General features: G+C 44.4%; 1 protein-coding gene across 1 annotated transcript; it reads right to left on the bottom strand.

The window, feature by feature from the left end:
- Positions 1 to 10,823: 10,823 nt before the first annotated feature.
- Positions 10,824 to 59,203, bottom strand: TBX5 (T-box transcription factor 5). Its single transcript, XM_050924293.1, has 9 exons — positions 58,624 to 59,203; positions 56,166 to 56,341; positions 54,356 to 54,450; positions 51,534 to 51,653; positions 50,715 to 50,862; positions 46,562 to 46,714; positions 36,693 to 36,784; positions 22,557 to 22,783; positions 10,824 to 12,568 (listed from the first exon to the last, which is right to left on the bottom strand). The coding sequence occupies exons 1-9, from the start codon at positions 58,712 to 58,714 to the stop codon at positions 11,988 to 11,990; spliced, it is 1,683 nt and encodes a 560-aa protein (XP_050780250.1). The 5' UTR covers positions 58,715 to 59,203; the 3' UTR covers positions 10,824 to 11,987.
- Between the last annotated feature and the right edge of the window lie 12,886 nt (positions 59,204 to 72,089).

A 72,089-nucleotide genomic window follows, 5' to 3' on the forward strand; every position in this document is an offset into this window, starting at 1 on the left:
CTTTTTTGGGACTGTCAGCAACCTGATATATCAGTTTTTTGCACAGCTTTAATTAAAATGCAGACACAATTTTGAAGAGTGACACACCCGTGAAAAGGGAGCCAGGCTGAGACCTCGTTGAATATTTGGGACATCATGAAATGATAATGATCGCAGAACCATAGGGCAGGAAGGGACCTAAAGAATTCATCAATCCATGCCTCTGCATTGAGGCAGGACAAAGCAAAACTAGCCCATGATGCTGATGATTGCTGTTGTTGCTTTTGAAGCAGTGCCTGGTAATGCCACCTGAGGTGAGGCGCTAGGTGCTGTACAAACCCATAGCAAGAGACAATTCCTTCCCCAAAGATCTTATAGTCTAAAGCCATGATCTTACAAATGAGTAAGTCTTTCCAGAGAGTGTAAGGGGAAACAGAATGAGCAGAGGAGGCCTGGCTAGTTATAATAACTATTATATGTCAGCCACATGCAGGAATAAGAAGGCAAAAATGACAGGAGTTGTGAATGAGAATAAAGGCAGTGGCCTCGGTCAGATTGTATTAAGGGCTTTACTATATGCTGGTGCAGGTTCCTCCCCCTCCCCCCCCCTCCCCTCTAGTTTAGAGGCTGCCCCATTCCATTCAGAATTCAGATATTATTTTGCCTTCAGGCAGATTAAAAGTTATTTGTTAGGTCTTAAGCTGAGGCCAAACTTCCCCTGGCTTTTAACACATTAGACACCCCTGAGTGAGAATAGCATAGAAACCCCATTCATAAAAGCCACTTTCCTTCTCAGCATCATGTACCTGATTCTCACTCACGCAGAGTTTATATTTATATGTATTTTACAGAGAGTAGAAATGGGTGTGTATATGGACAAATATATGTAATGTGGTGTGCATCTCTATCTATCCATCTATCTACCATGTTTTGCAAAGGCACAACATCTCGATCGTCATGGGAGCAACGCATGGTACCATTTCTACAATGGTAGCTGTACAGCAGGGGCGGCTCCAGGCCCCAGCACGCCAAGCGCGTGCTTGGGGCGACATGCGTGGGGGGCGCTCTGCCGATCACCGGGAGGGCGGCAGGCGGCTCTGGTGGACCTCCCACAGGCATGCCTGCAGGAGGGCCACCAAAGCCATGGGACCAGCGGACCCTCTGCAGGCACGCCTGCGGGAGGTCCACCGGAGCCGCCTGCCACCCTCCCGGAGACTGGCAGAGCACCCCATGTAGCATGCCACCCTGCTTGGGGTGGTGAAATGTCTAGAGCCGCTCCTGTCTACAAAAATGGGCTAATGCTTCAGAGGTGGGAGCATGTTCGTAAGTATGGTGAGCAATAGAAAGATCATGCTTTAATCTCTAGATTGGTGCAAATATTCTGATCCAACTCATACTGACCTGATGTTTTAGTGTGGGAGGAAACATATTGACAGGCCTGGATTAACCAATGTACACTTAGTGCCCTTGGAATAGGTCCCCATACTAGGGGGCTCTGGCCAACAGACTTGGGTCAGTGTTGTTGTGACCTTGCACATGGGGTCGCAAGGTTTAGCCTAGCTACCCCTACATTGTGATGGGGAGGGCTGACTGCACCAAATCTGAGTGAATTTGGGGATCCCCCAATTTCCATAGTACTCAGGTCCCTAAAAGTATTTAATTTGTCACTGCATATTGACATGAGCCATAATTATCATAGTGACAGGAAACCCTAGTAAGTTCCCTACAGCTTTTGAGGTTGATCTCTAATGGGAATGACATCCTGAGAGTATTGCAAACATTAAGGACAGGGAGTTAGAATAAAATATTAACTGAGACCCAGCACCTCAAAGGTATTTAGAAGCCTAACTCTCATCGATTGCAATGGAACTAGGTGTCTAAATGCCTTTGAGGATCTGGTCCTGAATTTCCAGCTTGTGTAGGATCATGTCGGACCCACAGAACCCAATTCTGTGCTGACCTACACTCCCTGAAACTCTTCTTACTTCAGTTGGGCTGCAGGTCAGGTATGGCCTTAAAACAGTTTTAACATCATTGATTGTGATACGGTTCAGGATATGTGCACGTACAGGATGGAGTTAAAAGAAGCATGCAGCATTGGCCTAACGCTGCTCTCCCCGAACTCCCGGGCAGTTTATTGAGTGGAAGCAGAGATAAGTCAGCGCTGTGTACTTATGAAAGTCCCACCTACACTTCCTGCAGAATAAAAGACAGTTGCCAACTCTTAAATTTTGTTGCAAGTCTGGCAATATTTGATGTTTTCTGTAAATCCCCAGCTCCTGGAGGCAAGTGATTACATGAGAATCTCAGCTTTTATTTTTAACAAAGCAAGCATTTAGCCCTCGAGGTTGCAGAAAAAAGCTTGAAAACATGAAGCAAGTAGCCTCTAAATGTTAAAAAAACAGAAAGCAAAACAAATAAATAAATTAGAAACACTCTCCCCACACAAACACAGACAAAAAATCAAATCTTTTTTTTAATATCATAATTTTTAAGTCTATCTCATAAATTTGGGCTGGATGGTGGAGGTGACTCACCCATAATTTTTGAATGCTTACGGTAGGCAATCCTGCACTACTACTTTTACAACTCAGATACCTCCATAGCTTTAATATCCAGAAACCAAATCTTGAAGTCCTCACTCAGGCAAAATTCCCTATGAAAATCCATGGAAGATTAGACTGCTTAAGAATTCAGGATTTATCCCCATGTGTCTAACTGCCAGGAAATGCACAGCGCCTGGCCATTCCCCATTTTTTATACATAAATTCCCAGACCTCAGGGGACAATGCATTTCAAGGGGATTATTGCATGACTGAGATGGTCAAAAAGTCAGTCTGCCTTAGCTTTGTGCCTTGTACTAACACTGAACGCATGCTATAATCCCCCCAACATGCACAGTCTGCTCGCCTGCCTCATTCACTACGGATAAGGCAATGCACCATACAGCAGCAAATAAAAGCATTTACAATATATATTTGTCTCACATGAGTTCTAAAAATCAAGAAACCCAGCCAGTCCCTTTGGCACCTGGGCTGAGAGTTCTGGGCCAAATGAAACCCTGACACAACTAATCTGTGTATAACTGGAGCAGGGCTAGTTTAAACGAAAACTGTCACTTCAGTGTATATGGTGAGTGTCACTTTATATCAGTGTTTTCTGTGAAAAGAAAAGGAGTTTTTGTTGCTAGATTAAGGAATACATATTTCTGGAATAAATTTACCTCCGTACCAAAGCTGTAACAAAGAGTATTTGCTGTCTAGCTATCATCACAGAGAGCAGAATTTAGTGATATATTCAAAACAAAATCCCAAGACACATGGCACTCACCTGGTTTCTAATTTCCTTGCAAATTCAATGCACAATCCATTTTTCAGGAGGTTGCTGGCATTCATGAGCTTTTCGAGGGAACTTCAGTTTAGTTTTCAGCCAGCTTCATTCACAATCTCCCTTCAAAGCCAAAAGGAACTCAGACATTTTGGACTGAGTTATTTGGGGTTACTTGAGTCTGAAACTTGAAGCTGTTCTCAGCGGGTGTGAAAAGATGGGGCTCAGAACTGAAGGACACATTCAGATTAGTCTCAGTGAACCAAAACAGTGGGTTTTATTCAACTCTAGGTAAATGCTGTGCATGAGAGGGTGTGTGACTAGGCCTAGGCGTGTGGTGGTCCTGAGTTCCAATCTTGGTTCTTCTTTTCAGCCACTCTGGCTCTGGATAAGTCACTCCACTTCTCTGCATCAGTTTCCCCATTTGTAAAATAAGAATCAGAGGCTCCATATCTTCCACAAGCGATGGTGTAGCTAATGCTTTAAGTCTTTGATTCCACTTGAAATTATTGAGGGGATCAGGTGTTTAGCGCCTATGGAAATCAGCCTTCAGGTATCTGAAGTTGGACACCACACAAACTGAAACACCCAATTAATGAGCACCTTGGAAAACGAAAGCTATGTATGGTAGATGCTAACTCTTATGATGTTATGATCTGCAATGATAAAGGCTCCATTTCTGAAAGCTGCTTATGCACCAGAGTAGTCCCATTTATGTTAAAGTTAACCATGTTTAGGGCCCTACCAAATTCCATGGTCCATTTTGGTCAATTTCACAGTCATACAATTTTAAAAATCGTAAATTTCATGATTTCAGCTATTTAAATCTGAAATTTCACAGTGTTGTAATTGTAGGTGTCCTGACCCAAAAAGGAGTTGGGGGGGTTCTTCAAGATTATTTTAGGGGGGGTTGTGGTATTGACACCCTTACTTCTGCACTGCTGCTGGCGGGGCGCTGCCTTCAGAGCTGGGTGCCCAGCCAACAGCCGTCACTTTCTGACTGCCCAGCTCTGAAGGCAGTGCAGAAGTAAGGATGGCAATGCTGCGACCCCCCTAAAATAACCTTGCAGCCCCCTAGGGTGACCAGATGACAAGAACAAAATATCGGGACACATTTGGAGAGCAGCCACAGGCTCAGCCCACCCCACTGGAGTCATGGGAGAAGGGGTATACAAAGCCTGAGGAAGCCGCAGGTCGGGGGCTCACAGCCCTGGCTCTGGCTGAAGCCCCTTCACGGGTTGGGGGCGCAAGGCACACAACCCAAGCTCCCGCCTGCAGTCCTGCCACAAGCCGCAGGCACAGGGCTCCAGCTGCAGCCCAGCCACTTACCTGGGGGATGGTTCCCACCCACTGGGAAACACCTGGCAGGTTCCTCTGGCTTCTAAGGTCAGCGGCGGCCAGTTGGGTCTCCACTCCACATCCTGTGCCTGTCACAAGCACTGGCTGCAGCTGCCATTGGCTGGAAGCTGTGGGGGCAGGACTACTTGGGGGCATGAGTAGCACGCAGCACCCCAGGGTCGGGGGCAGCCAGAGGGGGTTTGTGCCCTATCCGTGCCTGCAGTTCCCATTGGCCACAATGGAGCTAGTGCATGTGGTAGGTGCAGCACACAGACACACAGACACACAGACACACACACACACTTGCCACCCCTGTGCCTAGGGGCCGCAGGGGCCTGCTGCCCACTGTTTCCTGGGACCCCCACTGCTGGGACCCCAGGTGGGCCCTCACCAGTGTACTCCTCCAGCCCCAAGTCAAAATATCAGGACAACTGGCATCCTGACAAACTAAATATCAGGACAATCCCAATTTTATCAGGACGTCTGGTCACCCTACAGCCCCCCTGCAACTCCCTTTTGGGTAAGGAGCCCCAATTTAAGAAATGTTGGTCTCCCCCTTGAAATCTGTATAATATAGGGTAACAGCACATAAAAGATCAAATTTCATGGGGGGAGACCAGATTTCATGGCCCATGACACATTTTTCATGGCTGTGAATTTGGTGGGCCCTACCCATGTTGTTAAGTACCTTGCTGATATGGAGCCAAACTCTGAAGTCGGCTCAAACCACAACACAGTGTCCGAGTCCCACCTCGAAATTTAGGGATGTTCAGATCTAGCTCTGAACCCATCTTTCTAAAGGGTCAGATTGCAACACAAAATCCAAACAATCCTAGAGTTTAGGGAAGTTCAAATTTGGGCCCAAGATCAGATTTAAATTTCATGACTGGTCCATAGGTCAATAGCAGATTCCATCATCTCTGAACTTTGGGAAAGTCCAGAAACAAACTCCGTGACCCAGGATTGTCTGTATATAGAATCAGTATTGCCAAACCCAAACATTTAAAACTCAGGAGTCAGCCACCCTTCACCCTCTCACCTCCCACCAAAACATGAGATTGGTTTAAAAATCACAAGATTTTTTTAAAAATAATTTATCAGGCGCTCTTTATTTGATTTCTGACTTTTGAGCACTCAGGTTGCATTTTCAGGCTTTATTCCACAGTCATATAGGCTAGAAATGTACTTTCTTTAGAGAAAAAGAGCAGCTGAGATTCTCACCTTATCACAGGCTTCCGGGAGCTGAGTCTTTAAGTAAAATGCCAAATATCCTGAGACTTGCGATGAAATAGTGAGAGTCAGCAACGCTGTGAGAGAGAACTCCAGCGTTTTGCATTCCATCAAGGACAAGTGCAAGATGTCTTGCTTTTGTGTTCATTGCAGGAGTGAAATAAAGAAAGTCACTTGTGTTCTTAGAGCTGCCACCTCCAGCAGGTTGCCCAGGGAAAGGAGACCTGCACCACAACTACGGAGCTGTAGCTATTGGCACTTGACGTTTGAAAGGAGGCTGGTGTAAGCAAACAAAGAGCCCTGTGTTTGCCCCCTCTGTGCCTCTGCAGTCTCTTCAGGCAGAAATTGTGTGGTACACAGGGAATATTTTAGCCCAGGAAGGCAGCTGAAAAAACAGAGGGCTCATGACCACAGCTTGGGCAATGTTTAAAGACACATTTTTCCAGTTACAGTGTAGAGCAGAATGCATGTATTGATCAAGATTAACATAGAAAGCGCTGGTTTATACCCAGTGGTAATGTACCAGGTTAATTTCCCAGCTGCTCACTTATGCAGATTGCTCACTCCAAAAATGCCAGCAAAAGGGACAGCGTTGTGGTGAAGGTGCAGGGCTTGGAGTCCGGAGTCCTGGGTTTTATGTTTGGTTGTGATGCTGACATACTGTGACCTTGATTGAGCCATTGAACTTCTCTGTGCCTTAGGGGCTTCATCTGTAAATTGGAGTGATACCGTCCTTCAAGGAGATGGGCCAGGCTTGGCTCTGTTCTCGCCTTTGCTATCTGAAACTGATGGGTCATTGAAAACTATGGATTAGATTACCATTTACTGTTTATTTTTTCAAAAGAGTGAAACCCAGCTCCCAGAGTATTTCAGTGGGAGCTGGGAATCTAATGCTCTTAAGACCCTTTGCAAGTTCCAGCTTTAATCATTTTCCAAAAGCCAATATGGTGTGTGCTGGGGATGGGCTTGAGACCATCAAATTCATTCCACTGTGGCCTGAGCCAGCTTGGAAGACGGTTCAGGTTTGTAAGGCTCAGGTGTGAGCCCTCTGAACTGTCTAGGTCATTACTTCACTTCCACTTTTGTCTAGTTTTATTTATGCCATTCATTCCCCCCATCTCCACCTCACTCTATATAAAGCCAGCGTTGGCCTGTCTGATCTCTTCTCAGAGACTTTAACCCCTATTTAGCGTATCATAGAACCATTTGGGCTGGAATGGCCATCTGCTGGGGCACCTAGTCTGTCTCCTGCCCCAAAGCAGGATGAGTTTCATTATGCCCAAGAATCCCTAGTTGCAGAATATCTAATCTAGCCTTAGAGATGATGATTCCCACATCCTCCTTTGGCTGCTTTTTTCAATGGCCTAAATTGTTCCTCTGCAGATTTTCCAAACATTTATTATAAAACGTCCCTGCTATAGTTTAAGCCCTTCAAGAATATAAATCAAGGGAGATTTAGGGGAATCAATAATAAAATATGGCAACATAAGAGAAACTGTCCATATATTTAAAGATCCACGTAGCAGTGTTAGGCCATGTCTGCACTTACAAGCTAACAGTAGCACCGCTGTAAGAGTGCTCATGTAGCCGCATGATGCCAATGGGAGAGAACGCTCCCATCGACATCATAAAACCAGCTCAACTAGCCGCAACAGCTATGTCGGCGGGTGAGCGTCTCGTGCCGACATAGTGCTGTGCACGTAAGTGCTTGTGCCAGCAAAAGTTACAAGGGAGTGGGTTTTGCACACCCATGAGCTACAAAAGTTTTGCTGACGTAAGTGCTAGTGCAGACATGGCCTTAGTCTCAGCCGGGAGGGCATTAAGTATGAAAACTATGGCCTGCGGCCAGATTTACAAAGGAACTTAGTCACCGAATTGCCTCTTTAGCTATCTTAGTTAAACATTTCAGTGCCACTGGCATTCACAAAACCACCATGCAGCTGCTGCAAAACCCTGAAGGGGCCTAAATCCCCATAAATGCTTAACTTACTGCTGGGAGCCATGCACCAAGCTGCCTAAGTCCTGAGCCATCCCACAGCTACCATGCTGCTTGGCACCTGAGCTTATGCCTAAACCCTGACGTGATTCTCAAGCAAGGCATTCCCTCATCTATCTCGCCTGCAAGGCCCGATCCTCTACATATTCCCAGAGTACTCCCTCCCCACCCGTATGCTGCCACCGCCGGCACACACACACACACACACACACACACACGTCTCCTGGAGATTCAGGCACTTCTATGCAATATGGGAGATGTGGGTTCAAGCCCCTGATCCAAATCAGGCAGGAGAGGGATTTGCGAACAGGTCTCCTGCCTCCCCGGTGGGTATTCTAACCACTGGGTTCTTATTTGTAATGAGGAGGGGTCTCTGTGGTTTTTTTGCAAGAAAAGTCTGAGCTGGCTTAGGCGCCTAATTCCAAGAAAGGGATTCTGGTGAAGGTGAGCACTTTCTTTTGGCCTGTCAGTCAGGCACCTGAGGCCTAGATCAATGGGCGTTGGGTGCTTATGTATCTTTGAGGATCTGGGCACTTGCCCCTTTCCTCTGCATTTTGCTCCTGGCTAGTGTAGGTAGCTCAGTGCTCAGCTTGTGGCTTCTGGGAATCCCTTTCTTAGGCAAAGTGCTCAGGGTCCTAACTCTGGGATCTGAATACCACAGGACAGCAGGGCGCTTAGGAAGTTAGACGTCAAAATGCTCAGTCCCCTTTGGGAATCTAGTGCTTTACCTTAGGGAGGGGCAGTAGGCCAAAAGCCAGCACACCCGAGAAACCTTCCTGGCTCTGAAGCAAGCTCTGTGCCCTTGAGCAAGTCAAGCCACCTCTTCTTTCCTGTCCCACCATCGGCTGTCTTGGCCATTTAGATTGCAAGTGCCTTGGGGCAGAGGCCGTCTCTCTCTCCCTGTGTTTGTACAGTACCTAGCACAAGCAGGCCCTGATTTTGATTGTGGCCTCTGGGAGTTACCATAATTCAAATAAATAATACATAAGGCACTGTCACCAACTCTGTCTCAACTTCCCAGCATCCAGGAAGGGATTTCAGTTTTTTCCATTAAGGAAAACAAGGATAAAATTAGTCAAATCAAAAGCTTAAGACTTCTCTTCTGAAGCATGAGAAATAATTGACCAATGTGGGTTTATTTTCCCTAATGCTATTTAAGATGCAACTTAATTAGTAATTTATCTTGGACTCTCTAGGTGCTGAGTATTCTGGAGATCTAGCACAGGTTTTATAAAGTAGTGTAAAAATTGAGTAATTCCCCTGGGTAGATTCACTGCTATGAAGAAGACCAGCAAAGGCCTTTGTGTATAACTTTAGATCCCATCAAGCTCTCAGAACACGTTTCAAGTGATCAATAGGTCTTGTTTTGTCCGTCTGTGCATGGGTCAATTTTTGTGAGTAAAAAGGACTCAGAGAGGCGCAACTACAGGACTGAGGCCTAGGAATGAGCATCGCTGGGAGTCCATTCCAGGTGAATACAGCAATCCAGTTCAGGCTTGTTTCCAAGGAGTCAGAGGCTCAGTGGGCCTTCTTCCATTGAAGTTAAAGGGAGCTTTTCCACGGCTGTTAATAGGACCAGAATGAGATCCATATAGGTTAGAGATGGAGAAGAACTTCTAGGTCATTTCAGTCCATCACCACTGAGGGAGGCATTTCCAGTTTGCTCCTTCCAATATATTTTCTAGTGCTAGTTTACATCTCATTTAAGAGATGGTGCTTCTGCCATTCCTTCAGTGAGACCATGCTGCAGCCTAATAAACCTCACTGGGCCAAATTCTGCCAACTTTACTCATGCTAAGCACTACCTGATTTCAGGACTCCTCCTGCTGACTTCAGCAGACTATTTGCAGAGTAAAGCTGGTGGAATCTAGCCTCTGGCCGGCTACCCACCACTAGCCCTCCACCAGTGTGATGCTAAGGGTAGATTATAGGCTGGATATTGAATGGGAAGAGGGAAGAACATGAAGGATAAGCAAAATAAAAGAATATTAAACCAAACTTCACTTGTTATTAAAACCCCTTTTATATTTTGGAAGGAAGCGTGATTTTGTGCTTCAGACATAGAAATGTATCAGAGGGGGAGCCGTGTTAGTCTGGATCTGTAAAAGCAGCAAAGAATCCTGTGGCACCTTATAGACTAACAGACGTTTTGGAGCATGAGCTTTCGTGGGTGAATACCCACTTCTTCAGATGCATCTGAGGAAGTGGGTATTCACCCACAAAAGCTCATGCTCCAAAACGTCTGTTAGTCTATAAGGTGCAACAGGACTCTTTGCTGCTTTTACAGACATAGAAATGGAACTTGAAAGCTCTGGGTTAAATTCCTGGCTAAACCTCAGACTCCTTCTGTGACCCAGTACAAGTTATTTAACCTCTCTATGCCTCAGTTTCCCATGCTGCAAAATGGGGATGAATATTTCCTTTGTACCACTCTGTGCCTGTTTAGACTGTAGGCCCTTTGGGGCAGGAAGTGTCTTTTACTATATGTATGTGCAACAAAATGGTGTCTCAATCTCTTCCAGAGCCTCTAGATGATAGCAAAATACAAATACATAATAATAATTTAGCTTGTGGTTGTTTGCTAGAAAGAACAGAAAATGGGTGTCTGAGTACCTTATATTCATAGCACCTGGTATTTATTAGACATAAATTGGCACATAAGAATATGGTACAACTAGTTAGGTAGGGATATTTTTCCTTTGCAACATAGATGTGGTCACATTTCTGTGGACAGTCCCACATACACACACACACACATTCACCCACATCCTCATTCCCCTTCATAATCATGTATACCCTGTTCTCTTAGTTAGGGTCACTTTTTATATATAGAGAGAGAGAGAGCACAGTGTGCAGGGGTGGGGAAGAAAAGAAACCATACTTGAATTTGAGTTTCAATAAAATAAAGAACTTTCGACCAGCTGTGTTGCTGGTTTTATTACCTGTTATTACTTATTAGCACTCCTGTTTATAAATAAATAGTACCAGTAAAATATTACATCTGAAGAACCCCGCAATAAAAGTTTTTATTTATACACATTTTCTGCTTCCCTGCCACCCCTGTTTGCTGCACTTTTAAAACATGTTTTGGTCAGTGTCTCATTTAACATGTGTGAAATAGTGTGGTTTTTGCTTTTCTTTCTTTGATCTTTGAAGAAAAATAAAGACTGAAAAGAAAGAGATGAGTTTACACATTTACATTTTCACCATTCTTTAAGAATGCAGGGTTTTTTTTATTTCTTTTGCTGTCTGCAACTCCCTGGTTGGCTCAAGGCCTTGGTTTCTTGTTGCTGTTAAGAGTTCTCCTGAAGACCAACCTGGCTTTCAAGTTTTTAAGCTATCCCAGGACGTAGGGGTTAAAAAAGAGACAGTCAGTTAAAGAGGCAGAAAGAGAGATGTGAAGGGAAGAAGAAAGAGAGAAATACAGACCCCAGCTTGGCAAGGAAATTATTTTACTAGACTGCTTCTCCTGGAGACAAATTTCAGGCATGTTGCATTTATATTTAAACATAGCACAATGCAGTGAGTAATTGCAATCATGAAATAACACATGGCAGAGGTAGATACCTACTTTTCTGATTTGTGGGGGTGTCATTTGTTTTTGTTTTAAAAAAAATAACACACACTGAAATCCACCCTTTTTAGGCCTCTTTAAAAAGGGACAGTGTCTTTTTTGAGATAATTGCAAGAATATATATATTATTATTATTTATTATATAACAATGTCAACATAGACAAAAAAAAGTAACATCCTAGTTGTTTTCGTCCAAGCACTCTGATTGTGTTAAAAGGCAGCAGGAGTTGTGTGTTCACTTGAAAACCAGAAGGAATAAGGGCACAAGTTTTGTGCAGCAATAACACAAATTCTGTGCAAGTGTGTCTGGAGAAGGGAATGGCGGGGGGAGTGTGCAGTTTTGTCAATTTTCTTTTGGAACAAAATAATAGAAAAAAGTCACAATGAGTTACTATTTAATCTGTGGTTTCAAACAGCTGATCGGATCAGTGTCCATCTCTCGAGTGCTAACTGTGAACATTCAGTTAAAGGAGTCTTGCAGAATATTCTTGTTTGTTTTCAATTTTTCATGGCTAGATTTCTTGCATTTCCCTTATTGCCTTGTTAGCTGTTCTCGCTCCACTCTGGCACCATGCCCACCCCATGAACAGAGTGGTACTGGTGAGGTGAAAGGGTTCTGGGCACCCCATGGGAATAAAGGAATTCTGCTGGCTGTATGCTGGGAGGAGACTGGATGCCCGTTTGAGGTCCACACTGCCGGATGATGGGCTGGTGAGAGACAGATGTTTGGTGCTGGAACATGCTGTGCGTGTCCCCTATTTGTGGTGATGTGTGATTGGCCACACCAGTGAGACGGGGCATAAGAGGACCAGAGGTGAAATGGGCAGAGAAATGCTGGTAGGGTAATCTGTCCATAGGCTGCATGGCAGTCACTGTGCAACTGCTGTAAGAAGGCACGGTAGGCCACGTATTACAGCTAATGTCTTCCAGGCTGGGCACGGGGTCCGTGGGGGGAGCAGAGCTGGCATACATACAAGCTTGGCGCTGGGCAGATTCAGTCCTGTACGAGGTATTCAGTCCTTGCTGCTGGGAGTAACTGGACCTGTAGAAGGGATCCTCATCTGCTGGTGAGGTTTCCATGTAGGGTTTCTTGTACGGATGCTCAGTGGTGGAACATTCCTCATCTGCTGAGAAATAAAATGCATAGTTATAAATAAGAACATGTTGCCCTGTGTTGAGCCTCCCATCCTAGGATCTTAAAGTGCTTTACAGGAATGAGTCAGTATCATCATTATCCCCGTTTTTTTCAGAGGAGAAACTGAGGCACCACAAGTTACACACAACTGGGTCAAATTCTGCTCTCAGATGCACTGCTGTAAAGCTGGAGCCATTCCATGGAGCTGACCCAGATTTACATTGTTAAAACCAAAAATAGCATTTGGCCCCAGGTCTCCAGACGTGCCAGATCCCTATTTTGTATTCTAGAAAGGAAAACAGGCTACAAGATAACCAGAGAACAGCCAGGACAGAATTTAGCAACAGGTAACAAAATTCTTTGCTATGTTAGGTTTTCTGTATGAAGTGCCAACATTTCACCTTAACCTTAGTCTCAGGGAAATCCTTTAGAAATAAGCATGGGAAATGGAAAATGTTCATTGTTAGGGTCCAAGTTTATGTGTAGGTATGTGATGAGAGACAGTATGGTCCAATGGATAGTTCATTAGCTAGGACTGGGAGACCTGGCTTATGTCACTTGGCTCTGCTACTTTCCCCTTGTGTGACCCTTGGTAAGTCAACAAACATCTGTTTCCCTTTCCACTTTTTCTCTGTCTTCTCTGTTTAGACTGCAAGCCCTTTGATCCAGAGACTGTCTCTTGCTATGTGTATGTACAGTGCCTAGCACAATGGACTTCTGATCATCGCTGGGGCTTCTGGGTGGTATTGTAATTCAAGTAATACATAATAATATACTTTAGCTTTAAATATGGAGCTTACTATAAACTCACCCTGGATTATATTACTGTTGCCTGATCGGAAACATCTAATTTCAGGGTTTACACCCGTAAACCCAGTGTAACAAAAGCAAAAGCAGCTTTCACCACTAAATCATAAAGAGCTTTCTCCGCGGCTGTCTTTGGTTTCTGCAGCATCAGTGGTTGAGTTCATAGCAGTAAGAGGAATAAGAGAAACAGCTGAGATGCAAATCTCAGAAGGAATACTCAAATAAATACGTATTTAGTCATAGATTGAAATCCTAGCTCTACTGAAACCAGGGGCAAAAATCCCATTTCTTTCTATAAGAAAGGCTTTCACCTGTAGTTTTAATGCCAGATGGGACCACTGTGATGCTCTAGACTATGTCCTAGCCTGACTTCCTGCGTAATGCAGGTTATAGAACCTCACTTAGTAATTGCTGCATCAAGCCTATAATGTCTAGTTGAGCTATAGTTGAGCTTTAGCATCTCTTTTGGAAAGACATCCATTCTTAAATTAAAGACTTCAAGTGATGGAGAACCCATCATGCTTTAAATAAAGTATAGAAAATATCTAGAAAAGTGGACTTCTGATGCTGAGTTTTCAGAGAAGGATGCAAACATGAGGGCTGGTCAAAAACTTTCCATCTAAATAGTTTATTGAAACCCCCGTTTGATGTCAAAGTTTGTTTGTGAAAACTGTCTGCTTTTCATACACAAAAATTGAATTCTCATTGAAAAATGAAGCATATCAGAGTAGAAAAGTTTGCAGGTTTTGGCTCAAAATTGAAAAAATTATATTTGGAATTGTCCCAACAGTGCCTCACAGGAGTTGTCTTTTGGGTTCCTCAGGACCCTATTTTCCTCCATGGCCTGGGTTACACAGCAAGCCTACATTTGCCATGATGTAGAGTGGCCAGAGACTCCCATGATCCACTGCAGTGGCCCAGCAGGAGGGGGAGACCATGGTGCATCATGGGAGTTGTAATCTGGCCTGATATCCAATTCCATAGAGGAGAATCAGGGCATGAGGCTCTCAAACTGCAACTCCCATGAGGAACCACAGCAACATTTTTTCAAATAAAAATGTTCAGTTTTTGGCCAAAAAATTTGGAGGTTGGATTTTTTTTTTGTCAGAAAGTCAAAATTGTCATGAGGATGGGGGGAGGGGGAGAAGGGAAGAGAAGGGGCAGGAATGAACATTGTCAGACCAGTTGTGGTGAAGAGTGAACATGCAAAGATGCGAGTACCCACCAAAATATGTGTGCACACATATTACCTTCAAAGTGCATGTGTAACTATCATCTCTGCAAGTGTGTGCTCTCCTGCAAATACAAGTCTTCACATAAGGTGCCTGCAAAAATCCCCAGGCACCCTGAGTGCCTGCAAAACCTAGTATTTGCATGTGCTGTCAGACTACATTTCCCATGATGCATCATGGGCTCCCCTCTTGCTGAGCCACCGCAGTGATTCATGGGAATCCCTGGCCATGCTACATTGTGGCCAATGTTCTCTTGCTGGAGTACCCAGCCCACATTGAAAAATGGGGACATGCGGAAAACATGCAAATATAGGATCTTGTTGGTGCAACCAGTAAAACACACTTTTACAGGCCTGCCCATAGCTCACTTTTTTGAAAATTGGGATACTTAACAATTGCCTGTATATCCAAATTCATATACCTGGAGCCAAATTCATTTCTGGAGGATTGCAATCCCATTTTACAACACTAAAATCCACATTTTAAGCCAACACCATAAATCTGAATCTCTAGCTATAGATACAGCTCTAGATAGTTTACACTGATGATCAGTGGATATTATACCCTTTCAGCTGCACTTAAATCTGAGAGTAGAAGAGGAGAACAGCACAATTTTGGGGTGACATTTGGTGACATTTTAAAAGCAGTTAAACAATTATTACTTGGATATAAACATGCATTTTTCTCATTATCATTGATCTGATGGATCTCAGTAGTACTAGAAAAACAACGAGGAGTCTGGTGGTACCTTAAAAACGAACAGATTTATTTGGGCATAAGCTTTTGTGGGTAAAAAACCTACTGCTTCAGATGCATGGAGTGAAAATTACAGACACAGGCATAAATATACTGACACATGAAGAGAAGGGAGTTACCTCACAAGTACTAGATTAATACTAAATTAGTACTAGAATGAAGCTTACATGGTGTCAGGGAATCATGGACATGATAGCCCTAATCCAGCAAAGCACATACATTTAAGTCCTTTTGAAGTCAATGAGATTTAAGCACAAGCTTAAAGCTAAGCTCATGCTTTTGTGCTTTGCTGAATCTGGGCCTATATCAGGAGATGGATTTAGAGTAACATCCTGTCTAACCCTCCTGAATATTTCAAAATTCTGGTCCCAAGAGCCGCTACTGAATAATAAGAACACTAGGGCTGAAAAACATCTTGTAAAATGAAGCATTGTTCTGCTAATAAATTTTTCAGCATTAAGCTGTAACACAGCCCCAGCCATGCTCTGCTGGCACTGGGAAACACCAGCCCTGGGTTTTACTGTTTATTTTCCTTTTTAAAAAATAGTTGAACTTTGCGTTTTTTCATTGTACTAAGAATTTGCTTGAGTTACAACTCCAGGCTGTTGATTTTTCCATTTAGTCAGGACATTCTTCTCCCTTCCACAGCAGAACCAGGCAAACCTCTCCAAGTTATAGACCCTTTTCCAGATTTACTGTCAGGTGCAGGGAAAAAATAAACCTGACTTTCATTTTATAAAATCAGGATGTTATAGGTCAGATCCTCAGCTGATGTAAGCTGGCATAGTGCCTATGAATGCTCTGGAGCTATGCTGCTTGACATCAGTTGAGAAACAGGCTCTCTACTTCCACACTTCAGTTTCCCCAAAAGTCTTATACCAGCCCTCCAAAAAGAATTCTATAGTTTATCCTAACTGCTCACAGTCTGCCATTTGGTCCGTCTTCCCAACCCCCACCTCGCTCATCCTCTGAACAAGTTCTTCAGTAAGGAATAAAATGCCAGTTTGTCTTGAAAATAGTTGCCATTGTGCAGTGAGGAAGCCAGTTCCTTAGCTGGTGTAAACTGGTAAAGTTCCATGGGGCCAGATTCTCTGATCTGCTCTGTTTCCTTTCCACTCTTCCCAGAGCTCCCCAGCTGGGAGTTCACCTGGCAAGGAGTCCTGAGCAGGCACAGAGCTGACAGATCAGATTCTTGTGCCTCCCTCCCTACAGCTGGAAAATGGATCCTAAGAAGCCATTGCTATCTGGCACAGTTTAGAGCAACCCCAAGACACCTCTAAACTGTTTGGGGGACAGGACACAGAATCCAAGGGCCATAATCCTCATCCAGATAGCTTTCTAATGTATTCATTCTTGCAGAGCCCAGTCCTGCAAGGTGACAAGCACCCTGACCTCTGGCTACCATCACTGGGAGCTCAGGCCTCTAATCATCTCACAAGATCAGTCTATTATGATGGGCAAACCTCAAAGGTCTGAGGGTTCTGCTGAGTGTGGAGAAGCAGTCAAAGTTTGGGCAAAGCTTCTCCAGAGTGCATCCAAGCAAAACGGAGACTGCTAAATTAGCTGGAAACTTCGTGAGAACTGGCTTCCTCACAAGGCATTTGGTGCTCCTTTTATTGAAAGGATTTGAGCATTACTGGACCCAAGATTTTTGGTATTTACGACTTCCAGCTGGGTCGTAAATACCACAAGAAGAGCTTTTGAAATGGAATTTGCACGTTTCTACCACTGGTCCCATCCAGAATCAGGTACAAAAATGTAAACTATATGGGCGGTTTTGTACCTTGTGGGTCAGATCCTCAGGGTTTCTCCTTTCAAGTCACTGAGGATCCAATCCACTAGACTCAAGGCAACAAAGAATTGGGCCCTGTTTTTGTTTATAGAAGAAGTTTGTTCACACTAATCAAGCTCAAAAAAAAATCAGGTGGGCTCAATTTGAGTTTATGCTGAAGGCTTGAATGCTTTTTGTTATTATTACGCTACTCAATCTAGTTTACCCTCCTTGGGTTTGAATAATAAGCTAAAAGTTATAAGACCAACGAGAAGTAGCAAAGAAAGGACAATTTTAAAAATCGCCTAAGCAAGCATGAATGATGCCTGTATCCTGGGACATGGTCAAAGAAAGGACTCACAAATGGACTTTGAGCCAATTGCTCAGCTCCTAGAAATCAGTGTTGTTCCACTGGTCCAACAATGTCAAGATCTGCAATGTTGCTGTTAAACTTAAAATAGATTCCAAGGCAGAGACGGCTGCAATTTGTATGGAGACTTTGAAAGAGGGAGCCCAAAGTGGGAGGATCCCAGGGCGGGGGAGGTTCAATATCCTATGGAGACCGATAAATTTTCAGGGTCAGGTCAAAGCCTCTTGTTTGCTACAAAGGCAGGGAGGATGCATTTGGTACCTTTGGTGTCAATAGGATAACCATAAGTAACCCCTTAGACTGAACAACAACCACTGAATTGGGCATCCTAAAACTCTCAGAAACTGGGATGGTGTATGGCCAAAATAAAATAAAATAAAATAAAATAAAATAAAATAAAGGCCTTAAAGGACAAGCTGTGTGGATTCAATTGAAAAACAGGGCTGTAGCTTATCTGTCCAGCATGCAGAAAAAACAACAATCCTGCTGCTTCCCAAAGTGAAGGAAGAAATGGGTAGGATGAGAAAGAATGGTATAACAGTGCAGTACTAAATTGACAGAGGCGTGTGCCTTAATGGTGCCTGTTACAAGAAAAATGGGCATTTCCATATCTGTGAAGACCTACTGAGGCTCAGTGAAGCAGTAAGGAGAGAAAGTCATATTCTTTCCACCATGGATGGTATCATCTCTAACTTTGCGGGTACAACAATTTGGAGCTAAAAGTAGCTAACCTGTCATCTAAAAACCATTCTCTTTATGAACTACTTTAAACAGATTCTGTGTGGATAAAGCACAGGAATGCACTGAAGTAACTAAAGACTCTGTTGATCTCATCTCTAGTACTGCCATTTTATGAGCATTTCAAGTCTACGGCACTTTTGGAAGACACAAACAAGAAAGGTCTCAGTTACACCAAGATGACTGGAAGCCTGTAGCATATTATTTCAGATGACTTTCAGATGCTGAGACCAAGTATGCCCAACTAGAGAGAATGTTTGTCAAGTGTATGTGCATGCAAAGAGGGCCACAAGATATTTGCAGGGTCTTATCTATAGGAAGCTTATAACAGACTGCAAGCCACTCATGCTATTAAAAACAGTAAAAACCTAGACATACCTCCTAAGATGGCGCCCACATTTTTTAAGATTTAGATCCATTTGGAGTACTGCCCCAACAAAGCCCCTGGTTGTGGCTGGCACTATATTTAAGAGCACCACGGATCACCCAGATTTTCCAGAGGCTTGGTATGATATAGAAGCTCACGTGGGTACCCTTTCGAGTGGTCTGCCAGGCTCACCACTGACATTTAGAACTACTAGCACTGATAAACAACTATAAACTGTATCCAATTTTATATGGATGACCAGTCAGACCAGTTACTTGTCAGACCATCCTCACCCAGCACGTGACTCCTTTGGAATAAGAAAAGAACTCGTCAAAGCTGAAGATCTTATTATCTACGGCACATGTACTCTAGTCCTTCAGTCTTTGCAGGATGCTGTATTAGAAAGGGTACCTAAGGGACTTCACAACATGCTAGGAGCTGGTCCAAATGCTGGTGTGCAGGCCCAGAGTAGGGCAGGTGAACAACAAGGTAGAATCCTGGGATAACCAGAAAAAGCACAAGCCAAAGAACCCCTTGTACTCACATAATTATCCAGAAGGGTTTGGAAACAAATAGCACCTGACCTGTGTGACAAAAAGGCACCTACATGTCTGGGAGCCATTGGTTATTTTTCTAAACTTGTAGAAATTCTATGTTTGAATAGACGCACAAGTCAATGGGCCATAGGAATATTAAAAGGCTTTTTTTTTTTCTCATTTTGGCATTTTGGAAGAAATTGTCTCTCTTAATGGGGCCCAGCCCTAAAGTCCAAACTTTTGGGATAAAATATTTCTTCCTAGTACTTCCAGCTCTCGTCACCCACGAGCAGAAGGACTCAGGGTGGTCTCTGAGGAGCCTAGATTGTTAAGAGAATTCTACAGCAATAGGATCCTACATTAGCCCAGCTGTTCATCTACAGGTGAAAACATATCAGTCACCAAGGTAAGTCTATCTTTACTCAACAGATCAGAACAATGCTACTAACCACAGAGTCAAATCTTTGTCCTACCAAGTGGTTGAGAGGCTGCTGGGAGATGTGAAATGCCTCAGGAATTCTCATTTAGCCTTTGGCATACAGATCAAAACTTACCCAAGCCTAAATCAAGAGACCCAGTCCTGATAAAAATAGATAAGAAAAAAAACTGGACATGACTAGCTGTTGCAGCTACACTCTGACAGTCTTCATGGTAGAGGCTGATCAAAGGGTTTAGCACAGAAAGATACAGGCAGCATCTTCAGCTAGTTCTGAACGCAGCTGAATCACTCTGTGATCCCAGTAACCATTGTACCCACCACACAGCCTTGCTGAAAGGAGGTATTCCTGTTGAGACTAGCATACAGCAGTTAATGCCTCTGCAGATTTGATGATCCAAGTAAATCAATTGAAGAAAACCCTCCTCAAGACCAGAAGCTGAGCACAGCTGGGTTAATAATGAATCTGGGGAGTTTATATTTTTGTAAAGTATTAAAGCTCAGTAAAAGTTATTTATAAAGAAAATAAAGTGAACGGGGAGGGGAAGATGTGAAGTGATGTGCACTGTGTTCTTAAAACTGTAGCAGGAAGCCTGGTAGGAGTTGGAACCGGGAGAGAACAGTGAAGCAAAGAGAGAGAACACGTTAGGGAGATACTGTTTTCCTTATTCTAATAAAGTTCCTTGTTTCAGTGTTAGAGGAAAGTGACCCGTGACAAATGCAGCCTGAGAGTCAGGTGAAAGCTCGGATCAGGTTCTGATTTATCCCAACTGGTTTGCTCATCCTTCGTTACTTTTCTTTTTAATTAATCTCACTTTGCAAAGAGCCACTTGGCAGCTATGTTAGCTCTCTCTGTTTCTCATTAACTTCTTGTTTCTCTTCTTCAAGCCCTGGTGGCTGTTTTCGATTTATTAGATGCTGGGGGGAAGAGCACAGAAAGGAAGGCAGAGATTCAGGCTCCTGAGAGGTATAGTTCTGAGCTCACGGAAGAAGTCGGTGGTATCTGACAGGACACTGCCACTCTTTGATTAAAGCATTTGGCGGCTTTGATAAAAGGCCCTTAACTGCTTGTGCCACTCAAGCCACTGGAGAGATAGCGAGGAGACAGCAGCAGCCCAGACGAGGGCTCCCTTTGCCAGTCCCCTGCACTTTCACAGGGCCATGCCTGCCGAAAGGGGCTGGTGAACTTATTGCTGAGGAGATATCTTCTCTTCTGTGACAATAAGAGGAAGTGAGATAATTGGGGGATTGAGGGAAACCACCCATGGAGCCACCACTTAGCGGGAATCCCAAAACTGGAAGGAAACCTCTGTTGATTCCTTATCACTTTACAATGTGGAGGCTGATGATGAATTGCTTTGTGTGGCCAGGACACACAGCAGTCAAAGATTGCCATGAGTGTTTGTTGTTGTTCAGGCTTTCTTGTTTTAAAAAAAGAGCATGGGGGAAGAGGGTACGGCAAAGGTTAAGCTGGTTGTGCAATGGAGCGGAGCTCAGATGCACCGGAGGCAGAGCTCAAACTAAGGGAGGGAAAGGGTGGCAGCTTTCTCACAACTAAGGCCTGGTCGACACTAAGGGGGCAGGGGGGTGTTGATCTAAGTTACACAACTTCAGCTAAGTGAATAACGTAGCTGAAGTCGATGCAGTTAGATAGACTTACCGTGGTGTCTTCACCGCGGTGAATCAACTGCTGCTGCTCCCCTGTCGACTCTGCTTATGCCTCTCTCGGCGCTGGAGTACAGGAGTCAATGGGAGAGCGCTCGGGGGTCGATTTATTGCATCTAGAAGTGATTAACTGACCCCTGCTGGATCGATCGCTGCCTGACAATCCGGTGGGAAGTACAGACATACCTTAAATGAGCTGAAGGGCAGAGTCTGGCTCTAAAGGGGGGTGGTCTCCTGGACAGGGTGTTGACTCATGATCTAGGGGGCTTGGGTTCTGTTCCTGACTCTGCCATTGACTTGCTGCTTGTGACTTTGGCTCTGCTTAGATTATAACATCGTCCAGGCATTCCCCATGTCTTACTGCATGTATGTGCAGCAGCTAAAAGGATGGGTGATCTCAGTTGGACCTGTTAGGTGTTACCATAATGCTACTAAAAGTGACCTATAGCAGCCTTATGCCTGAGGAATCAGTGCTAGGGAAGTCACTATTTTTCCCCCTCTGGCACGCCTCTACGGCTCAGTCTTGCAAGCTTTTCCCCACTGACTGCATATGCCTTTCTCCTGCTGGTGAGCAGCTATTCACAAAAGCAGTCCCACTGATGCTCGCAGGATTGCTCATGTCTGTAATGGCTCCTCCGTCTGAATATGGGGTTCCCGGTAAAGCTGTGGCAGGACTGGGCTACGGTCACATAGCAATCAGTGGCAAAGAATTCAGGTCTCCTGATTCCCAGTTCAGTGCCCTATTCACTGGGCCAAAGACTTAAAGGGAGCATAGGCCCCATGCAGGCTGTCTGCATTGGGGTGTATTGCACCCAAATATAAGAGAGTATTCAGCAAACACCACCTGAAAACCAGAATATCTAGGTATGTGCATGTTTAGATTAACCCTTAGACCTTCTCGGAGGCTATAGAGACAGATAAGTCATCTTTATCTCAGTCCCTGGCTAGCTTTCTGGATGTGAATTCGACTTTAGCTGGGTTGCCACCTCTGTGTTTCAGCTGAGCTGCTCTTTCGGAACCGAGCTGAATCAGTACTATTGATCCTAACAGTGGAAAGGCAGCTCGTCAGCCAGTGCTGGCGTCAGTGCCACTGCAGTGATTAACAACATCTGAGGATCTGGCCCAATGCAGGTAACGCAGACGACACTGACGATAACAAGCCTTTGCCCATCCAAAGGATTTAACTCTAACCCACGGCTGGGGAAATGAGGTATTTGTGAGGAATGCCAAATGGGTTTGACATCCATTTTTGCCTGGGGAACCAATGAGCAAGATGAAGGGAAGTTGCTGGGGCCTGACCTTTTCTCTTGGTGCAGTGGTAGATCTGGCTGTGCTCCTGGGAGATCGGGTACGGGTTGGCAGGCGGTAGCAGGTCCTGGGAGGTGCTAGACACCCCATTCTCGCACTGATACTGGGATGCTAGGTTGGAGGAGGCCGAGAGAACCCTTGTCTCACCACTGAAAGGGCTGTGATTAGAGGCCACTTTTTGTCTCACCGTGCTCCTAGGAACCACCGGGTACTCTTTACTGAAAAACACAAGTAAAAAAATGCAGCACGTTAGTATCGTCCCTTTGCTCCGACTTCCAACAGAACCATCTCCCCAAGAATCTACACCTTCCCCGTGCTTTATCAGGATAACACACTACGGGGGACCATAGCCCCGCTTATTTTTCTCCTCTCTGGGTCTCTTTAAATGTGTACCTCTCCCACTCTGACTGCTATTATGAACGTATAATAATAACCAGACCTACTTCTGCCATGCTGCTTATGGGGAATCAAGCTGACTTGGATGTAAATTATATATCACTTGCCTATTGCTGTTTCTGTTCCTTCCCACCAGCCTCCGTCAGTTTGTCTGTCCTCAGATTGTGATCTCAGAGCAGAGTGTGTCTAAAAAGCACACAGCCTACAGCGGTGCTACCATAAATAAATAATCAATTATAAATAATCTAGCTGAGCACAGAGGCCTGTCTCATCTTGGGGGCACAACAGCATAGCTGAACCGACGCAAACCCCCAATGAAAACATGTTGCCCCAGTGTAAACTGGGACTTGCTCCCTTACCGGTAACCTGATTTGAAGCATCATTGTAGCTAGCTAAAAACCTCATGGTGGACCAGGCCGTATAGTCATTTTCATCCATGGTTTGCAAAGCACTTTAGAAATGTGGGTTGGCATGATTATCACCCTCTGGGAAACGGAGCAGGTCCACTGAGGTCAACTGCAGCCACCGTGTTACTTGTATAGCAGCCACATCCAGAGACCTCAGCCAAGAGCAGGACCCCATGGTCTGTGTCTGGGAGGGCATAGGAGGCTTTAATTGACACATCATGACAGGCAGTCAAAGAGTTTACAATTTAAATAGACAGGGCAGACACAGTGTGGAAGGGGAAACTGAGGCTCAGAGAGGTGAAGCGAGTTATTCAAGTTCAGCCCACAGGTAAGTAGCAGAGCCCAGAACAGAACACAGGTCTTCAATCTCCCAATCTTCTGCTATATCCACCTTTGATGTGAACATGGAGATTACTTGTGTGACTAAGGTCTGCGAGCTGGAGTCTGGGCCTGATTCTGCAAACACATCTGTGAGACTTGGGCATTAATGGGACATCTTATGTGAGGAAAGGGACTCCTGGTTGCAGGATGGAGCCCTATGCAGGATAAGGCCCCTTGGAGAGAACCCATCACTGTGGCAACTAGGAACTTATTTACAAAACTTAACAAAGCCAATTATAGAAAACTCCCTGCAGCAGGCAGCGTTCCTCCAAACCGCTGCCTCTGCTGCTGCCAGAAACATTAGCAGCCATGCTGTCATGGGGAGAAAAAGTCAACTGAGAGCTCAAAGCCAAACAAATGTGTCTCGTGTCGTGCCCTGGAGCCGGCCAAATTTTGGGCTCTGGTCGTCTGCCAAGCAGAGAGCATTGCAAAGGTGGGGTCCTTTCCCCTGAGTTAGCCCATGGGAAGGGCTAGTAGGAGCCCAGCTTTGCTGCTGGGAAGGGTTTGAAGGCCAGAGGCCCCTCTCACATGCCTGGGTTGTACAGGATGAGAAAGAGGGAAAGGGAGTGGTATGAATTCACTGGCCTGGTTTTGCAGCACCTTTCCCTCCCAGGGAAGCCAATGGCCATTGTGTATTGCTAGGGGCTCAGAGATGCACCTTCAACTTGTGCAGGTTCTGCCCCATGCTCTTGTCAGGGAAAGAGTTTTGCCTTCTGGAGAGGGCAGGGGGCCAGGGCCCTCAAACATCATGGAGCTCAGGGTTATAACTCTGGGTTACATCATCCTCTCTAGCACAATCAGCAGCCAAGAGTGTTTTCCTCCTGTGTATGCTGCAGCCTCTGTACTCCAGGAACCAGAGTGAGACCAGTGGTATAAAGTGGAATTCAGAACTCTGTTTATTAGTTACATGACAAGATGGATCCTCTGGAGTCTAAGCACCCAGCACCTGAGTGTGCCTGCGTCGTGCGAGAGACCCCTCACAATGGAAGGCCATCTGGTGAGTGCACAGATTACGAGTGAGAAGTGTGCTAGACCCACTGGCAGCGTGGGTCCCAATGCTACATCAGTGGTCTGCCCCTCTCAGAGGAGCCAGGCTAAAGAGGAGTTTACACTTTAACTCCCCCTTGAATCCAGAGGAGAGTATGCTGCATATAGTGCCTGATCCCCAGTCCCTTTTCCCTCTGCCCCAACATACCCTGAGAGCCTCCATTGTGCATGGTCACATGGAGGGAGGGGCTCCCCTAGGCTTGGAGTGGTGGGGACAACAAAACATTGCTTCATTTCCCACTCTGTGGCTGCTTTGGGGAACTCAGGGGTGACTTTCCATTGTGTTTGTCCCCAGCACATTATGAGAGAGTAAGTCTGTGTAGGAATGGATCATCCCCTCTCTATTCACATGCGCAACTCACACAGAAATTACATATACACAGAGAGACAGTATAGACCACTATCGTCAAGAGGAAGTGATGGAAAATTAGGGCTGGTCAAAAATGTTGTGTCACAGCTCTTTTCGATGGAAAATCGGGGGGTTGCCAAAAGTGTCTGCTTTCAGCTGAAAGTGTTGATTTTTGTTTTGTTTCATTAAGAAAAACCAAATGTCTGAAAATCAGGATGTTGTTATTCAGAACTGCCACCACAGTGCCTAATGGAGTTCTAATTTGGGTATCTCATGCTCCTATTCTCCTCTATGGGTTGGGCTCCCACTAAGACTTTATTTCCTGAAGATGCACAATGGCCATGCTATTTCCATGAGGCATCAGCTCCCTTTATGTAGAGAGGAGACCCAGGGGAACTGTAGTCTGGCCAGAGGAGCTGGCCTTTCAAAAGAACTCGAAGTACATCTCCCATGGGACACCTCAATGGCATTTGTCAGAACAGAAACCTTTCGGTTTTCAGCTCAAATATACTTTATTTTGATTTTTTGCCAAAAACCTAAAATTTTCCATGGGAAAAAAACCTATTTTCTGACCAGCTCTATATAAAATGTCCTTCTTCCAACTTGCCTATCTATCTACCTATCTATCCATCTATCCAGACAGACATCTACAAATTTATATCTTGGTCTTCCCTGCGGTGTCTAAGTTCTCACAAAGAGATTTCTCTGGCACCATTTAAAGCAGCAGTCGTCTTGAAACATTTATTAATGTTTGCAGCGCACACTTGATATGTACTGTGAACATTTATCATCTGAGATTGCCCCCTTGGTCTTTAAAAATGCATTAGACATTTTTCAGTGCCGAAAAGTGACTGCTCCAAAAATAGCCAATTGTAATCGTAGGCCAAAGGTTTAATGGAACGCAAGGTTTTACTTATTGCTGGTACGGAAAGATTGCCTGGTGTAGGACTTTTGCTTTTCAGAATAACTGCATGAAGGGGGACAGGGGAACGTAAAAGGCTGCATGCTACTGGCAAGTATATTCGGCCTTCTGAGCAACAAGGGGATACTGTTGTCATACAGCCAGAATGCCAGGGCTCTACTTCTATATTATGATGTTAATGTAGTATGGTTTTTTTCACATTAAACATTGTATATAAAAAGGCTGGTTTAGGAAAGAATTTACAAGGAGGGAAGCTATTTAGAGCGTTCGAAACAACTAATGGTAAATGTTCAGTTACTGTATTTTATTACTGTTTTGCAGTAGAACCGAGGGGCCCCAATTGAGGTCAGGGTCCCATTTTCTAAGCATTGTACATATGCATAGGGAGAAGCAGTCCCTGCCCCAAAGAGCTTACAGTCTGAACAAGCAAGAGATAGCCAGAAGACAGTATTATTTTGTTTTATTACCATTTTACTGGTGGGGAGCGGATGCCCAGAGAGGTTAAATGACTTGCTCACGATCACTCAGGAAGCTTCTGGCAGATGTAGGAACTGAGCCTGGTTCTGCTGCATCTCAGGCTCCGTCTATAGTTAAGCTGATAAGGCAGCACAGCTGTTGCACTGCAGAACTTCAGGGTAGACACTGCCTATGCTGATGGGAGGGGGTTCTCCCCTCAGGGTGGGGAATCCGACTCCCCGAGAGGTGGTAGCTAGGTCAATGGAAGAACTATTCCATCAGTCTAGTGTTGTCTACACCAGGAGTTAGGCCGGCTTGAATGCATGGCTCAAGGGTGTGGCTTTTCCACACCCTGGAGAGACGTAGCTATGCTGATGTAACTTTTCAGTGGCGATGAGCCCTGAGTCTACTGCCCTAACCATAAGGCCTCACTGTCTCTCTTAAAGTCAGTGGGAGATGCATGGCTAAAACCCTACATAGCTGTTTTAAAATCTGCCCCCTTGACAGGGAGAGAGTGGGGGAAGGAGAGAGGAAAGAGGGGAGGCAGGGGGAAGAGGTCCTTCTCCATACCCCTGACCAGCAGTAGCAGGGGGGTCAAAGGATGAGGGATTCCTGCAGTCACTTCTGCCTTCCAGACAGCGGCACCGAAAGCAGCCGCTGGAGGTGGGGATCTGGAATGTCTCTGTACAGCCTAGCTAGCGGTACTACCAAGCAGCTCCCCTATGTGGTGGCTAAGTACAGTGGGTGCAGAGTAGAGAACTTGCCGTGTGTCCTTTGTGCCCTGTCAAATCAGCTCATGTTTTAAACACTAAATCTTCACCACAAACTGCTCAGCAACAACCCACAGGGCTTATAGAGAATCAGAGAAAATCACCAGCTGTTCTGCTCATGAATAGAAAGGGGAGATATTTGGGGGACATAGGGGGGAATTAATGATCTGTGATGAATTATTTGCCCATTTCTAGTAAAATCTATTGCATGCTCAGAGGAACCAATCCTGAGGTCCTCGCTCAGACACAGTGCCCATCAACATCACTAGGAATTTTACCTGGCAGCCCTGAGCAATATGTTTTGAGCAACAGAGTCAACTCCAGTTTCATTGCCTGTTCAGCAAAGAATGTACAGGCAATGAAAGGGTTAATGTGGGGCTGAGAGGCCAATTATGCTACCTGGCTGCACCTGGAGGGAGGGCTTGGCTTAATTAAAGATGAAGCCCAGCTGGAGAAGAAGCTGGGTGGTGACTATAAAGAAGGGAAGCCTGGCTGAGAAAGGGTTGCAGGAAAGAACTTTCTAGTTATGCTTTAGAACTACAAAGTGGAAACATGGGAAGGTGTCAAGGAGTAAGCCCAGGAGGCAAGTTATCCCTGAGATCCTCTCCTAAATAGAGACATGGAGCAGCCTCTGGCCTGGAGCAAGCTCTGGTGCTGAGGGTCCCTGATAAAAGTGCAGGACTGGACTTCCTGGGAGGCATTCAGCTGAGTAAGGGAAATGTGAGAGGGGTGAGAAGTCAAGCCTGAGGAGGGCAGAAGTTGGGTTAAATTTGAACTTTGATTGGGGGATTCCAGCAGGCAGCCCCGAGACCCCTGGCCCTGACAGAAGGCCTAACTTGAAGAAGCTGTGGGAAATGCCACTTGACAGGCTTTGGTAGAAAGAAGTTCAGGGAAGCAGTAGCACAGAGTCTGACTGAGCAGATGTTGGTGGCTGGTAGGATACTGGACTGGAAGCCAGTGTCAAGAGAGGGCCTGTGCTCTCCTAGTCAGCCCTGGAGACAGTGATGTCAGGCTCAGAGTTAAAGACCTTTCATAAGGACATTGGATTATGTGTGGACATTGTTACCCCAGAAAGGGTGAAACTAAAATGTGACCAGGCCGGAGGGCTGAGCCATGAGAAGAGATGATCGGCGCAACCTGTCAGCTGAGTGCTTTAGAGCTGCAAGAGGCACTCCACCATCCCTAACCACAGCGGGTGCATCAGCCAGTGGTAAGTCTGCTCTTCGACGCCATCCTTTTTAAGTTCAAAGTGCTGGCAAAGTTCACAAGCCTGTATTGGTTTTATTTATTATCAATAAGCTTGGCAGAACTTGATATTTTTATCATTTGAGAGATTATATTAAGTGTTTTACCTATGCAAACATTGCAGGAAATTATGGAGTGAGAGGGGGTCTGATGATGATTATTTAATGACTGTAAACACAGATTTCAAAATGTAAAGCTTTATGAATGCCTCCTAATTATCTGCAGCTCCAGTTCTGTGAATGCTGGAGCTGGCTGTTTTTAGCAGAGCTGTAAAATACGTGCTCCAGGCAGCATTCAGTGCAACATGTTTTAAACACATTAAGATGAGACTGAGTTCTCAGGCAACATGTTTCTTTCTTTGCCTATCTGTGAATTATAATTATCAGTCCAAATTGTTTGTCTCTTTTGTCTGTGTGGTAAAATTGATCCTTCCAAGGCTAATTATCTACATTGCTGATAATTAGAATTTTAACAAAGGCATTTAAAAGAAGGGGTAAATGGAGAACTGAGCAAACTAAACAGGGAGGGCAAAAGAGACTATAATTGCCTTCAAGAGTCAGGAAAGTGGTTCTGTAAAAATCACACCTCTTTGCTCTATATCCCTACTCCCTGTATGTCTCTGAATTTGTATCTGCTTGCTTTACTGGCAAACAATTTATGCCCTCAGTGCAGAGTTAATGCAGCTATTGGAGACTAGGTTGCATCCCAATGTGCCTCCTGCATCATCCGAGAATTGTCAGCTAGGTTGCGCTGGCAAAGAGCCAGGTCTTCCTGCATGTGTTTTGCACACACCTGGCTGGCACTATGCATGGCAGCTCCAATGTGCACAGGCAAAGTGATTTCAGGATGTGCATGCACACACATCAGTGGATTAAATTCATGGCTGTACAGAAGACCAGTCTAAGGTGTATGCATCACCCAAATCTGCAAAATAGGGGTTAAGTGAGATTTAAAATGGTATATAACCCTTCCATTGACTCTCTGCCCACCTTATGCACCTCCACTGAAGCTGCATGGATACACACCCACACAAGTTGGATGCTGCCATATTTGAAAGGCTAGTTTAGAAGCCACAAACGTCAAGCATGCCTCAGGGAAGAGGCAAAGACTGTTTATGCTTCCATTTATTCTAAGCCATCTGGACAGCCAAACTATTTTTCTGGTGCAAGTTAGAGCAACCATAGGGCTGCTCTAGCTTATACCAACTGGAATGGTCCCTAAAATTTCCAGTCAGTGGAACATAAGACCACATCAAGCTCCACTCTCCAGTTCCCTTTCCCTGGCCAAACCAGATACAACCACTATGCTAAGTCCAAGATTCCCCAATGCTGGAAGAATTCTCAGTTACAGCTTTACAGTAGCTTTAAGGTCATTTTGCATTGCAGGGAGGAAGCCCAGCAGTTTTGCTGTTGAGCATTTAAGAGGTACAAGGAGCACAACTGGATTTTCAGCTCTCCAGCAGAGTTTGCATCTCTGAAAGTCAAACAGCTTCACTGGATTTTGCAAACTGAAATTGAATCATCATGGAATCTCACCATGTGAGGCTCATGCCACTTTGCTGACTGCAGAGAGGTCCACACCCCACTTACATGAAGCAAAGCAGCTGGCATGTCATTAAGTAAAATTTGGTTTTGTAAGGTGAGTCTTCTACAAAAGGTGCCCCAAGGCAGGCAGCAAATATCAAAACTATCCAGAGTTATCCTAATTTGTTTAAACAAAAATTTGGAAGGGAGATTCAAACCTCATGCTGTAGGGCTTAAACCAATCTCTAATTGAGATCAGGATGAGACCTGATGTGAAAGCAGATCATTCCATTTCTGTCATGAGTTTTACACTTTGGCCAGCACAAGATGCTTTGGAGGAATGTCAGAGACTGAATACTGGGCTAGATGGACCTTGGGTTTGACCTGGTCTGACAAGTCCTACGTTCCTAAGGTAAATAAGATGAGTGCAATTGCTAACTGCAAACCCAACAGTTCATATCCACTGACTTATCACTCACACGCAGCCTTGAGCAATCAGGAATGGTTTTATTGAAAGGTTGGCCAGGACACTGTGGTTATCCTTGACTCTTTTTTTGTTTTTTTGTTTTTGAAGAGTCATGGGATCTTTAACTTTTACCTGGTCATCTAGCTTAAGCAGAGAGGGCTTATGTTTACCAGCTTATCAGTATGATGCCCCCTCTATGGCTGCAGAGTCAAAACGGGGGATGGACCTAAGTGCAGATGTGCATATTTGGCACAAAGGTGCTTGATTTTAGGCCAATTTTTTGTTTATTGCTCAGAGCAGGAGTCAGGAGAAGAATGGAGGTTAGACACAATTGATGCAGACAGAGGAAGAGAAATTCATTAACATACCATCCCCCAACAAAAGCCTGTCGAGTGTAAATTTGCATAATTGTAATGTTACCTGTGTAACTAAAAACAGGTGTCTTAGAAGCATTCTTGGGAGAGTGTCCTGGGATCCTGAATTTAGTTAAGCTACATTCTGAGAGGAGTCAGAGGAAAAGCTATGACACACTGCCTTCCCTCGCCAAATGATTCCCTGATCTCCTACAAAACCCCTGCTCCCTGAGCCAGCAGGCCAGCGCCACAGAAAGCAACAGAGCTGGGAGGGTTATGTAATGGAATGAGCTGAAAGTCAGGAGACTAGCTAGGGCTGCACTATTCCATCTCCACAGCTGTGCACTCCACATTGCTATACAATATCACATCCTCCCCCTTCCTCCCAACTTGAGAGGTGATTTAATGAGACCAGTTTGGACAAGTGCAGGTAGCATCTTAACACCTAACACTTCCCACACACCACACCTGATACCAGAAGTGCAGCCTGATGGGGGCAGAGAAGGGGAGTTGCAGTGTAGTGGGGGAGCCCAGCCTCAGTTCACCAGAAGCTGGGAGTGGGTGACAGAGGATGGATCACTTGATTGCCTCCTCTGTTCATTCCCTCTAAAGCACCTGGCATTAGCCACAGTCAGCCAGGACACTGGCCTAGATAAATCATTGCTCTGATGCAGTATGGCCATTCTTATGAACCAGAACTGAGAATAAGGGACCTAAACCTATACTAAGGTGAGGGATTAACAGGCAAGCGAAAAGCTGGGGCATACACCCTACTCAAATGGTTACACTTAGGCCTAATGTAAACTCTCTAGAGCTATAATGTTCTCAGACTAAATATCTAGTCTTAACTCTTGCTGAATGGGAGACTGAGGAGGGGCAGGGGAATAGGAAGGTACCCTGGAAATGCTGATGTGGGTATTAATTAGCATTTAACTGTGGTGACCTTCTGCAGATAGTCTCACTGGATGACTGCCCTGTAACTGAGCACCAGAGCAGTGAAGGGAGCATCAGCAATATTATGCTTCCCTAATGGAGATTTGGCAACTGTTCTGGTATCTGCAGAGCAAGTTGGAGTGGTACCCATGGGCCAATTCCTTAGTCTTACTCTGGACCTGATCCAAATCCCATTGACTTCAGTGAAGTATATGCATCAGGCCCTGGGTTTGTACTCAGTCCTTACCCAGGTAACCTTCTATTGGAGTCAGCTTGGCAGAGCAGGGACTGAGCAACATCTCCCCACCAGGGGTGATAATGGTAACCCCTAGTGTGGGGGGTTTCTCTTGGGAAGTGTCTAAGATGTTGCATGGAGCTGCTGAGATTTCATTGAGCCAGAGCATGGAAAATGAAGAAGCATATAGACTTGCAATGGTAAGATGATGGCTTGCAATGGAACGAACCCCAGTTGCATCAGGCATGATGGACCTAGCAAACAGACTTGGTGCTGGCATGTCATCCTGAGCAGACACTCCTTGGTGAGTCCTCAGATTCACCCCAAAATTCCACCAGCACCAACATACGCTGACATGCATGTCTCAGCTATGGAATCCTGGCACTAACTCTTGATCCATATTGATCATCATACTGCACAAACAGGGGGCATCTCCCCATTTAGTTCTGTAAACTGTTCTCGAAAGGTTAAAATCTAGACGCTGCCATGATAGAAGATGTTGGACCAGATTCTGCTTTTGGTCACCAACCTATATCCAGAGCAGTGCCTTTGAGGCCAATGCAGTTACTCTGCAGATATACTACTGAAAACAAAATGTGGCCCTTTATCTCCATTAGAGAGAGACCTCAATATAATGCCAAGCTCTTCTACTGTTGTATGCCCCATTCTATACCTTTGTCACATGTTATAAAGGCCAGTGATAGCCATTTAAATTTTGCTTTCATATAATTTTTCCCAAACAAGAACTTCCCAAATGTGAAACTAAATACAACTGAATTAGTTCAAATGGTAATTAGGACTTGATTTTCAGAAGTGCTGAGCACCTGTGACTCCACTTGAAGTCAACAGGAGCTGCAGGTGCTCAGCAAAAGATTCAAAATGAGAGAGGCCTTAAAAGAAATTGTAGTTTTCTCAAACTCTCTTCCCACCCTCTATTCTATTAGCTGCAGGTATAAAACTCTGAACTCTCTAGGCAATGCTCCCTCCCAAAAATCACTCCGTAGATATGATTTATTACACCTCCATTGGCTTATGGAGAAGTTTACAGGCAAAATTCTACTCTGGAATGCACAGTGCAGATCCTTGCTTTAATTTAATCTGCTGTGGATCTATGCAGAACATTCTGCATGTAATCTCCAGTCTTAATTCTCACTGGCACTATTAGGGAGTTGTAGGCAAAGATCTAGGGTGAAATGCCCCAACAGTTCTCCCACTGTCTGAGGTATGAAATGTGAGAAATAATTTGCCTAAAATTTCCAAGCATTAAAATGATTCAAATTTTAATCTGAATTACTTTTGAATTTCAGCATGAACACAACAGGCAAACAAGGACACACACACTTTCTTACTATGAAAGTAACAGATTTGATCTCTCAAACTTAAGCTCACAAGGTCTGTACTCCTGAAGTATATATGCAACGGACATGACCATGAATAGTCCTGTTGCTAATGGAGGGGAAGATAAACCTGTATTGGAGGCCTGCATTAACTAGAAGTTGGATCTCACTGCAGACCTAGTCTATTCTTTGCATATGAATTACCTGCTGTTGAAAGGTGTTGGCTTGATCGCCCAGTTGACGGAAGTCTTTTACTTGGACAGGCCTATATGCTCACTTCTGCTGTGTATGTGGAGGAGACCAACCCCATGGAGGTGCCATGCAGAGAAGAAGGGAGCTAGGGGGATGGTCTCAAACTCATACATATGTATACATGTTCTACACAGCTGACAGGTCCTCTCTGCTAAAACATCCATGTGTCTGAAAGGCTGGTTAGAAAAGCATGCATGTCCAGGCAGGTGGGGGTGGAGCCGGAGCCGGGGGGAGAAGTCCCATGGTACAGGCAGATTCCTTTCCCCAAATGGCAAATTTGCACCAAAATAACCTTGAATATCAATGCCACTCAGAGTAGCATGATGCTGCTGTAGATGAGGGTGGGGGGAGTTCAGCAAAACACAGGCAGCTGTGGAGCAGACAGTAGTGGTAAATCAAGGTAGGCTTAGCTGGTACAATGGTGTGGGTGGGGGAGCTGTTTGGGGAGTCCAGAGTCAGAAGGAGGGGCTCTCTGCAGAGATCCTAGTGCGTATTCCCATGCAGGACCAGCTCTAGTGCTGTCCCAAGCATGTGCTTGCTTTGCTGGTGCCATTTCCAGGGGCAGCATTCAGGCATCCTTTTTTTCGAGGCAGTTGCACTCTCAGAGCTGTGCCACTTAGATGGGGTGAGAGTGCCGTGCCCCCGGCCACAGCGGGAAGGGGAAGCCCCAGCCCCGGGATGCTGAGCTGCCAGGGCCCAGCGACTACGTGGGTTGGAGAGGGTGAGTCCTGCTGGGCAGCCGGGGCTGTGCCACCTCATCTTCACACTGGATGCTGTGCTGCCTTGTGCCACTCCTTATATCAGGGCTTCTCTGTGTGGAACTGCCAGCATGTCTCTCCCCTGACCTGAAGGGGTCACCCTGCCAGAGACAGGGTAATTCGAGACACATGGCTGTTCTATACTTGCTCTTTTCTAAGGTTGCCCACAAAGAAGAGCGTGTGCTCACAGTGGTTGTGGTGGGTTTTTAGGTGGTAATGGGCCTGTCCTGCTCCTATTGAACTTAATGTCAAAACTCAGACCAACTTCAGGAGTCAGACTCAATGGGCCAAATTCTCTCCTGCCTTTTGGTCCCCTTTCTGCCACTGTGGTAGTTCAAAGATGCTGGGGAGCAGCCAGAGCTGGTTTAGTTTAATGTCTGTGTGCACCCTCTCCTCTCCAACCTGGGTGCCAGGGGACATGTCTGGGGCAGGAAAGTGCTGAGGTGGATCCTCAGTTGGGGTATGATCCCTTAAACCACAGGCTGATCTGATGTGGGGACAGGTGTGAGAACCAGGAATCCATAATCAGTAGGTGCTCCCCTCCTGTCCTGGGCCTCATCTTGGCTTTGCAAATTGTTTTGGTTCTACTTGCTCTGCTGTCTTACATTAAATGTCCTTCTGTAATAACCACAGACCCATATTTAAAACTCAACAGAACTGAGCTCTAACTAGAAGAAGATAGCATTGCCGTTCCTTGAACATGAAAAATTAATTCTATCCATGGCTATATTACCCAGTGAGATGACAGGTCACCGATTTCTAGTGGTCTATCTTTACATCTTTTCAGCTCCTTTTTTATAACAAGTAGTCTGATATTTTTAGTGCAACGATGTTTTCAGCTGGCATAAATGAATGGAGCTACACATCTGGCCCATTTTAAAATTCATTTTTCTCTCTCGCACAGCTATCCTGAATGATTGATTATTTATTCCAAAATAATCACCTTACTCCACCCTTCTCCAAAAGAACTTCTTTATGAAAATGTCAGGATGCTGCGTGTTTGTTTGTGTGTTTTTTTTTGTCTTGCCATATGGTAAATTGTTTAGAAAGCAAACTAAGCATCAGAAAATATTCTGCGTTGGCACTGTGTATCTTAACCCTTTCGACTACTCCAGTTTCCACTGTGTGTGTATTTCCAAGAGTTTCTGTTCACTAGATCAACAACCACAGGATTGCATAAAACTATTCACTGACTTTAGCACCAGCTCAGCATGGCCATGTGCCATGATTTTCATATAGCATGAAGTTTTTTCTAATGGTCTTTAGCATTTCACCCCATGGAAAAATAGTAATTAATGTAAAGGTTCAAGACTTACCCTATAGCTTTGGTGAATGGAAACTGAACAGCAAAAACTTGTCAGGACGTGATTGTCCAGATTTAAAAGGAGGTGTAAGTAGAGAAGGAAAAGCTATTTCATTTTTTCAGTGTACTAAAAATATTTACACCACCTGCCAGGATGCGTGTAGCTGTTAGAAAGGTTATATGATAAGGGATCACAGGACACAGGCTGATGATCATAAAGGTGGATTCAGAGGAGAATAAGGCAGCTTTTTTTATTTTTGGCTCTCTTGGATGTGAGCCTACAAACACTTGAGCATGTGAGTAAATTTGTCCAGTTGCGTAAGATTAGTCACATGCATAAGTGTTTGCAGCAACAGAGACATTGTTGTCTAGCAGTATGATTTACATATCCATTAAGGCTCTGATCCTACCAATGCTTGCACACATGAGTAACTTTACACATGGGAGCTCTGAGTGCAATGGAATGAATCAAGTTAATAGATTCTTAGACCTTAAGGCTAAAAGGGACCATTCTGATAATCTAGTCTGACCTCCTGCAGAACACAGGTCAGAGAGCCTCATCCAGTGATTCCTGCATCAAGTCCAACTGCTTGTGGTTGAGCTAAAGCAGGTCATTTAGACAGACATCCAATCGCCATCAGAATCCATCATGTCCCTGTTTAAGTTGCTCCAATTGTTCTCTATCTTCATGGTAAAATTTACACCTTATTTCTAGTCTGAATTTGTCTGGCTTCAGCTTCCAGCCATTAGATCTTATTCTGCTTTGTCTGCTAGATTAAAGAACTCGGATATTATAAATCTTCTCCCCATGTAGGTACTTATAAACCATGATCAAGTCAGCTCTTATCCATTTCTATTTTCAGTCTTGACAGTTTTTTTCATCAAGTTAAGCATATACGTAAATGTTTGTAGGATTGAGGACTAAATTTGACATAAACTAAAATAATTGCTGCAATGGCAGTACATTTTCATACCATATATATAAATATTTTACCTTTGCATTCTTGACATTCTGTGTAGCTCCATATCGTCACTACCTCGAAATCCTTTAGCAAAGGGATTGTTTTCAATCTTTAACTGAGTTATCTGAAGGAAGGAACCAGAAGTGGTTTATCATGAGCATTTCATTCCTACTCCAAAGAATTAGGCATTACAAATCAAGCTTCCTAGAATTCGAAATCTCTGAGCTGACAAGAAGTCCTCAGTCAACAACCCCTCTTTCTTGGGCTTTATTATGCAACCCTTATGATAAAATTGAGTAAAGACACTTACAGGAGAGAGGGTTTACCAGAGTTAGCCCTTTCTTCCGATGACAATTGCTTTGTATTGAGTTTAAGGTAATTTTATATTGTGGTAGCACCAAGATTACGGACCCATTTTTCTAAACACCTATTATATTTGTATTTATCTAAGAAGACATAACTGAAGTAAACAGGAATCCCCCCCTCCTTATATCAATCAACAGATACCCACAGTGCCTTTCATCTCAGGGCTTGTTTACATGGTGTGGGCTGTGAATTCCAAAGCAAACCCACATGTTGTGCACACCTTGCTGGAGTGCACTAAGAGTTCCCCACTGCATGTTACAAAGATGGGTAATATCCCCATTTTATAACTGAGGAAACTGGCACTTTTTTTACTCAAGGCAGCACAGCCTGACAGCAGCTGATCTGAAAATAGATTGTCTCCTAGTTCTCAGCATTCTGTTCTTAACTCTAGACCGTGCTGCCTCCAATATAGAGACTCCTGCTGAAGCTGGATAACTGCATAGGTCCTTATTCTGTACTTGTTTAACGTTACACCTGTGAACAGTCATTCCACTTGAGTTCCGTGGGACTTCTCACATGTACAAAGTTAAGCACATGTGTAAGTCTTTGCAAGGTCACAAATGAAATGAAATCCAGGCTCTATTGAAGTCAGTGGCTAAACTCCCATTGTTTACTTGTATTTGGCAACACCATGCCCACGTGAATAGCTCTTACTTGCTAAACACAATGGGAATAGTTGCTTGAGGTGAGCAAAGTTCTCTTGTAAGCTGGGGTTTGATACTGGTACCAAAACACACATGAATTCTCTCTCTCAAAATTTCCATGAAAATATTAGAGCCCTGCAGTCTAAATACTTAAGTATGTGAGTCAGTCATCCCACAGCCTTCAGTGGACTGTTCACATGAGCAGTGATTAACGTGTGTTCATAGATTTGGGCCCTGAGAGAAGTTTTAAAAAGTCATCTAAAGCCCTTGTTAGGGGCCTGATCTAATGCCCGCTGAGGTCGAGAGGAGCTTTTGCATTAAACAGTGGGCTTTGAATCAGGTCCTAGCTCTTTAATTCATTATAGATGTACTTTACAGGAAGCCGCTTTTTGCTTTTTCTTTTTAAGAGCATGATCAGAATATTTGGCTCATTTTAGTCTGACTTGTCACCTCAGAAAAGCAAGTGAACAGATGTAAATTAACTTCTTCTGAACCCATTTTGGCTTAATGACACTGTCTAATTGCCACCGACTTTGATAGGTTTTTTCACTTTCTAAGTGAGTCAACTACATTTTTTAAGTAAAGGCAATTCCCATAAAGTCAAACAGAATGCCAAGGGTAGTATTATACAATATGGATGCAATAAAAATAGAGGGCTTTAAATACTGTACTACTTTGGGTGGGGCAGGGGGTTAACTGAAGGAAACTGTCAAAGTTCTCACCCGACCTATAGATTCATCTTTGCTTTACTGCTTCTCTATTATGATAAACTGGGCACAAAGTACTTCTGAACAGAGTTTATGGAAGGAGCTTGCATATAAAGGGTCACCTTTAAAACTGTCCATAATTATAACATTTAATGTATATAACACTTGAGAGAGAATGGCAGTATATGTAAACATTTATATTTTATAGATGTACAGTTTTAGATCATTGTGTTACGTGCTGGTAGTGCCGCCTATTAAGGTTGCCGAACACTTCCCATTATAAAACCCTATTTTCAGTTGCTTTTAACTTTAACCATTAGAACTGACATTTTCCATGCCACTGTCTTCCTCTGGCTGATTTTTTTTTTTTTTTTAATTTCTTCTTTGTTTCAGGCAACAGAATGCAGCCATTTTTGAAAACAAAGCTAGGGGATAACTTTTTTTTTGTCCATCCAAAAAAAAAATCTGGCGATCCTTCTTTTCTCTGAAATGCTAGCCTCCCTGTATTTTGGAGCAGGATCTCAAAATTTTGCAAGGGGGCATCCTTTGACAGGAAGATGCCTTTTTCTGTCCCTCTGAAAATCTGCCCCAACTTGGTCCAGTTATAATCCTTTGGGGAAAAAAATGCAGTTTGCACACGTTCATTAGAAACTTTTCAATTTAACAGCTCAAATCTGAAGTCTCCGTCTTCATTGCTAATACTTCATCCAGGCTAACTCTAAGTATCTATGCTAAAATGTAGCTCCCAGCAATGTAACTTGCCCACTCCCCTGACTTAACAACTCCACCTCTGTGAGAAGCATAGCACTTCAGTCGATGTAGTTAGGTCAACAGTGTCAGCGCAAGCCATTGTGTTGATTACATTCACTGTTGCTGGCTTTCAGAAGCTGTCCCCCAGTACCCCACACTGACAGCTAAATCGGTACAAGAGCTCCTGGGGAGGACATGCATCCCCAACACAAAGTCTGATGTGGACATGCAAGAGCAATTTAATTATTGCGGTGGCTGTACGTTGGAGTAACTTAGGGCAAGTCTACATTGCAAAATTAAGTCGACCTGAGTATTTTCTAGTCCAGAATTACAGGGGCTGAACTGGACTCTCCCTGTAATGGCTGTTCACAACTGCTCCAGGTCAGGGTGGGGCTGGGCACTGGCACTGCAGACAGGGATGCCTGTCTTTCCTGTGCTCTCAGTGACATCCCTGCTGGTGCCCAGGCAGCGTGGAGAGGAAGCTGATTTGAATGCAGAGAGAACAAATCCTAGACCTGCGAGAGGGAGAGAAGTGTATTGGGATAAGGAATCTGGTGACCCTACAATGGGAAGGAGTGAAAGACTGAGACTGGCTGGACAAGTAGACTGGGGCTGGGAGAGTGCAGGAATGCAGAGGCAAGATTAGAAAAGCAAAGGCACAAAATGAGCTCAAACTAGCTATGGGAATAAAGGGAAACAAGAAGACTTTTTATCAATACATTCGAAGCAAGAGGAAGACTAAGGACAGGGTAGGCCCACTGCTCAATGAGGAGGGGGTAACAGTAACGGGAGACTTGGAAATGGCAGAGATGCTTAATGACATCTTTGTTTCGGTCTTCACTGAGAAGTCTGAAGGAATGTCTAGTATAGTGAATGCTTACGGGAAGAGGGTAGGTTTAGAAGAGAAAATAAGGAAAGAGCAAGTAAAAAATTACTTAGAAAAGTTAGATGCCTGCAAGTGACCAGGGCCTGATGAAATGCATCCTAGAATACTCAAGGAGTTAATAGAGGAGGTATCTGAGCCTCTAGCTATTATCTTTGGGAAATCATGGGAGACGGGAGATTCCAGAAGACTGGAAGGGGGCAAATATAGTGCCCATCTATAAAAAGGGAAATAAAAACAACCCAGGAAACTACAGACCAGTTAGTTTAACTTCTGTGCCAGGGAAGATAATGGAGCAGGTAATCAAAGAAATCATCTGCAAACACTTGGAAGGTGGTAAGGTGATAGGGAATAGCCAGCACGGATTTGTAAAGAACAAATCGTGTCAAACTAATCTGATAGCGTTCTTTGATAGGATAACGAGCCTTGTGGATAAGGGAGAAGCGGTGGATGTGATATACCTAGACTTTAGTAAGGCATTTGATACAGTCTCGCATGATATTCTTATAGATAAGCTAGGAAAGTACAATTTAGATGGGGCTACTATAAGGTGGGTGCATAACTGGCTGGATAACCGTACTCAGAGAGTAGTTGTTAATGGCTCCCAATCCTGCTGGAAAGGTATAACAAGTGGGGTTCCGCAGGGTTCTGTTTTGGGACCGGTTCTGTTCAATATCTTCATCAACGATTTAGATGTTGGCATAGAAAGTACGCTTATTAAGTTTGCGGACGATACCAAACTGGGAGGGATTGCAACTGCTTTGGAGGACAGGGTCAAAATTCAAAATTATCTGGACAAGTTGGAGAAATGGTCTGAGGTAAACAGGATGAAGTTCAATAAAGATAAATGCAAAGTGCTCCACTTAGGAAGGAACAATCAGTTTCACACATACAGAATGGGAAGAGACTGTCTAGGAAGGAGTATGGCAGAAAGAGATCTAGGGGTCATAGTGGACCACAAGCTTAATATGAGTCAACAGTGTGATACTGTTGCAAAAAAAGCAAACATGATTCTGGGATGCATTAACAGGTGTGTTGTAAACAAGACATGAAGTCATTCTTCCGCTTTACTCTGCGCTGGTTAGGCCTCAACTGGAGTATTGTGTCCAGTTCTGGGCACCACAATTCAAGAAAGACGTGGAGAAATTGGAGAGGGTCCAGAGAAGAGCAACAAGAATGATTAAAGGTCTTGAGAACATGACCTATGAAGGAAGGCTGAAGGAATTGGGTTTGTTTAGTTTGGAAAAGAGAAGACTGAGAGGGGACATGATAGCAGTTTTCAGGTATCTAAAAGGGTGTCATCAGGAGGAGGGAGTAAACTTGTTCACCTTAGCCTCCAATGATAGAACAAGAAGCAATGGGCTTAAACTGCAGCAAGGGAGATTTAGGTTGGACATTAGGAAAAAGTTCCTAACTGTCAAGGTAGTTAAACACTGGAATAGATTGCCTAGGGAAGTTGTGGAATCTCCATCTCTGGAGATATTTAAGAGTAGGTTAGATAAATGTCTATTAGGGATGGTCTAGACAGTATTTGGTCCTGCCATGAGGGCAGGGGACTGGACTCGATGACCTCTCGAGGTCCCTTCCAGTCCTAGAGTCTGAGTCTGAGTCTATGAGCTGGTGAGAGAAATGAGATGAGGAGGACTTGTATTGGTTGGACACAGAGCCTGGGACTAGGAACTAGTTAAGTGGTGGAGGTTGCAGAGGGAGGGGAGAAAGACCTGACAAGAAATTGGGGTGTGGAAAAGCAACTGATACTAGCTGGGCAAGGAGACTGGGACAAACGGCCAGGAATCGGGATGACTAGACAAGGATCTGGGGACAGACTGGAAGGAACACTGTGATTGGATGAAGAACCAGATGGGAAACAAGGACTAAGGGATGGGGGAGAGACACAGGATGAGGAGCCAGGACAGAAGAACTGGGATAGACTGGGCAAGGAATCTGGGGACAAGTTATTGTAGTGGGAGGTGGGAACTGGGACTGGCAGAGCAAGGAGACTGGGATGAGTAACCTGAGGAGAGAAGACCTGGGAGTAGGTGGGTGAGAAGACCAGGATAAGGAACCAGAAGTGGGGAAGAGACAGGACTGGGACATGTTGGAGGGGATGTGGCAGAGCCCCAAATGGAACCAAAGTTTTAAGTCTCACCATTCCTCTGCTGTTGGAAAATATCTGTGAAACCTGCTGGTAAAATGTCATCCCCTTCTAGTGCTGGTCCCCATAGAGGATGACAACTTACTACTGCTATCAGTTACTCCATTAGCTCAAGTGACACAGGTCTGTAAGGTGGAGCTAAAGGTTTCAGGCTTGCTGATGAACTGTATAGTCATATGCTCTTTTTTCCTTGCCTTGTTCAGAGTACACAGGATGTGTGGTGCTCTGGGGATGAATCAGGGTTGTGAAAGAAAGGAGGCTGACATCTGTAGGACCCCTGCCTCATTTGTAGCAGAAGCTGAAAGGTAGGTAGTAAAGGAGGCAAGAGTTTGCAAGAAGCGTAAGGATGGTCTCCCAGTTAAGGTGGTTGAACGCTGCCCTGGAGAGCTGGATTCTATCCCTGCCTCTGCCACAGAGTTCTTGTGCAATGCTGGGCATGTCACTTACAAGTGAGCACTAAGTGTGTGTTCCTCACTTTCTGGGTGCCTGACTCGACTCCCTGGCGTTGACGTGCAGAATTGCTGAGCTTTGAACATATAAAATGCTCTAATGCTAAGCACTCTGAAAACCAGGTCCCAGGCATCTCAAGTCGGGTGACCAAAGTCAGTGAGCCTCTTTCTCTCTCTCCCGCTCTGCCTGCCTGCCTCCAGTCCTGATCTGAAAAATGGATAATACAAATCCTTCACCTCACAGGGGTGTTGTGAAGATAGATGTTTGTGGAGCATTCAGATACTGTAGTGGTGAGTGTCATAGACTCACTGAGGAAAAGTAGTAATGCTGTCTTCAGCGCTAGATGTGAACAATGTGCAGTAAATAAGGCCGGGGGCCATATACCAAACAATCGGTATGAAACAAAATATTGAATAGCTGCTCAAAAATTGAGGCCCAGACATCGTGTGCTGAAAGAGGCAGGGGCCTGGTGAAAAAATAGTATGTGATCATGCAACTGGAGACTGTACAATGCATACACATGGAGGCCAAATTAATATTGCCCAGGCTACCATCATACTGGGTTTCCTAGCTGCTGAGTGCTTGACTTCGTTAAGATTGCCGTGTTCTTTTAATAGAGGTCTTTGAGTAATACGTGTGTATACATACAAGTGAAAATGTATCAACCCTTATGACACGTTTGATACAGATCTGTAATGACGTGTGAATACTGCTGTTACAACGTTTGCTTGTGCATGGTCCTCTGCACATCTCTGTGCACTGTAGCACATCTGGGGATGTGCGTCTTTTTAGCTAGGGCTGTTCTTTCCTAGTGCTGTACTCTAAAGGATCTGGGCTATAAAGCATGTTAAATAACCTACCAAAAAATAAGCATTAAAACAGGATATCCTGAGGGGGGAGCAATCTAAAGCCCAGGTCTAGCTAGGGGGGCAGTAGGTTGTAAAAATTAATGAGAATAATTGTGAATTCTTGCTTTGGAAAGAACCCTCACGAGATCAGAACTTTAATTATTTCTGTCTATTAGGGTTCATTTCCTGGTCCTAACCAGAAAGCTAGTACCTAATAAATACCAGCGAGTAACGCAATGATTTAAGCTGCAGCAAAAGAGTCCTTAACTGCAGGGGAAGTTTAATATTTGGGTATCAACCTGATTGCATGCGTCCATTGTGCAAACGGCAAGGAAATGAAATGGCATGTGACCTAGTTTAACGGTAAACGTTTGTGGGGTGAGGGTAGGAGTTGGGGTAGGGGGGTCTCCTCTGAGCTGCTGACAGCTGCACTAAAAACCTGACCAACTTTCTTCATGGCTTCACCCTCCCTTGATGGGGCTGGGGAGGGGGAGATCGAGTTTGTTTAAATATCTTTTCTGGCTGCCTAAAATATCAGGGGAAATAAACACCGCATCCAACAAGGGGAAATGCTGCGATGCAAGGGAAATAAATCAGTTGGGTCTTTCGATAGCCTATATGAGCACGCTGACTCTGATATGCATCTAGCTGCACAGCGAAAAGAATCAAGGGTCAACACAAGCCGTTTGCAACTAATACTGGAATTCATTTGCAACGTATGTGAGACACACACACAGGTCACACCAGTACATATGTGTAAACTAGACAGACGGGTGGGACTGTGAACAAATACCTAGGTTGAGAATAAAACTTCACCATTGTGCCATGAAAATATCTTTTGCACAATTCGCGTCTCATCCCTAAGGGAAATCAGTCCCCGCTGTGAACGAAATAGACCCACGTTTTCAGAGTTTTTCTTTTCCTCACTAGAGTAATAAGAATCCTGTGAAGCTATTTCACTCCTCGGTCACACAGAAAACACTAAAACATCAGCTAGTGCAGGGGCTCGGAAAACTGGCTCTTATTGCAACTGGGCAAACTTGACTCGCTTCCCTGGAGGGAGATGCCATTTCGTGTAGATCATTAGAGTTATATAATTTCTCAATTGGGTCTTTATCCTGGCTTAGAGCTATTTAGTTGTTCCTGAACGCTTGGATGAATTCATGGGGCTGCAGAAAGGGGATCCACCCATCTGTGTGCGTTTCCAGACAGGCAAATACACAGGTCGTGTCTTATCAACCAAACAGACTCCTTGCAATCAAATATCCCTCTCTCTAGGGAAGTTTATCCGCACATGAGGATTGTGTTGGTGTCTGCTCACAAGACGCTCCTTGCCCCTACAAAGAGCAGGTAAATTCTAGGACCTCAAAAGCGGAGTTTGATTTCCTATAGGAAATCAATTTTAAGGTGTCTTTTTCTGTCCTTTTTATTACCATAAATTCTACTTTTATATAGAGAGATGTATAAAAATATAGGTGAACCCGTCAACCAGAAGTTAAACCAGATTTTATAGCATCCACAGTGGGGTTATAATTTAAACCATAAATTGGCTAAGACTCAATTTGGCTTCAGTCTACTAGCAGGGATTGTTCTGTCAGTGCCAACACTCCTGTTTTAAACGGCTTGGAGCTATTTTCTTCTCCCTAGTGCCAGTGAGATGCTGTTGCGTCACAACCCTATCTCTGTTTTGGTATCTAATGGGTTGATGGAGATACCGATGAGATTGAGAAAGTGAAACCTGTTTAAAGTGGTTCAGACGTTTCATAGCCACATCTCCGGATAAATTATGGATGTTTTCCTGCAGTATTAAAGTGACACGTTCTTGGTTTAAAATTAACCACATGATTTAACCTTTTTAAACACAACGAAACCATTCTACACGTCCAGCAGTGTAATTAAAAGCCCTCGCCCTGACTTATAAACAGTTGATGGAAGATTTTTTTTAAATGATTAAAATTCAATTTTACCTTAACATGACCTCAGTGCCTTGAAAATCATCTGTTTGCCTCTAGTCTAATCCTGCTCTCTCGCCACAAGTTTATATTTGCATTAATAATTAAGGATTATCTGGCTCCAGTTAAAAGATCCATGTACCCATCAGGTCGTCTATAAGTCTCACCTGATTGCTATTCAGGAAATTTAACCAACCCCTCCCCATTTATCTTTGATCTGTTTCACCTTCTATCACCCCCCTTTTTTTAATATCTTCCATTCTTTTTTCCTGCTATCCTACAGTTAGGACCACTTCACCAGAGGGAAACACGTGCGATTTGCCACCGCTGGAAAACTGGTTTTGTCGGGAGTAGTCTCTCTCTTCTCTCCCTTCCCCTCACCCCAAAAAAAAATTTGAAGTCAAAAAACCAGGGCTGGGTTGCTTTCACTATAAGCCGTCATGCGGACACTTTTAGTCGAAATAATACGACGCCCCAAAGCTCGGATACTTAGTTCTACGGACGAGCCAACAGGAGAGAGACAAAGTGTGTCTAGCTCATAAAAGTTCTATGCAGGTTTCACAAGCATAAATACGTCTGTATACATCGCTGTGCCTGTAGACGTGTGTGTGTCGATATACTAGTATAGAGACCGCTACACGAACACCCAGCTCTCTCAGGGATTTCTTGCGCAGAAAAATAAGGTAAGGTGTTGTTTTATCCATGCCTTTATAGTGATTCTCTGGGTCTCTTCTTCCAACCCGCCTCCCTTGACTTCCTTACGAAACTTAAATACACCCTTGAGAGGCTGGACAAGTCACGCAACTTCCTTGAGAGCTTTTGAAGAGTTTGCCAGTGAGGACCCATTCTGGGAGCAAACGCAACCAGCCTAGGGTATAAAACCGAACTGCGAAAAATACCGCTCGGGCTGCCTGCTTCAACGCCAGATGACAAGCCTCTGACCGATTGCTGGGGGGTAGGGGGAAGGAAAGAGAGAGAACCCCCTTCCTTGGCTGGTCGTCTGAGCACACCCTTACCAACCAAACCAAACTTACCTCTGAGCAAACCCTCCTCTTCAACTAACTTCCGCCCTCTCCCCGGCTTGCGCTAAATCCCATCTTTACCCCGTCTCGCTGACACGCCATTGGCTCCTCCGCCCCCCCTTACCTTGTGGTTTTGGTAGGAAGTCACGGCGATGAAGGCCGTCTCCGGAAAGACATGGGTGCAGAAGGCGGTGTTTTTGGAGCCGAATCCGTTATTCTCGTCCGCTTTCACGATATGGAGCCTGGGCTGATATTTGTGCATGGAGTTCAGTATGATCTTGAAAAGAGAGAGACACACAAGGGGGGAGGGGTGTCAAGCATCACTGTTTCCTCAGGCCAAGGTCCCTCTGACAGAGCTGGGGGGGGCTTCGCTTGGGAAAGGGGCGCCTGAGGAAATCCCAAGTGAGCTGTCTTTATCATTCATAGACTTCACGTCCCTTTAAAATGTGGGGGGTTGCATCTTTATGGGGCTCCCAAGGAGTAGAAAAAGCTGAACTTATTTTGGGGGGAACAAGACAGATCTTCTCCTCTACTGCAGGCCAGCCCCTTGACACGGGAAGCAGAAATGAGCAGTGGTAATATTTTCCAACAGGAATATAACATTCATCTCAACAAGGAATCCGCAACCACCCTGGCCATAAATCAGGTTCCTCGCTAAACACGATCTTGCAATAACATAACTTTAGAGAACTTAAGGGACACGTGTGTGCCTGGCTCTAACATACATATTTACATTTAATAAAAGCCACTGGGCCAACAGTTCTCCCGGGTGCAATGTAATGACCTTCAATTGCAGCATTTGGCTCGCTGGCCCTATGTCTCAGTGGAAGGGTTAGTCTCCTGTTTTATTTTGACTGCCTAAGCATTACAGTTAATGCTGGGCTAGTCGCATTTATTGTGGGTGGGGTTGAGTACGAAAGGAAATCCGACCCATCAGAAATTACATGCTAGAATTCCTGGGGCTCCTAAATTTAGTCATTGCTCGGATTGTGGGAAAGGCCTGAAATGAAGACCCAGGTGGCGTGATAAAAACTACACTGGATTTCCCTCAAGTGCCTTCGTCAAGGATGAAGCTGCCTTAGTGATGACTCTGGAGGGGACTATTTAGCACTGGTCGAAATGACTGTGCAAGGGGAGCAGCTGCCCTCACAACTGTGTGTGTGTAAAATTGTTTTTAAGCCAACAGCCTGAAGGTAGTAGCACTTGCCTCTCCTCTGAAATGTCTGTTTCTTTGCCTCCTTTTAAAACTTGTCCACTTTTTAAAAGCTAAAAGTATAGAGCTATCGGAAATGGTTTGAATTGCCAAAATGTCCACAGCTCTTTATAAAAAGAGTATTTTCAAAAATACTTGGAGGAAATTTTTTTCCCGAAAGATCAAAGAACTTTTTCCAAGAACAATCCCGGGGGCGGGGGGAGATCGCCATTTTCCCAACTGTTTCTAGCTATAAAATCAATAGTTGGCCTCGCCGTTAACAAATGTCAAAATAAGAAAGCAGAGCTCCTCTTTTGGTTATGCAGCGATGCTGATCTGGCCCCCGTTCCAGCTTCAGCCTTCGCCCTGATTTTTCTCCGAGAGCTAAACATGCTCCTTAATGGCTCACCCTAGCCGAAGGGACCTGAATTATTTTTCTAACCCAGCCACCCACCTTTGCATAAACTTCTCTGGGTGGCAGCGCTGGTGCCCACCATAAAACCAGACCCTGTCTCTGTCCAAAGCTTGGCATTCAACTGGGATTAATCCTGCAAGAAAAGATTCCCACCCCCGCTTTACCCTCCCTTGGCTTGCAGTCTGCAATGATAATGACTGCTGCGAACCACGGCGACAGACAGACACAGTCCGTCCCGCCAGCCGCGGCCCCTGCAAGTCATCTCTGCCTGCCAGGCCCCCTCATCCTGGGGCTTTGGCCAAATTGCTTTGACATCCCGGTAAGTCGTGGACATCAACGGTCAACGATCTAATGATTTTTAATTTCATTACAGCGACTCTAATTGAGGGACCGCTGGTGCCGCTTCTCCTCTGAAGTGCCTGGTGTTCAGCACGGCCTTAGGTTTGGTTAAAGACACTTTTTCATACCGCCGCCTGCTCACCGCGGGGCGTAAAATGGCTGCTGGCCTCTTCCTTCCAGGGGCATCTCGCCTCCGCCACCCGCCGCCCCCTTCCTTCCCTACACCTTTCTTTGAAGCCTCGGCCCTTGCGGCTGGAGAATTTCGAAGAGGGAGTTGCTGGTGGAGTCTAAACCTCCAAACACAGGACAAGATCGGCTAGGCACGAATTATTCCCCCTCTCCCGGAGTTTGGACAGGAATCTCAGTTCCTGGAAGGGACGTTTCTCCCCCCGTGCTGAATGAAGAACCATAAGGAGAGCCTGTACCGTGTTTTGGGGAGCTGGGGGAGGGATAGATAAACCCCAGGACGATCAAGAGGCGGAAGGGGGGTTACGTTAGGTTGGGATCTGGCATCCACCCCCCCCCCCCCCACACACACACACTTCATTGTACTAGCCCTGTGCACCAGCAGGCCACATGGAGGATTCATTCCATCAGTGGAGGCCACGTGTCTGTGAATTTAATGGCACAAGCTTTGTTGTTTTCAAGGGAATCAAAGTGTTGAAATGAGACTGGAAAATACACCCTTGGAAACTGGGCACCGGGGCTCTTGATTCATACGCTCTTGTCTAACTATAAACGTTTTTGTTCAAAGGAAGCCTTTGAAAAGTGACTGGGCCTGGCTTGGCAATTCCCACACGCCTTTTCGCGCCTGGCCCTACGCATCTAGGGCTTGCAGAAATTGTTTGTGTACCAAGCGCTAGCGGGGGGGTCTTTTTTATTTTGAGCCTAGTTCTATTTTGAATCGGAGCCCACAAAACACCGTAACCTCCTATTTCCTTGAATAATCGCGCCTGCTTTTTACCTTTACCCCAACTCACGGAGGCAGCAAGCAGGTTTTAAAGCGCCAAGGCGCCACGTGAGGTTAACGCCAGGTAGCTAAACAGTTACTCACTGCAGTAAAGCCCCGCCTGCCTGTTTCTAATACTGTCAAGGTGCGAACCTGCATAAGCAAGTCCCGGTCCATACAGTTAAATACCCAGTTTCCCAGAACGTTGAGAATGAACATGAATTCAGATGTCTCCACTCTCCCCCTGACCAACAAGAGAAGACATCCCCCAGCTTACAACCCTGGGAATGACCTCGACTTCCCCGGGCCCACACTCCTTGCAAATGTTCAGCATGAGCAATACCGGCAACACAGCGCAAAGTACAGACAGAGGCTAACATGCTTGCCAATGAAAAAAGGGCCAGAGAGCGATTCTTGTGTCATATTTCTGGGGCAAGAGAGAACCCTAGAAAGAGGACCTCTACAGGTTATCTACGCCAGTCAGCTGCTCTGATGTAGGATGGGAGGGGGAAGGGGTGTGTATGTGAACATGAATTTTTTCCTTCATACATGGATACAAAAGGTACCATGCTGTTTATATTAAAGGCTAATTAGTTCCATTGCCTGTCTTTCCCCGTTGCATTATTCCCTTACATTACAGCCTCATAGACTTTGCAACTGGCCCATATAGGATTTCTCAAGGATTTCCTTGTCCTACGAATGACACTCTACTGGTTCTCTAAACAGGCCTGAAGTCTGCGCTTTGTAGTGTCCCGCTACAGCTGCCAAGTTCCTGGGACAACCTCCGCTCAGATCCAGCAATTTACCACGTTGCACAGAGAGATGGCTCCTGTTTTATATTTCACCAAGCATTCCCCCCGCTCGCCCCACCATATGTCTTACAGGAATGTCTGAAAATGCAACGTGCGGAGTAACAGCTCAATTATAGCCAACTGGTGACAACGGTCCTAGGACTTTGTCAACCAGCAGCAGCCATCAAAAGCCATTGAGTGAAATTAATACCAACACTGTTATTCGTATTAAACTCCTATCCCGCTCCAGCTTCTCCCCGTCTCCCCTTGACTTTTCATTTCATCTGACAAGCAGAGATGCCACAAAAATAACAAACGAGTCCCCCTTCCTTCCCCTCACCCCCCAAATATTCAGCCTGAATATTAACTCCCGGACCCTACGCTGGACAACAAGCCACCCCCACCACGCGCAGCAAGTGTCTAAGCCCCGAGCTGGCAGACGTTTGTTGCAATGATTTTGCACCAGGCTTTGCCCAGCGGAGTTCAGGGCGGAAAGCAGGTTTAGGCTGATTGCCCCTAGGGTTTGGGCTCCCTCCGGAGCGGGGACTCGGTAACAGAAAGAGGAGGGCGCCTCCTCGAGAAGGTACTTACATGTCCGAACGGGTCAAGGTGGTTGTTGGTGAGCTTGAGTTTTTGAAAAGAAACTAACTGCCTCATCCAGTGCGCCCCGGTAGCGGGTGAGTCTGGGTGGACGTAGAGCCTGCCTGGCATGGCCGGCTCTGCCTTCCCTGTCACTGACCTAAACCAAAGGGACACAAAGCCAGCTTAGCCCTCGGGACCCGCGTCAGGCCTACACACCATGCTCACAACCACGGGACGTGCATGAAAGATCGGGCTGAGGACGATGGAAAAGGGGCTTGTCTGTCTAGCTACCGCCTTTGGGCTAGTGGAGAGGAAGGGGCCACTGGACGGTCGCATCGTGTGTTTTGGAAGCGGAAGGAGACACGAACACATGCTGCTCTGGAAATGAATTGAGATTTTTTGACACGTTTTCCGTTGGATTCTCCCTCCTCCCCCCTCCCTTCCCATTTAACCCCTTCGTCCTCTCTACCTACATACCAAATGTGGCAATTCTTAACATTTACCTTCATGGCGATTTTCTCTCTCAAACGCAATTAAGTTGTTGGCCCCACGATAACCAATAGGGTCCAACAGGATTAGAGTTATTCGCTAATTAAAATGTTGTGCGTGTCCCACCCTTAAAGAGTTTGGCTAGCAAATTATCTCGGGATAGACTGCAACCCACCCCCCCCACCTAACATTTCTTCCTTTGTAGCTTATGAATAGCACCCGCTTACAGCTAAAAGGTATTTTTCAACCCATTTGAACTCGGTTTTGCTAACTGTGCAAGCCAGACCCAAAGATTCCCTCCTATCTCTGCACCTCTCCCGTCCCCCCATGCATGCATACCATTTATTATCTGCAAATTTGTATCTGTGATCATCAGCTGGTACAATATCCATGAGCAGTATGTACTTGGTTTTTGGATTGAGTCCAGTGACCTTCACTTTGTAACTGGGGAACATACGCCTAAAAAAATAAACAAATATACATAAATATAGCGACAGGCAATGGTGAGGGGATTATACTCTAGGGTAATTCAGCGATATTAAACGAGAAACCATTCCGCATCCTCCAAACACAGACACACAAAACAAACTTTCCCTTTATGGTGCAAGCGGGACTTTTTTCTTTCTGTGGGTGTTGCTCCGCCGTTATAGTTCCTATCTCAGGCAAAATAATTAATGAAAGTTACTAGGGTTTTTTTTTTTACTCTTCTTTTTGTCTGTGATCAATCCAGTAGTTCAATTCTTCATTCTTTTACTATACAAGAGTATATAATCTCTTTCAGGGATCGTTATATTTATATCCCTACAAAGAATAAATTACCTTTATGTAAGTATGAGCCATTATTTGGTGGATTTTTTTTTTGCTAAAATCTTGACCTTTTATTAAAACTCATGCTCGTACATATATTTGTGTGCACATGTATGAAATGTTATATACACACATACATAGGATATGTGTACACATATGTAAATAAACACACTTGACAAATATTTTGAAACATGCAAAAACCCTTGAAAATGTGACTTTTAGAAATATTGTCCTTTACTACAAGCAACTGACTACAAGCAATATTATTTTGGTTTGAGCTTTCCCAGTGTTCAGAAATAGGCATATGAAACTGTATTCTTGAATTTAAAGAAAACCTGAAACTTCCTTAGTTCTGAAATGATATTTGCTGTCACATCTTTGCAATATGAAATCAAGCCTATTTATTAGTTCAGACGGGGTGGTTTGAAAACAGGGGAAAGAAAGCTCTACGAAGTAAAGTTACTGATCAAAAATAGCAAAAACTGATATTTAATATATTGCAGGAAAAGAAAAAAAGACCTGAACGATGGAACGCAACTTTATCCCTAAATATAGAGCTAAAAACTATGACATAAACATATAATTTATACAACGATAAAAATAAAGTGCTACATAAATAGCTAAAACGATTTGGTTTATTCTGGGGTGATACATGCAATTACTTCTATAGAAGCTCCATGTTGTAAATGTTCCTCATTGCTCCCACGCCTCTACTGGAATTTTATGCCAGGTGTTTTATTTTTCTCTTCACTGCTCTGTATACTCTGATCCTTTGCAAGGCAACTTATTCCTGGCATTTTGAAATAAGTCGATGGTCATTTCACAGCATTGGAGTCTAGAGGCTCTTTGCTCCTTTCCCTTTTCTCAGTAGGACAATTAATTTGGTCAGCTCTGCTCTATGCAAACCGTGCTCCCTAATGGTTGCAGAGAGCTCCAGCCCCTTTAGCTGTGGAATATTCTCCTTTTAAAACGATACCATATTTTCAACAATAGATCCGTTCAGAGGGAAGCCGAGCCGTTAGACGGGTCTGTTTGTTATCCACTGCATAACTTTGTGCAGCTAAATCTTTGTTTCCCTAAAGCGCGGTTTGGGAGACCGCACCGAGCACTGTATAACAGAACAGAAAGCAGGTTTGAGTCTAGATTGTTTGCAGTGTAACTAGCATTTGGAACTATTACTATTTTTCTGTCTGGTGACTTTTTCCCTGTATCCAACGACCCCCTGTCTATGACGATGGCATGAACGTTGTTCAACTGAATATAAAAAGGACAATAATACATTTCGATTCCCCGGAGCTAACTGATGGGAATTTGCATGGTGCTAGGCAATACTCAGTCTCAATCGATCACCAGTTCTTCTTCTCCTTAACTTTTATTTCAGTGTTTCTTCAGCAAAAGGGGCTTTCCGGTGCCCCAGCGCATTAATATCCAGGGAAATGGTAAATTGCACCAAATGCACCTAAAAGAGGTTAGTGGGTTGTTTTTTTAAGTGATCAGATTTACCAGGCCAAACATGGAAGTGATCTCTCTCTCTCGCTCTCTCCACTTAGATTTGAAAACTTATGTTATTCTAGATAGAGACATAAACAGTAGTCCAGGATCATATGCTCTTTTAACAGAATCACTGGGAGATGTCTCTGCATGTGTGTATTTGCCCAGAGCTGAACACAAAATAAATGTGTAGAAGCAGAGAAATTAAATATTTCAGTACTGCTTATATTAAAAAAAATTAAATCGTCCACCGGCTTGTATCACATGAAACTATCCACAATTTTGGCCAATTGATTGCAACCCCAGCGTGAGTTTGGAAATACTCCAATGAAGTGGATTAAGGAGAACCCTGTCCTGGTTAAATAAGAAGCCAGAAGAAACAAATCTTTTTAATATACACTGTACAGGAGGCCTCTCTCTGAAAATATTCCAACCAGCCTTCCTCGCTGATCTACTCAAAATCCTTCAAATACCGATCGAAAAACGTCTTCAGCATTTCTGTGGCTTCAGTTAGGCACGAATCTTATTTTATTTCTTCCTGTTTATTTTCATTCTGTTTTGTGAAAAGGCCTTGGTCACTCGTAATTATTGAGATTTTACCGTGATTTAAAATGAACTTTTGACTCTCACAGGACACGTGTCATACATAAGGCGCACACACAAATAGACAAATGAGTGTGTGTGTGTATTGTGTCATAGGAGAGATGTTCATAAAAAGTTTCTTTTCAGTCTCTGTATACATACGAATATGTACATAAACATCTGCGCATACATAATATACATCTGTGTATACAATATCTATCTATATGTCTCTATATATTCATTTTAAAAATTAGAAGCATGCGATATTTTATTATCCTTACCTTCCAGCCTTTGTTATAATCATTTCTGTCCCCACTTCGTGAAATTTTAGCCACAATTCTCGTTCGTGTAAAAACACTTTGATCCCCTCCATGCCCTGCAAAGAAATAAGCTAATGAGTGAACACAGGAAAGGACGAGCTGCGAGCTTTCCAAGAGCTGGGGGGAAACAGGAGACCCAGAAGAGGGATTGAACTTTGGCATGTCAGCACCGAGCGCTTCTGCTTTCTATACAGTCCTAGCTGACGGGACATTAAAAGACTGTAACTCCCAGACCAGCGCAAAGGAGTGATTCATTGAGGGGAACTCTCCAGGAAAAAAAAAATTCAAAGAAGCTGCTGCAAAGCATTGCAGCGAGGAGACGGATTTCTGCACAGCACCCGCTTTCGTAGGAGAAGTTTGCAGCCTTTTGATGTGTGGCTAGAGATAGGCACGGGGCCAATTGCATCAAAATAGAAAGCGCCGTGAGGGCAAGACGGTGCGCGAGTTTACTAGAAAGAACGTGATCCTGGGCAGAGGCGATTCGAAGAAAGAAAGAGACTAAAATGCCATGTGCAGAGCCAGAGAGTTGCCCCGCACGCTTCAGTTCCTCTGCTGGTGTAAATGGGCCCTAGCTCCACCGCAGACCATGCTTCGCACCAGCCGACAGTGTAGCCCGGTCTATTTATAGAGATTGTAATGGGAGGGCGAGAACAATACACTATTGACAACAGAGCACCCGAGCCTGCGGTTCTTAACATCCCCCCCCAAAAAAAAACTGCACCAGGAAAGAAGGATCGGGCCTCAAAATAGGTTTCCCCCGTCACACAATTAACGTGTGTGTGTATAGTACGCCGAAAGAAATCATAATCGTGTGGCATTTCATGATTTTTTTTAAAATCTGCTTCTTCCTATACGATTTTTGCGCGACCTGAACACAGTTAAGATCCGAATAAGGACAGATTTAGGCTAGAATCTCTCCCTCCCCTCTATTGTTCATCACACACTAATAATTTCCCACTTGTAGATGTACCTGAGATGAAACAACGTAGCTACATTCAGAACGTATCCAAGACTTTCCCCGGCCTGGCTATGCCATCAGGCGTGTTGTGCTCTGTTTTCGTTTAAAGGGGAGGGGGGGAATAGTCGCTTAATCTCGGCCTTAAAGAAAACGTCCCCGCATCCAACGGGCTGGGTTTAGACGAACAATGGTTTGTTCTAGTCCACGCGAGCCAAATCCTTGCGGTGGGCTCTAGTTTAAAAGAGCTAAACAATCCGTTAACTGGGCCGCCGGCGTCCTGGCCTACTTGCACGGGAAATGGATCGGTTCAAAGGCGGAGCAGGCACGGTAATACCCGTCCACAGACGGGGCATTCTGGAGAGTCTCACGAGAAATGACGAGCGTCCCTTCCCAGCAACACGGGGAGGGCACGTAACTTCTGCAGTGCTCCCCAAAGCCTCCAGGTCAAGGGAGAGAGGTGGAGGGTCAGGGAAACGAGGGAGACACTGAAATATGCTGTGTATATGTGTGCGAGCATCGTGAATGAGTGAGTGTGTTTCAGTAGATATGTGTATCTTTGTGTCTGTGTGCGTGAATGTTTGTATGTTTGTGTGTGTGTCTATTTGTATGGTTGCTTGTGATTACCAAAACTTAACTGTTGTTAGAGCTGATATGGTCTGACACGGGTGTTCAGTCTCATCACTTGACCCTGTGTGCCTAGAATGACCCAGAAACCCAGACACATCTCCGCCACAATCCAACAGAAACCCAAGCAAGGAAAAAGACAACGCGAGCAGCGACTGTTTCTCGTCATGTCTCTTCTCCTCCGCTTACCTGCTGGGTGAAAGCTGCCTGGGGAGAGGCAGGCGACTTGCTGCTGGCCCCTAGCTGACTCTCTTGTTTGGTTTCAGACTGAAGCTCTTTCGACTCGGAATCAGCCGGCGTGTTGGGGAGCCCAAAGCCTTCTTCAGCATCCGCCATGTTACAAGCTTCCTTCGCTGCCTCTCCCACTGCAGGCGCACGCAGCAGAGAGGGGAGATAAGAGAGACATAAGTCAAAGCTGGCATTTAAGAAAATGTATAGAGAGCCCTATAGATATAGACCAACTTCTCCCCCAGCACGCCCTCTGGCAGCAACTCCTCTTCAGCTGCTCGGAGAGAAAATATTGGACCCTTTCACCGGTGAGGGCAAAGAGAAGCCTCGACTTATTATTCCAGTCCGCAGGGGAGATTAAATTTTTTATCAAACATCTCTCTCCTCTCTTTCACACACACAGAAACAGATCTTTTATTAATCAGCACATCCCTCCCCACGCACACACACGAGGAAAAGATTAACAATATAGGTTAGCTGCCCTTCTAGCAAGCTGACGGCTAAATACATCTGGAAAGGCCAAAAGAGATAAGAACCGGGTATTTTTTTTGGGGGGGAAGCTCTAGAGTGGAATTAATAAGCTCATTACAGATTTCACCTTTTTAAAGAAAATGTACAAGCCTGACTGGTGAGCAACTGACCGCCCTTGACTTTTGTTCTGACACTAGCGCCCCATTCATGGAGCCATCTACAGTCGATCTTGCTTAACATGATTCCTTGGGAGAACTGAATTCCCCCAAAGGGGACTTTGCCCTCACGGAGACGGGGAGCAAATGATAAAACCTCATTTGCAAAGAAAAATAAAGTCCCCTTGCAAATGCAAACCCGCGAAGCAAGCAACATTCTCCCATGAAAGTGACTTCTCCATTCAGGTGCAGTCAACGTGTGAAGTCGCCTTTAATAGATAATATCAAGTAGTGTCACTATAGTAGAAGTGACGAATAAATACATAAAATCGAGCCATTGTATAATTTCATGAATTAAATGTATCTGTCAGTTATACTTGCAGCTACATTGATCTAACCTACAATGTTACAGCAGAAATGCAAAATCGGAGAAACTAAACAGAGAGAAAAACTTCAATCAAATACTAACAATAAAAAGTGAATTTCAAAAAAAAAATTAAATTGTCCTTTAGGCAGCAATGAGGGATAAAAGCGATTAAATTGCCCGTTTTTTTTTCTCTCTCTCTCTCTCTTTTAAGGATTCAGAGCTTTGGTGTCATTTTAAATATTTTTACACCTTTAAAACAATGCACCAGATCCGTTTGGAAAAGCCAGGTCAAGTGGAGAAAGTGACGTGTTTTAAGAGTAATAAATTAATTGCTTCTCCGGGAGCTCTTTCCTTCTCCCCCCGTATTTCAAGTGCCCTCTTTAAAGATGAATCCTCACTTATAGTCTCCTTTAAATACTGAGGCGTGACGTAGTGTGTTTGCACTGGTGCTTGGGGGCGAAAAAGACGAATTAAAACAAAAAGCGAAGGGGGACACATGCCACTTTCCTCTCCCAAGATCATTTTATAAAATGATCTCCCTTCCAGCCCCCCTCCCGCCCCCCATTCAAATGCTCCTTTCCCATAACGCACAAGGCAGATGGTTTGTAATAAGTGGCTGAAGGGCGAAGTTTGGGGGGGAGGTCTCGGTGCAGCGAAGGTGTGTGAGAATTGCGTGAGTCGGGCAGAAGGGTTGAGCCGCGACTGCTGGATTCGATGTCTCACGGCTCCACTCAACAGCCATGAACGCTAATGGCAACTGTGTTGTCCTGGCCACGCCAGAGCCAGGGACCGTTTAAGGCTCCCTTCGCTGGGCTGCTGTTTTCGCTCCGCTTCCCAACCAGCTCCAGACATCCTGCCTGAGCCATTTTCAATCGGCTTCTCTCGCGCGCCTGTGTCTATTCTTCCCCCGCAACCGGCCAAGTTGGTTCATTAAAACAAAGAGCCCAGAGCCAGGGCTGCAGCCGCGGCAGCTGCGGAGGGGAATTTCCCGAGCTCCACACGTCGGCCGTTTTAAACATAATTAAGCAGAAGGGGGGAGGGAGGGCTGGAAAAATAACCACAGCGACTCAGTTCAATTTGAGATCACCCCCCCTCCTTTAAGAGCGCCACAGAGGAAATGGGGCTTGACAGAACCAGGCCTCGATCGCGCTATGAAAAATGCATCTTGCGCCGTTAGCTAGCACCAAAGTGGGTTAGCAGCAAAAGAAATCCATTTCCTTTTGTTCCATCATTGATTTGTGTTTCTCTTCCCCCCATCCCAGGAGGTTACCTGGGAGGAAACCGCCACCCACAGGCCTTGGCATTCCTTGGGAAAGACAATGTCTGTGTAACAAGGACCCCCTGCCAGCACTTCCTTCTCGCTGTCCCCCCCTCACACACACACACAGACAGTGACGGACAGACAGGGCAATGGAAGATCCGTTACCTTGCTTGTTGAATTCCATGCAATCAACGCATTTCCTGTACTTCCCCCCCCTTGCAATGGAAATAAGTGGCATCAGGCTTCTGCTTTGCATGTCCTTGAATTTATTTACGTTCAGACCCGCATTTTATTCTGTTTTAAAGCACAGGCTGGAGGGAAAACAAGCTCTCCAGTGCAACACTGTCTCTGGCCCTCTTTCTCTCCAAACACTTCCAGGTTGTCAGACGCACCAGAAAGGATCCTGAGACCGAGATAAAGCCTCCCTTCTCGGCCTCATCAGGCGGGTCCGGATTCTCCCCCACCCAGCCCCCTCCTAAGGACCTGGGGGAGGGAGAGAAGGGGGGGAGACGGCAGCCAAAAGTTGAGGGAGGGAGGTCGCTGTGTAGCAGGAGTAGCCTCCCCCAGCAGGTTTGTGATCCTGGCTAGTCCCCTCTCTCTGGAGAGCAGAGCGCGTTGCACATAGGAAATAGCTGCCGAGCGGAGTGCGGTGACGTGGGGTCGGGCTCAGCTTTGCTCGCAAAGTGCTGAGATCTTCTGTCCAACCAGCTCTGATCCTGCTCCGAGTCTCTCTTTCGACAGCCCCCCCCCCCCCCACCGCAGCCTATTTTTCTGGCAGGCAAACAAGAACAAGGCACAAAGACAACCATCAAACTCACCAGTAACCCCCCCCCCCGCCTCCTTCCCCACCCCCTCCCTCCTCCATCCATCTTCCCCAACTGGAGAGAAATTTCAAAGCTTGTGAATCCCCCAAAGAAACCGTTGCCTTCCCTAACACAAACCATACATCGACCCCTCTCCCATCCCCCCAGCACGCAGTCCCCCAAACACCCCTGAATATATAGGTTCATATTTTAAACCAACTCACTAACAATATTTTCTAGTTCTCTTGGGGGGCTTTGACATATGAAAAAGAAACTCATTGGCCCAAGCCGGACTGGATAAAAGGGATACCCAGGGCAAAGAAGGAACCAAGGCACCTCGTTACTCAACCGCCTTAAATCCAAATGGGTTTAACACAGAATGCAGGGGGTGCCTAGCATTTTGTATTGTATCTGCAGAAAGATCAAAGCTCTTTTACAAAATAGATTCCCCCTCCCTTCTCTCTTGACCCCCCCCCACCCTACCCCACCTTTGCAAAGCGAGCAGGAATTCTCCAGCCCTTCACTGCGAGATGCAAATATATACAAAGGCTCAGAGGTTCTGCTGTATTAAAATAATCAAGCCGTCAGTTGAGAAGCCGGGATGTGTTTTTATCTGCATCTTCCCTCTCTCTCGCTCTCTCTTTTTAATGTATTATTTTGAGGGTAAAGTTGAATAGGTCAACGCAGGGTAAACAGCCGTCCTGTCGCATTCTACAGCCTGAAGAGAACCAGATTGGTGGGTTGTATTTTTGATAAGAGTTGGAATAAATGGCATGGTTTAGATCTCTGCCCACCTTTCTTTCTTTCTTTCTTTCTTTCTTTCTTTCTTTCTTCCAGGGTTTCACAGAAGCTGAACAATCGACCCAGACTTCCACCAACAAGCCCCTGGAGTGCTAATTCTGGATTCCTATGAAAGTTTGAGGTGAAGTGGGGATAAGACAACGTTGTGCAAAATGCGTGTGCGTGTGCGTGTGTGTGCGCGCAGTTTGGCATCTGCTTAAACCTCTTCACGTGTCCTCCAGTTTAATTGCAACTTGAAAAGAATCAGCAGAGTAGTAGTAAATTCTTTTTAAAATGTGCATAGCTGAACCTACCGTTACAACCAATAAATTAGAGACCGGTATTATAACATACTATTTTCTTATTATTTTTAAAAGGGAAATTATATGCAGAGCAATGCAAAAAATAAGTATTTTCCCATAAATATTGTACATGTCAGAATAAATCAAGCTGCTTCTTTGGCCTTAGCATGAACATGCCTGCTGTTTATCTTGTAAAATTCATTAGCTCAAATCTCTGTTTCTGTTAAGTAAAGAGAATGACATTTCTGCCTTTCTGCAGCCCCCAAGTGCTTTCTGAATGAGAGTTTCCAGGTAAGCAACTTGGAGGCACCATGTCAGGTCTCTTGTATATTTTGTAACCATTAGCTTGTTTATAAAATCCCAGAATTGCACATGGTCTCCAAATAGTGAGGATCAGACACGGAATTCTGCTAGTGACATTTGAGATTTAAAAAAAAAATAAAGTTAGAAAGTTGCATCCATGGAATGGTTGTTTCCCAGTGGACAGCAAAGTAGCATGAATGGAAAGAAATGCAAAGTGCGATGATCTAGTCTAAGGTGCAATCCACAACGTGGGACATAACGATCAAACACCGGGCAATGCTTCTGCCTTTAGGCTCTAATATTGCAATGGAAACACTCACCTCTCCAAATCCAAACTAGCTTTTTCAAGGACCTTGAAGAAAAGTTGAAAACGACGCAGATAAATCGCGTTTATTTCCTTCTGCAGATTGGAAAAAAAACAACAATAATCTAGGGAAAGGACCTCAAGCCCAAGCGCTATAGGACTGTTTAGAGAAGGAGCCTTCCAGCTAGAAGCCGATTTGTGGTCTCAGACAAATTAAATATTACTGTTTATTACCAGCCATACTCCAATAAAATAAAGAGAGTTCAAGGCGATAGCTGCTATCTCACCAGCGCTTGCACCTATAGGACTCAGAGACGTCATCATACACGCAACTGGCCCATTCTATCATGGTTGACTGCAGCAGTAATGGAAGGTTAATTTGTATTCTTTTTTCCTTTAAAGCCCTATCAGCTAGGTTTCCCCCTTTGCAAAGAAACCACTCAGTGCAATGCAAAATGCAGCCAGCCTGGGGGGGAAATATAACCAAACAAACGTGCTTAATACATGTAAAGGGGAAGGACTGGAAAATCAGAGTGCTGTCTTGGAATGGAAGAGGAAAATGACTATTAAAACCGTTGGCTCTCCAAGATCAACTCCTTTCATCCCATGGTACTGGCACGGTGCAGCTTACTTTTTTAAAAATGTACAATTAGTATTAATAGGCAAACTTGTCAAATAAATGTTAAGGCGTCTCTGAAAGCCAGGGCACTGGGCTGTATATAGTAGAGGATAACCTGGTTATTGGCACAGATTCGAGTGCGCTTCGGGGAACTACTATCTGCCATGCTTCATATAATAAAAATGGTAAATTGAGGCGGTTTCTTGATCAAAGAAACTGACCGGAAAAACCTTCTCTGAAACTCTAATGAGTCGCTGCAAATGAATAGCCAGAGCATGTAAAACAGATCTGTTAAGCTGGTGCAGTTTTGTGTTGCATTTCACCTCACGCTCTCTGGGGCACAAAGATTTTCCAAAAGATGCTAAAACATTGTGTCCTCCAACAGAGAGAGAGAGAGAGAGAGATCGGAAGAGAAATCCAGAGGAGAGAAAATAGACTGGACACCACACGGCCCTCAGGAAAACTCTAGCTACAAAGCAAGAAGTTGATGCAGGATCTGTAGACTTCAAGGTAAGTGAATACAGCAGAGACCCAGCGAGCTTCCCAGCTATTGTTTCACTGATTCTCTGCCCTACAGTTTCCCGTTTCATGCCCGTGACCTGGCTTTTTCTGGTGGTGGAGTTTGTTCCCTCCCCGCCCCAGATTTTCATTCAGAGAACCGTGTTGGGGCTAGTGCTTCCCGGTACTCACTGGGCTAAAGAACCAGCGGATGCGGATTGCAGCTTTCCGAACAAGAGCAGAACCGAGCGAAGGCCGGTTAAAAAGCAATGGAACCCCAGCTCCGGGGGGAGGGGGGCACCCCCATAGATCGGCCCCGCAGGGCAATTCTCACTTTTAATCACCAGGAAAACCGACTCGGTGCTCGCCGATCGAGATCGGAATACACAAACCCGCTCGTTTGCCCAGAGTGGATTTAGTCCCTTTGCACGGAGAGCCAATATTGGACAATTTAGCAACAATCTCACCAGAAACGTTTTGCTCTTCAGTTGGCGCTACTTTGCCCTAAGCTGCATGAGGCTGGCACTCACCTGGGTGTATTTGCAATTTCAGTGTTAACCTTAAATGTGCTCTTCATCTCGAGGGATCTTGACGCTGTTTTATTTCGAACGAAAACACTGTCCCTTCACGCACTGCCCTGGTGCTGATCTTCCGCCGCACCCCCGGCCCGTATATTGAAATTTACCAGTTCCTATTAGCTAGAGGAGAAGGAGGTACCCAGTAGCCGCATTTGCTTTTGAAGCCTTCTCCCCAACACTAAAACAATCAGACCAACTCCTAGTGTCGACAAGGAACAAATTTACCTGCTACCTTTTCATTCCAGCAAGGAACCTTTCCACTGCAGCAGGTTGGAGATTTGTGATTATTTTTTCCTTTAGGGTTTGCAAAAAAAAAAAAAAAAAAAAAAAAAAAGTCAGAGACGCTCAAAACCTAAGCAACAGGAGATACAGATATGTGTGCGTATGTATACGCGCCCGCGCACACCTAAGCACATACATCTATATAAACACACATATTGTGTTTCTTCCGTTGCTCGTTTGTTTACTCATACTTGGGATGTGTGTGTGTGAGAGAGAGAGAAGTGTGTGTGTGTCTGCGTGCGCGCATATATTTAGATATAGAGGTAATCACATTCTGTATCTGTATATCGGGGGAGGGGGGACTGCATATACACATCTCCATATACTGTGACACTCTCTCACTTTATTCACAGGGCTGGATCCTTGTCTTCTCTATTCCAACAATAACACCCATTGACTTCAGTGGGAATTGTTGCCTGAGTAAAGATTATAGGGTCAGGCCTACAAACATAACCTGTGAACGGGGAAGCCTTTGGGGACCTTGCAGTGCCTACAATGTCCCGCATGTATTACCAATGCTATTGCATTTAGCTGGAAACAGCGGCAGCACCCATGCAGCTCGTCTGGCAATTTTATATTGTGTCAGTCGCATCAGTTACTTGTTTATCTAAATATTTACTCGGGGAAGGAAAGAGAGATGGCAAAGCTGGTGTCTTGCAGTGGGTCGAGATATCAAGAAAAAGAAATAATGCCTACCTGCCATCCCCTTTTTGGTAAAGGATTTCACATTTTAGAGTGACATTTGAACATTTTAGGAACAACATGATATTCACGAAATAAGGGAGTGTTCCAGAATTCACTGAGAGTGTATCAAGAAATAATTATCGCTCTTTTTACTTTTCCATTTTCTCTTTAGACTTCTCTGAAACAATCAATGTCTCCGAAACATGAGAGCAAATTCTTTTTCTTTCTCTCTTTCTTTCTTTCTACAACACATGTCCATTTATACATTGGTGGAAATATGTCTTTTAAAAGTTTAAGTATTTAAAGAACTTCACTTTTTCCTAAATTGCTGGGGCTTTGACTTAATTCATTCGAGGATAGTCAGAGTTATGTCTCTGTCAAAATAACTCCCACACTGGTTCGAGCTGTGTCAGTCTTCCCATTACAAAATCGCGTTTTTCTGTTGTATGTAACTCGACTGCTCCAGAATGAAACTTCTGGGGTTCTGATAGTCTGCGTTGATTATTTTTAAATTACAGGTGGACAACATGATTTTTAGAAGTTTTGTGGTTCCAAGTGCCCTTTTTCTCTCCCCCCCCCCGTTCTTGTTCCTTACAAAATATGTATTTATAAACCCATTTTCCTGAAGCCCATTAATTCCCCGTGCTACCTGAAGCTTTAGCATAGTTAGGAAAATGAAAAATAAGCAAATAGGAAATACACCGAGGTTTAGAAACTGTATATTGTACAGGTACAGTAGCTACTTTTTCAGAACGTTGCTAACTCTGCCTATGTGTCAGGGGCAGGCAGCATCTTTTTAACGTCCCCGGGACATACAGTGTTGTGGCTATTGGGTCAATAACTGGCACATTGAGTCCCTAATAATGTACACGGATATGCCAGACCGGTCCAGAGGCCAGAATAATCTGGCCTCAACAATCCACGGCTAAACTGCCCCTAATGGTAGGTTTTGACGGTATAGTTATGTAAAAAACTTTGTCCTCTGTCCTGACCCTATTAGAAGACTCCCTATAAAATATGGACAGAAGGGGCAATTGGAACCCAGAAGGAGGCATTATGCTGTCTCATAGCCACGATCTGTTGATTACGAGGCGCAGAGCTCACCAATGTTACGGTCTTTTGTCAGTAACTCTCAGTCGAAGGGTCAGAGACACAGACTGGAACAAATATCAAGGATTTGTTGATTCAGAGCTCATCTGGCTTCAGTGCACAGTATCAGACACATCTCAGCGGTAGATTCCCCACCCCCCGGCCTTAAGGAAACCATCCCCCCGGAAATGAAATACACGCGCGCGCACAAACCAGAGTTCACATGGTATTAAAGGTCTGATTTAAAGCCAGGGACATCAGAGTTAAGTTTGCCCTCCTGTACATAACTCAAGGAGTTTTGCCTGTGAAAGAGAGTATTGCTATGGGTACATAGCCCATAGGGGCTGCAGTGTTAGGCACAAGGTACAGGGTAAGCCTAGGCTCTGTTGCAAACTTCTATGCATTTCAACCAGAACCTGCATAATTTGAGTCATTTAAGGTGATGCTGTGTTGGGTTTATCTGCATAGAATCCATCTCTCTCCATTACAACCTTCCCCCCCCCCACCTTCTGAATCAATTACTAACGTTACAGCGGGGTAAAAGCATGCTATTGACGCCAGAATAGCAACGCTAATCTTCCAGTGCCAAACACAGTGTCAATCAGGACGTTATCTCGGCCTGAAGAAGAAAATACAGTAAGATAAGGCCATCGCGCCAGCCCCAGGGAGAAAGTTAAGGGGGCATGGAGGGCTGAAGCCTTCGGTGCCCCGGGCCTGTCCCTGAGAGCGATCTCTGCTGTAATGACCTTGGAGGGGGGAGGGAACCACACGAAACCGGTGAGAATCATTCACTGGAAAACGCTGCACTAGTGACACCTGCAATTTTTCTTTCTCCCTTTTCCATAACACGAGTCAGGGACGGCTCTTAATGCCATTTGCGGTACAGCTATTTCTGAAAGACAAGTACTTAGAGGAGGAAGAGAACACGTGAAGGTCATTCAAACAACTTTGTCATCTGGGGAAAGCAACTTTCTTTCTTTCTTTCTTTCCCAAACAGCATAAGCAACTCAATAATATACATAGATACATAACATCTTAAACTGGGTGTGGAATGCATCTATTACATTATATGTGATTAATGTGTTCAAAAGACGATGTTCCAATGGTATTTAGGCAAAATATCTTTCTACAGTTGATATTTGAGCGAATATATGTACTCAGACATATAACTCATGTCTCTCTCTCTCTCAATTATAAAGATCTTTGTGAAATCTTTTTCCTTTTGCTAAAAGCGTGCACCAAATTTTCAGTTGGCCTCACGACCTCAACACATAGGTGTTTCCTTTTGCCTCTTATTTCCCTGTGGAAGGACCGATTTCCCCTCCAAGTTTTAATAAATTATTTTTAAACAACCCAGATTCTATTTATAAAACAAACAAACAAACAAAAAAATCTCATTTGGAAAAAAATATGCACCCTTTCATTAGCCCCAGCGTGTTGAGTTTTCCTGGCCGGGGGGGATGTTTGAGACTAGAATTCCTTTACAAATATTCTTTCAGAGGAGCAAAACCATTTTAAGCGGCAACATCTCCCCTATCTCCCTTGGGTTTTGCTGCTTATATGGGCATCAGTGGGCATAGACACTGTGTAGGAAAAATCAATTAAAAACTCGGTAAGAGTTTGATCACGAGGTAGCTATCTTGTTTTTTGAATAAGGACCTCATCCTCACTTTCCTCTTATCTGTGTAGCCGGGTGTGTGGGGGGGGGGGGCTGGATTTGCGTGCGTATATATGTGTGAATGTATTTTTGTGTATTTATATGTGTGTATGTTTGTGTGTGTATATATGAGTTTGTATCTCTTTTGCTATGCATTTCTGGGTGTGTATGGAGGTGATCAACAATTCCTGATTACTAACGATCATATTGAAAGCCTAACCCATCCCAAACTTTTACACACAAGCCTCTGGTAGGTACAATCTCCTTACCTTGAAACACTCAGAACCCTTCTGCCAGGGGCCTAGGTAACTAGTTTCCAAGACAATGCTTATTTTCTGTCATTAATAACACATTAAAAAAAAAGATTCTTGTTTGGATCCAAGACTGTTTTTTATGGTTCAGTTGGACAAGACTGAACACATGTTAGTTTAAGCAGGTTCATGAAATAGCTGTAAATCAAATAAAGTTTACGAGTTTAGCAGGAAATACTGGATAGATTGAAAAAAAAAAATTCCAGAGAGCAGCAGGCTGATGTAGGTTGCTTTGGTTTTGTCCTGCTCTGTTTCTCTGTTCTCTTGAGCATCTTGCGGATTAAAGGCCTCGGACCTCATTGGAGCCTCTGTGTTGGCGCCAAGTGGCATGTTATTAATCAATTGTCCATAGGTCCAGTACACATAAGAGAGAAATTTAATCACCAGAAACCAGACCCAACATAAAAGAGAATCTAGAATCAATTCCCACCCCATTCCCCTCAACTCGTGGAGGCAATCAAATATTTCTCTATTTTTTTTTAAATGCACCAAACAAATAGCAAATTTTTCAGAGGTTTAACCCGAAGAGCTCTTAAGAAAAGCCCGGCCTTGATCTTCCTATAAAAGCTGATGGGGAAATAATAAAGTCTAAGAATTTTATAATGAAAAATAAATTGTAAAAAGTGACCTAGCAACACAAGAAAGAACCTGTTGCAGCGCCCGGCTTTCCTCCAATTCGCTCCCCTTTCTGAGGGCGAAAAGACTGAGGTGAGTTCCCGTTTGGAAAGCCAAAGGCAGAGTGCTTCAATTGTAGCTGTCACTTTGGAGCTCTGCGCATTGTTAGTTGCATTGCAAGTATAAAACCTGCTCCTTGAGTTTTGCTGGCTGCCTGTGTGCAAATGAAGGAAGGTCGATAGAATGAAAGGAAAGGAACATGTAGGAGACCACATGGATTTTTTTCTGTGTTGACAATAGATATTTTCTGCGCCCCGAAGAGACTTTCTCCTTTCACATAACTTGAAAAAGTTCATGGTTTTGATTTTATTCAAAGGCATATTTTCCCTTGAAATCCAACAAATCATATATAAAGAGCCACCAACGTCCTTGTGGACATAATTAAAATAAATAAACTAGTTTATTTATACAATTGATTGTAGCTAATTCCACATTCGTATCCAATATTTATTGTGGAAATAAATGTAGTTAGAGATAACACGCGGTGTTTCTTTCATAATCTAGCTAGCTAGCTACATTTATTCAGACTACAAACTGTCCAGCAATTTGTTTGCCTTACTTTACTTTTCCGTAGAACTTTTTCTGTATTTATTTTAAGTTCAATAGTCAGAATAAGAAATGATTTAAATGCAATCAGCCGATTTACTGAAATAAATTAAGTATCCTTCCCCCCTCCCCATATGGTACCTATGGGATCTAAAATATAAAGACAATCTCACCGAAGTTTAAAGACTACGAATGAAAACCACAAATAAAGAAATAATAGAATTTAATAAAAATACACTGTGTCCAAAATGCCCTTCCCTTTATTTCTGGTTCATAGTCCGATCCCGCTTTATACATCAAGAAGCTGCAAACCAATTCTTTGCCTGTTTAAAACTTTCAACGCTAGATTTTTCCCTATCCCTGAAAATTATTTCTTGCCTTTGGAAAGTTGCGTTAGCCTATTTCGCAGCTGTGGAAGCTGCCCGTAGAAACCACCTGAAAGGGTTTTATTTCTCCAAAATCAAAGCGCATTATAGTGAGATTCCGAACGTGGTTAAATTTAATCTTAGATTTGATTTTACATGTAATTTTTGCTTCCTTAATTACACATTCATTCACCTTCCGCGGACTGGAATGACTTTTCTTGTTGGTTTCCGCAAGACCATTTGGTAAAGCTCTTTTTCCCTCTTACATTTGAAATCATATTTCACCGAATATGGAAATCTGAGTGTAAATTATTCTACAACCCTATTGACAGTCTAGGGATGTCTTTGCCCGATTGCAATGCAAGGAAGTGTGTGTGTGTGTGTGTGTGTGTGCGCGTGTGTGTGTGTGTGTGTGTGTGTGTGTGTGTACACAGGGGGTATGGGAGGCAACAATCACAGGTCATAAAATTAGACAGACATGCAGCAATATTTAGCTCTTCATTTTTTTTCCCGGGGATTGCCTGGTGTTTGTTTTTATTGTTGTTATTATTAGTTTTCTAACTACTTTTTGCCTTGCCTGACTTAGGAGTTGGCGGTTTCTATTCGTGAGGGGCACGCGCGGGGAGGGGTGGAAGGGAAGAGGGTCGCTCCTGGGCTATATTTGGAAAAGAATTCAGAAGTCCTTCCAGCAAAGCTGTGCAAAAGGTACCAGGCAAACCCGCCAGGCAGGCAAGGAGGCGGGTGGGCTGCGTTATAACACTCCGGGGCTGACAGACAGCCCCCACTCAGACCCATAGAGGTGCTACATCTTCCCCCCTGTGATTAGAAAATGTCCGCTTCCTGTCTCCCGGGGTATTTTTTAAGCAAAAGACACGTTGCACCGTGAGCCATCCTCAGCAAGGAAACGCACATTTGTGACTTGAATTCTTTTAGCCTGGCGAGAGTTCTCACCCAATGTTACATTATTCCCCACCTCCCTCTGAAGACAGGGAACCTGATTCCCAACAGCTAAATCCTGAAATAAGTTGAGATCTCATTTAGTAAAATAGATCCACAACCAACGGGCGGGGTGCAGTCTTGCCCCCATCAACCGTGCGAGGCTTAACCACCCCTCGAGCTTTGATTTGTTTGTTTCATTTTTACTCGCTCGATATAGATTCTTCTTGATATAAAGAGAGACGGGATAATTCCTTCTGTAAATGCTGGATACGAGTGTGCTGAACGGGAATGAAGGAGCCCTCCCTTCTCCCTGCGGGTTTCAGACGCCTGCTCTGTTCAGAAGTGGAAAGAAAGCAGCATTTTGGGAGCGTCACTTACCTTGAGCTTAGTTTTCCATCCAACTCTTATTTGTAAACGCTCCACCGGGCACCACAGAGGCACTTCAGACTCTGAAAACAGAAGTTCGAACCAGAATTTGACAAGTTTCCTTTCACATGTCTCCCGTTTACTGCCTTCGCAAACCGCGCACTCTCTAGCTACTGTGCTGAAAACCTGTAAGGTGTCCTGGGTCCTTGCAGAGTGGTTCACGTCCCAGGAGCCCCCAGCCAAGGGGCAGAACGTTGCACTGACAGTTACACGCGCACACATGCAAGTCACGTTTGCTTATACCTCAAAGCCAGCACGTGGGCGAAGTTGTTTGAAAAATGAAAATGTTCTATTTGCCTGCAATTTCCATCAATCTTTCCCCTAGCTGTGGTGTTTTGCCGAGACGGGAGTGTTCTCTAGGCTGTTTGCCTGGAATTATATTTGGTTAAAAAATGGTCGGCACAGAAAACCTTTGTGATCGCTTTCCTACAGCTTCCATACCAGCCTGGAATCATTCCGAGAAAGTAGCGTAAGTACATTTTTTCCCCCTGAACAATCGTAGGGAATGTCAGCATCGGTGAGAGATGTATGTCTGAGTGTATATATGCCCACACACGTATGTATATACATATATATCTACATGCATATATGTGTACAAATATGTACTTTTGTACACCACACACATATATACAAATATATTTACCAATGTATGCATCTGTCTCTATTTATATATAGGTATATATGTAGGTACACATATACACATGTATATGTGAATGCATACGTATATTTGTAAGTATACACATACATATACTTATATAGATATATGTCTGCATATATGTACATAGACGTTTATATGCATACACACACAGACACATACTGCTCTATAATTTGGCAGTGATATATATAAACAGTGATTACGTATTTTATATTAAATACATAATCACCCATATATATGTATCACTGCTAAAATAGGGAGATATGTGTATGCGGAGAGAGCGAGCCAGCGAGGTATATGTGTACATAAATGTTTTTTCATATATATATATATATATATATATATATATATGTATGTATAAAACATCTATGTACACATCTATATATAATGTTTGCATGTATATGTGTGTGTGCACGCATATACATACAAACATAATTCGTATATGTACACTCATACATATGTGTGTGCATATATACACAGATACATTACAGACACGTGTGTATATACCAAAGTACATATTTATACATGTATGTGTCTGTTTGTATGTATATACCGTACATATATACACACGTATGTATGTGTGTGTGTGTGTGTACAGATACGCACGTATACACAGATACATACTTATGTATATAAATGTGTCAGACACGCCAAGCATACGTGTCTACATACCATGCATAGAAGATGCGTACCCCATGTTTACACGCATGTACATCTCAGACATTTACATTGCCTGGAGAATTCACCTCCTTCTGTTTCATGTGATTGATTCCCAGTCTGGTATGTGGACTTGAGACAGGGCATCAAGCGTTCTGCTATGCTGACAAGTCCCCCAGAGATAGTCGGGCACACCTCCATACTGACAGAACTGGACATTTGGGGGGGACACCTCCTTAAACATGTGTCCCCAACGGTTGGAGCTTTAGGTGGCTAAAATCCTGAAATGTTGATCTCGGGGAAACTCTCTCCCCCTGAAAAGAGAACATTTATTTCCAACCCCTCGGATGTCAGTTACACTCCATAACTCCTCCTCTGTGCAAGTATAGGGTTGCCCCCACCTCCTTCTTATATTTTGCAGCTGTGTGGCGAGGGTAGCTCCAGATAAGTGAAAGTGGTATTTTTATAGGCTGATAAAACATACTTATCTAGGCTTTTCTGAATCTCACAAAGATTCCCTAATTGGTCATTTGCCCAGGACAGGGTCCGAAGTGCTGGTTCGTCTTATACACTATTTTCAGCTGCAAAAGGGATACCGCCCCCCCAGGCTCCCATCTGTCTATAGACTGCTATTTCTCCCAGCCTGGAAGCGTGACATGTTGCAGTCTTTCCTCCTTTGCTCTGGAGTGTCTTGTATCGACACTTCTGCCCTCACATACTATTTAATGGTGCCAACCACATTAAATTATAAACTCTCGCAGTCTTTTAAATTCGTTTATGGCCTTTCGGGCACTAAAATGATCATAACAAGAAGAAATAATAAGAGCAGTAGTAAAAAGCAGTCTATGGTTCAGCTTACAGGCCAGCTTTTCGGAGGCATAATGTTCCAAACTGATTTCTTTGTGTTCTTTCTGGTCACCCACCCCCGCTCATATTTTTTTTTTCGGAAAAGAGACCAGATTGTTTTCTTTATAGTTTCTATTCCCACCGTTTTAGTGCCTCCTGACCCGCTAACCTCTCATTAGTGATATCCCGTATGCAGCAGGACCACGGAAAAACAGTTTTGCTTTTAGAAACGCAGAGATTATTGAAGCTAGGGGTGCCCAAGGGGCTTGAAGGAGGGGGGATGCGAACCATTCCGGGATACACTTCAGGTTC

This window comes from Gopherus flavomarginatus, chromosome 15, assembly GCF_025201925.1.
Source record: "Gopherus flavomarginatus isolate rGopFla2 chromosome 15, rGopFla2.mat.asm, whole genome shotgun sequence".
In the NCBI taxonomy this organism is placed as follows: domain Eukaryota; kingdom Metazoa; phylum Chordata; order Testudines; family Testudinidae; genus Gopherus; species Gopherus flavomarginatus.

Excerpts from the sequence above, each read along its gene's own strand:
- TBX5 (XM_050924293.1), bottom strand. The coding sequence starts at position 58,714 with ATGCAAAGCAGAAGCCTGATGCCACTTATTTCCATTGCAAGGGGGGGG. Across the intron at positions 46,715-50,714 it reads ACCTTGACCCGTTCGGACAT|ATCATACTGAACTCCATGCA; the intron begins GTAAGTACCTTC and ends TCTCTTTTCAAG. Across the intron at positions 22,784-36,692 it reads AGAATGTCAAGAATGCAAAG|TAAAGAGTACCCGGTGGTTC; the intron begins GTAAAATATTTA and ends TGTGTTTTTCAG.